The sequence below is a fragment of the Giraffa tippelskirchi genome, chromosome Y (genome assembly GCF_054371585.1).
Source record: "Giraffa tippelskirchi isolate mGirTip1 chromosome Y, T2T-mGirTip1v1.2.pri, whole genome shotgun sequence".
In the NCBI taxonomy this organism is placed as follows: Eukaryota; Metazoa; Chordata; class Mammalia; order Artiodactyla; family Giraffidae; genus Giraffa; species Giraffa tippelskirchi.
In genome coordinates, this window is record NC_137290.1 from 21894290 (window position 1) to 21966378 (window position 72089).

A 72089-nucleotide genomic window follows, 5' to 3' on the forward strand; every position below is an offset into this window, starting at 1 on the left:
AAAAATGACCCCAAATCTTGAAAGCAAAATGGAGTTACAGATAAATAGCCTGGAGACAAGGATTGAGAAGATGCAAGAAATGTTTATCAAGGACTTAGAAGAAATAAAAAAGAGTCAATATATAATGAATAATGAAATAAAGGAGATAAAAGACACTCTGGAGGGAACCAACAGTAGAATAACGGAGGCAGAAGATAGAATAAGTGAGGTAGAAGCTAGAATGATGGAAATAAAAGAAGCAGAGAGGAAAAAAGAAAAAAGAATCAAAAGAAATGAGGAAAACCTCAGGGACCTCTGGGACAATATGAAATGCCCCAACATTCGAATCATAGGAGTCCCAGAAGAAGAAGATAAAAGGAAAGGCCATGAAAAAATACTCGAGGAGATAATAGTTGAAAATTTCCCTAAAATGAGGAAAGAAATAGTCACAGAAGTCCAAGAAACCCAGAGAGTTCCAAACAGGATTATCCCAAGGCGAAACACCCCAAGACACATATTAATCAAATTAACAAAGATCACACACAAAGAACAAATATTAAAAGCAACAAAGGAAAAACAACAAATAACACACAAGGGGATCCCCATAAGGATAACAGCTGATCTTTCAATAAAAACCCTTCAGGATAGAAGGGAATGGCAGGACATACTTAAAGTAAAGAAAGAGAATAATCTACAACCCAGCAAGGATCTCATTCAGATATGAAGGAGAATTCAAAAGCTTTACAGACAAGCAAGAGCTGAGGGAATTCAGCACCACCAAACCAGCTCTCCAACAAATGCTAAAGGATCTTCTCTAAACAGGAAACACAGAAAGGATGTTTCAACATGAACTCAAAATAACAAAGTAAATGGCAACAGGATCGTGCTTATCAATAATTACCTTAAATGTAAATGGGTTGAATGCCCCAACCAAAAGACAAAGTCTGGCTGAACGGATACAAAAACAAGACGCCTATATATGCTGTCTAGAAGAGACCCACCTCAAAACTAGGGACACACACAGGCTAAAGTGAAGGGATGGAAAAACATATTTCATGCAAACGGAGACCAAAAGAAAACAGGAGTTGCAATACTCATTTCAGATAAAATAGACTTTAAAATAAACGCTGTGAAAAGGTACAAAGAAGGACACTACATAAAGATCAAAGGATCAATCCAAGAAGAAGACGTAAAAATCATAAATATATATGCACCCAACATAGGAGCACCACAATATATAAGGCAAATACTAACAAGTATGAAAGGGGAAATTAACAATAACACAATAATAGTGGGAGACTGTAATACTCCACTCACACATATGGATAGACCAACTAAACCGAAAATTAACAAGGAAACACAAACTTTAAATCATACAATAGACAAATTAGATTTAATTGATATTTACAGGACTTTCCACCCCAAAACAATCAATTTTACCTTTTTCTCAAGTGCACACGGAACTTTCTCCAGGATAGATCACATCCTGGGCCATAAATCTAGCCTTGGTAAATTCCAAAAAATTGAAATCATGCCAGCCATCTTCTCTGACCACAATGCAGTAAGATTAGACCTCAATTACGGGAAAACAACTATTAAAAATTCCAACATATGGAGGCTAAACAACACGCTTCTGAATAACCAACAAATCACAGAAGAAATCAAAAAAGAAATCAAATTATGCATAGAAATGAATGAAGATGAAAACACGACAACCCAAAACCTATGGGACACTGTAAAAGCAATGCTAAGGGGAAGGTTCATAGCAATACAGGCGTACCTCAAGAAACAAGAAAAAAATCAAATAAATCAACTAACTCTACATCTAAAGCAACTAGAGAAGGAAGAAAGGAAGAACCCCAGGGTCAGTAGAAGGGAAGAAATCTCAAAAATTAGGGCAGAAATAAATGCAAAAGAAACAAAAGAGACCATAGCAAAAATCAACAAAACTTAAAGCTGGTTTTTCGAGAAGATAAACAAAATTGACAAGCCATTAGCCAGACTCATCAAGAAACAAAGGGAGAAGAATCAGATCAACAAAATTAGAAATGAAAATGGAGAGATCACAACAGACTCCACAGAAATACAAAGGATCATAAGCGACTACTACCAACAGCTATATGCCAATAAAATGGACAACTTGGAAGAAATGGACAAATTCTTAGAAAAGTATAGCTTTCCAAAACTGAACCAGGAAGAAATAGAAGATCTTAACAGACCCATCACAAGCACAGAAATCGAAACTGTAATCAGAAATCTTCCAGCAAACAAAAGCCAACGACAAGACGGCTTCACAGCTGAATTCTACCAAAAATTTAGACAAGAGCTAACACCCATCCTACTCAAACTCATCCAGAAAATTGCAGAAGATGATAAACTTCCAACCTCATTCTATGGGGCCACCATCACCCTAATTCCAAAACCAGACAAAGATGTCACAAGAAAAGAAAACTACAGGTCAATATCACTGATGAACATAGATGCAGAAATCCTTAATAAAATTCTAGCAAACAGAATCCAACATCATATTAAAAAGATCATACATCATGACCAAGTGGGCTTTATCCCAGGGATGCAAGTTTTTTTTAACATCCGCAAATCAATGTAATACACCACATTAACAAATTGAAAGATAAAAACAATATAATTATCTCAATAGATGCAGAAAAAGCCTCTGACAAAATTCAGCATCCATTTATGATAAAAACCCTCCAGAAAGGAGGAATAGAAGGAACATACCTCAACATAATAAAAGCTATATATGACAAACCCACAGCAAATATTATCCTCAATGGTGAAAAATTGAAAGCATTTCCCCTAAAGTCAGGAACAAGGCAAGGATGCCCACTTTCACGACTACTATTCAACATAGTTTTGGAAGTTTTGGCCACAGCAATCAGAGCAGAAAAAGAAATAAAAGGAATACAGTTAGGAAAAGAAGTAAAACTCTCACTGTTTGCAGATGACATGATTCTCTACATAGAAAACCCTAAAGACTCTACTAGAAAATTACTAGAGTTAATCAATGAGTATAGTAAAGTTGCAGGATAGAAAATTAACACAGAGAAATCCCTTGCATTCCTATAATCCAATAATGAGAAAACAGAAAGAGAAATTAAGGAAACAATACCATTCACCATTTCAACGAAAAGAATAAAAATACTTAGGAATGTATCTACCTAAAGAAACAAAAGACTTATATATAGAAAACTATAAAACACTGATGAAAGAAATCAAAGAGGACACAAACAGATGGAGAAATAAACCATGTTCATGGATTGGAAGAATTAATATAGTGAAAATGAGTATACTGCCCAAAACAATCTATAGATTCAATGCAATCCCTATCAAGCTACCAATGGTATTTTTCACAGAACTAGAACAAATCATCTCAAAATTTGTATGGAAATATAAGAAACCTTGAATAGCCAAAGCAATCTTGAGGAAGAAGAATGGAACTGGAGGAATCAACCTGCCTGACTTCAGGCTCTACTACAAAGCCACTGTCATCAAGACAGTATGCTACTGGCACAAAGATAGAAATATAGATAAATGGAACAAAATAGAAAGCCCAGAGATAAACCCACACACCTATGGACACCTTATCTTCAATAAAGGAGGCAAGAATATACAATGGACAAAAGACAATCTCTTTAACAAGTGGTGCTGGGAAAACTGGTCAACCACCTGTAAAAGAATGAAACTAGAACACTTCCTAACACCATACCCAAAAATAAACACAAAATGGATTAAAGATCTAAACATAAGACCAGAAACTATAAAACTCCTAGAGGAAAACATAGGCAAAACACTCTCTGACATAAATCACAGCAGGATCCTCCATGACCCACCTCCAAGAATATTGGAAATAAAAGCAAAAATAAACAAATGGGACCTAATTAAAATGAAAAGCTTTTGCACAACAAAGGAAACTATAAGCAAGGTGACAAGATAGCCTTCAGAATGGGAGAAAATGACAGCAAACGAAGCAACAGATAAACAATTAATCTCAAAAATATACAAGCACCTCCTGCAGCTGAATTCCAGAAAAATAAACGACCCAATCAAAAAATGGGCCAAAGAACTAAACAGTCAGTTCTCCAAAGAAGACATACAGATGGCTAACAAACACATGAAAAGATGCTCAACATCACTCATTATTAGAGAAATGCAAATCAAAACCACAATGAGGTATCATTTCACACCAGTCAGAATGGCTGCTATCCAAAAGTTTACAAGCAATAAATGCTGGAGAGGGTGTGCAGAAAAGGGAACCCTCTTACACTGTTGGTGGGAATGCAAACAAGTACAGCCACTATGGAGAACAGTGTGGAGATTCCTTAAAAAACTGGGAATAGAACTGCCATATGACCCAGCAATCCCACTGCTGGTCATGCACACCGAGGAAACCAGAATTGAAAGAGACACGTGTACCCCAATGTTCATCGCAGCACTGTTTACAATAGCCAGGACATGGAAGCAACCTAGATGTCCATCAGCAGACGAATGGATAAGGAAGCTGTGGTACATATACAGAATGAAATATTACCCAGCCATTGAAAAATACATTTTGAGACATGTGTATTGTCATATGGGAAACAGAGCACCATTCCATGTTCGATGCATGTGACAAGGGCTCAGGGCCGGGGCAATGGGATGATCCAGAAGGATGAGAGGGGGAGGGAGGTGGGTGAGGGGTCCGGGAAGGGGAACACATGTAAACCCATGGCTGATTCTTGTCAATGTATGGCAAAAACTATTACAATATTGTAAAGTAATTAGCCCCCAACTAAAATAAATAAATTTATTAAAAAAATAAATAAATAAAAAAAATAAAAAAAAATAAATAAAAATAAATTTAAATTAAAAAAGAAAAAAAGAAAAATACATTTGAATCGGTTCTACTGAGATGGATGAGACTGGAGCCCATTATACAGAGTGAAGTAAGCCAGAAAGAAAAACATCAATACAGTATACTAATGCATATATATGGAATTTGAAAGATGGTAACGATAACCCTATATGTGAGACAGTATAAGAGACACAGATGCATAGAACAATCTTATGGACTCTGAGGGAGAAGGTGAGGGTGGGACATTCTGGGAGAATAGCATTCAATCCTGTATATTATCATATGTGAAACAGAACACCATTCCATGTTCGATGCATGGGACAGATGCTCAGGGCCGGGGTGGCGGGATGGCCCGCAGGGATGGGATGGGGAGGGAGGTGAGTGGGAGGCCCAGGAGGGGGAACGCATGTGGGCCCATGGCTGGTTCATGTCAATGTGTGGCAAAAACTGTTACAATATTGTAAAGTAGTTAGCCCCCAACTAAAATAAATAAATTTATATAAAAAAAAAACCTGAAAAGGATCTTCTTCAATCAGAGACCTCAAGACCAAGTTCCCAGTAATTGTGTGATATCATGAAGGAGATCTAATGCAGGTTTCTGAACCAACTGATCCATCTTTAGGAAACACACTTTTAATTTATGAAAAAACTATGTGCCATTTGAAATCATTCTTCAAATACTTTTCTAATTTGTCTGATTTTACACAGTGCAAATTCAAATGATGTGTGGCTACACTACAAAGCTAATCTCTCTAGATCCTCACAGATCATCACTGTTTCTCAATCTGAGCAGCAGTGACATCACACAATCACTGGTTTCCTAACAATTAAAGGGTAACACTCAGCCAGTGATTACTTTACTATGAAGTGAATTATATCAACCTAAAATATAGGCTGCTTACTTAAATAGAAACCACAAATATGAAACTTGCAAAATTTCATTCCTCAAGAAATTTTACACAAACAAATTACATCAATAAGTCTACTTGGTTCTTGAAATAAAAGTATTGTATCACTCTTTAGTACACACACTCTTAGAAGTCAATACTTTTACCAAAAAAACTTGGGTGTGCTTGCTTGTGTGCAGTAAAGTCAAACAACTGACTGTGAGCTGTGGTGAAAGCCAGTGTAGTGTGATGTTTATTGTAGGTCCAAGCAAGGAGTATTCTTTGGCATTGCCTTTCCTTGGGATTGGAAAGAAAACTGACCATTTGCAGCCTTGTGGGCACCTCTGAGTTATCCAAATTTGCTGACACATTGAGCGCAGAACTTTCACAGCATCATCTTTTAGGATTTAAAAATGGAATTCCATAATTACCACTAGCTTTGTACGTAGTGCCTATTCCTAAGGCCCACTTGGCTTCACATTCCAGGATGCATGTCTCTAGGTGAGTGATCACACCATGGTGACTATCTGCGTCATGAAGGTGTTTTGTACAGTTCTGTGTATTCTTGTCACCACTAATTAATGTATTTTGCTTCTGTAAGGTACATACCATTTTGGTCCTTTTTCAAGCCCATTTTTGCATGAAATATTCCCTTGGTATCTCTAATTTTTTGAAGAAATCTCAAGTCTTTCCCATTCAATTTTTTTCCTCTATTTCTTTGCACTGATCACTAAGGAAGGCTTTCTTAACTCTCCTTGCTATTCTTTGGAATTCTGCATTCAAACAGGTATATATTTCCTTTTCTCCTTTGCTTTTCACAGCTCTTTGTACGGTCTCGTCAGGCAGCCATTTTCCTTTTTTTGTATTTTTTTTTCTTGTTGGGGTGGTCTTGATCCATGTCTCCTGTACAATGTCATGAAGCTTCGTCCATAGTTCATCAGGCACTCTGTCTATCAGATCTAGTCCCTTAAGTTTATGTCTTACTTCCACTGCATAATCATAAGAGATTTGATTTATGTCATACCTGAATGGTCTAGTGGTGTTCCCCGCTTTCTTCAATTTAAGTCTGAATTTGGCAATAAGGAGTTCATGATCTGAGCCACAGAGAGCTTCCAGTCTTTTCTGTGCTGACTCTATGAAGTTTCTCCAACTTTGGCTGCAAAGAGTATAATAGAGTTCATGATTTGTGCCACAGTCAGCTCCAGGTGTGTGGATTAGATTATCAATTGGGTCAGATTGCCAGTTGCCAGACTCTAAGCTTTAACCTTTTCTGCTTCAGAGAACAGTGTATGCAATAGGTACTATTTAAGCTGTAGGAGCTGAATTATGGAATGAATGTTGGCCTGCAAAGCTCTGTCTTCCTTTTTTCTTTTTCCTTTCCCTGCAAGCTTCATAATGAAGACATCTCCCTGGAACTTCTAAACTCTTTCATATATAGATATTTTCAATAGCAACCACTTGATTATTTTGCTCCTCAGAAGCCTTCTTACTCGTACATATTTGATTCTGTGCATCACTTTGTAATAGGACATGCAATTTAGAGGTGGACCTTACTGCCCGGATTGGGCTTCTCTGATAGCTCAGTTGGTAAAGAATCTGCCTGCAATGCAGGAGACCCCGGTTCGATTCCTTGATTATCAGGAAGATCTGCTGAAGAAGGGATAGGCTACCCACACCAATATTCTGGCCTAGAAGATTCCATGGCCTGCTGAGTCCATGGGGTTGCAAAGACTCAGACATGCCTGAGCAACTTTCACTTTGACTTTAGAGCATGGATTACTAGTACCAACCATTAAAGGAACTATTCAATAGGGCAATTGGACCATGGACCTTGGACTTTGAGTACGGCGGCTAGTCAGTGAAATACCTGGTATTCTCATTGTCCTTAATGTGCACGGCTCAGACAGTAAGATATCTGCCTGCAACGTGGGAGACCCAGGTTCAATTTGTCAAGATCCCCTGGCAAAGGAACTGTCTCCCCATTCCAGTATTCTTGGCTGGAAAATTCCACGGGCAGAAGAGCCTCGTGGGGTCTGGTCGACGGGGTCGCCAGGATCGGACACCATTGAGCAAGTGACACTTTCCAACACTTATAATATGTGTGTGTGGCTTGCTTCATGGCAAATTTTAGTGGTCCAAGGGTCAGAGGTAGACTCTGTTTCAGGCATGCAATAAGTAGGAAGACCAGTGGTAAAAACGAGAGGCAGTGTGGCCTGCTGGGTAGAACACACCAGACTATACCTATACCTATATCAGACTGTACCTATATCTGATAGGAAGTGGTCCACTGGAGAAGGGCATGGCAAACCACTTCAGTATTCTTGCCTTGAGAACCCCATGAACAGTATGAAAAGGCAAAAAGATCGGACACTGAAAGATGAACTCCCTAGGTCAGTAGGTGCCCAATAAGCTAATGGAGATCAGTGGAGAAATAACTCCAGAAAGAATGATGGGATGGAGCCAAAGCAAAAACGGTACCCAACTGTGGATGTGGCTGGTGATAGACGCAAAGTCGGATGCTGTAAAGAGCAATACTGCATAGGAACCTGGAATGTTGGGTCCATGAATCAAGGCAAATTGAGTGGTCAAACAGGAGATGGCAAAAGTGAACGACGACATTCTAGGAATCAGAGAACTAACATGGACTGGAATGGGTGAATTTAATTCAGATGACCATTATATCTACTACTGTGGGCAAGAATCCCTTAGAAGAAATGGAGTAGCCATCATGGTCAACAAAAGAGTCCGAAATACAGTACTTGGATGCAATCTCAAAAATGACAGAATGATCTCTGTTCATTTCCAAGGCAAACCATTCAATATCACGGTAATCCAAGTCTATGCCCTGACCAGTAACGCCAAAGAAGCTGAAGTTGAACGGTTCTATGAAGACCTACAAGACCTTCTAGAACTAACACCCAAAAAAGATGTCCTTTTCATTATAGGGGACTGGAATGCAAAAGTAGGAAGTCAAGAAATGCCTGGCATAACAGGCAAGTTTGGCCTTGGAGTACAGACTGAAGCAGGGCAAAGGCTAATAGAGTTTTGCCACGAGAATGCACTGGTAATAGCAAACACCCTATTCCAACAAAACAAGAGAAGACTCTACACGTGGACATCACCAGATGGTCAACACCGAAATCAGATTGATTATATTCTTTGCAGCAAAAGATGGAGTAGCTGTATACAGTCAGCAAAAACAAGATTGGGGGAAAACTGTGGCTCAGATCATGAACTGCTTATTGCCAAATTCAGACTTAAATTGAAGAAAGTAGGGAAAACCACTAGTCCATTAATGTATGACCTAGATTAAATCCCTTATGAGTATACAGTGGAAGTGACAAATAGATTTAAGGGACTAGACCTGGATATACCTATATCCAGCCAATATCTGCTGGATCATTGAAAAAGTGAGAGAGTTCCAGAAAAACATCTACTTCTGCTTTACTGACTATGCCAAAGCCTGTCTCTTGAGAAACCTGTATGCAGGTCAGGAATCAACAGTTAGAGTTAGAACTGGACATGGAACAACAGACTGGTTCCAAATAGGAAAAGGAGTACGTCAAGGCTGTATATTGTCACCCTGCTTATTTAACTTATATGCAGAATACATCATGAGAAACGCTGGGCTGGAAGAAACACAAGCTGGAATCAAGATTGCCGGGAGAAATATCAATAACCTCAGATATGTGGATGACACCACCCTTATGGCAGAAAGTGAAGAAGAACTAAAGAGTCTCTTGATGAAGGTGAAAGAGGAGAGTGAAAAAGTTGGCTTAAAGCTTAACATTCAGAAAACTAAGATCATGGCATCTGGTCCCATCACTTCATGGGAAATAGATGGGGAAACAGTGGAAATAGTGTCAGACTTTATTTTTGGGGTCTCCAAAATCACTGCTGATGGTGATTAAAGCCATGAAATTAAAAGACACTTACTCATTGGAAGGAAGGTTATGGCCAACCTAGATGGTATATTTAAAAGCAGAGACATTACTTTGCCAAAAAAAGTCCATCTAGTCAAGGCTATGATTTTTCCAGTAGTCATGTATGGATGTGAGAGTTGGATGGTGAAGAAAGCTGAGCACCGAAGAACTGATGCCTTTGAACTGTGGTGTTGGAGAAGACTCTTGAGATTCTCTTGGACTGCCAGGAGATCCAATCAATCCATCCTAAAAAAGATCAATCCTGGGTGTTCATTGGAAGGTCTGATGTTGAAGCTGAAACTCCAATACTTTGGCCACCTCATGCGAAGTGTTGACTCATTGGAAAAGACCCTAATGCTGGGTAGGATTGAGGGAAGGAGCAGAAGGGGATGACAGAGGATGAGATGGTTGGATGGTATAACAGACTTGATGGACATGGGTTTGGGTAGACTCCGGGAGTTGGTGATGGACAGAGAGGCCTGGTGTGCTGCAATTCATGGGGTCACAAAGTGTCGGACACGACTGAGCGACTGAACTGAACTGAACTCAGGTCCCTTTCACTAGGCATCCCTCAATACCATAAATTCTGGCCACAAATATTTGTGAAAGCTTCCCTGTTCTGGAAAATTGCCTTTGGTCACATGAAAGCCTCCTCATCCAAGAGGTGAAATTCCCACATCTATGGGTGAGATTTGGACTGAGTGACATGGAAGCAAACATACTAATACAAAGTGAGATAAAGCCTGGTGTAACTTGGTCTCTGCTTGACATTAGATTTTGTTTCCCCTCGGCTATATCCTGCTTCCCTCATTCCATTTCTCCTAGAAAACCCTCACCATTGAGTCCTCTGAGTAACAAAAATGGGCTCTGCTTTTAGGAAATCTGACGGAAAACATTCCCACCACAGAATAGCAACTACCATTCAGCAAGAAAGGGAAAGGGAAAAGTATTCATACTCTAGCCTCAATTTCTCTTATGGTGAAATGCCACTGTCTGCTGCTATTTACTATCCTTTGTACAGGCCTGTGAGATTACTTTGTTTGTTTGTTTGTTTGTTTTCTCCCTTTTTGAAGTTCCTTGGCCACATAAGTCATGGAAAGATATGCTTTTCTTAGAAGCTGATGACATTTTTTTAGCTGATCTTGAGATGGACACCCAAAGTTGGTGGTTTTAACTTATAAACAATATACTTCATTTTTTCGAGGGATAGGATCTTAATAATCTGTCTTCGAGTCCAGAGTTTATGAAGATTAGTAAGTTTAAACATGTTTCTTATCGATTCCATTATTTAGGTTGCATGTTTCAAATACAGACCTATATTCCAGAAGACAATAGAATAAAATCCCAAGCGAAATAGATTTGGGAGATGATCATCTATTCCAGTCAGAGAAGACAATCTATCAAAATGCATTGAGCAGGTCAATCTAAAATAATAGTCTAATAACAATCTGTAAAGTCAGAAAAAGCTGCATGAGGAAGTTAAAATAAGATCTCACAGGCATTAACAAACAAGAGAAATCAAGGGGAGCAGTAGAATGGCATAGGCACAGATGGTGAGACTAAGCAGAACAGAGCACACACGGAAAGGTCAGTGTGATTGAAGAATAGAGTTAAAGGAACAACGTGAAGATTGAGAATAAGGTAGAATCCAGAGTCCTCATAGGCTCTTCTCAAGATCTTGCTTTCCATCACATGGCTTAGCTGGTGAGTGACAATTTTCTCTGATTGTAGCAAGGTAGACAGTGTCCGAGGAACATACGTGGATGCTAGAGAATGGATTGCAGTCCCCTGAGTCATCTGCAGTTGAGAAATCTGCACATTTTGTGCCAGATGAGTGTCAATAAAGACAGTGATATGTGGCTGAATCTAAAGCATGATAAGGGGTAAAATTAACAACACTGAGTTATGGATAGGGTGAAGTGCGTTAGAAAAGGAAGTAGTCAAGAATGAATAGTAGTGTCAATCACAGAAGGAGAGAATTTGTGTTCATATTCAGTCAGTAAGTCATATCCAACTCTTTGGAACCCCATGGACTCTAGCCTCCCAGACTTCCCTTCCCTATTTCCCAGAATTTGTTCAGATACAAGTCCATAGTGTTGGTGATGTTATCTAACCATTTCATCATCTGCTAACCACTTCTCCTTTTACCTTCAACCTATCCCAGCATCAGGACATTTTCTACTGAGTCAGCTCTTTGCATCAGGGGGCGAAAGGAAGAAGGAACACTGAAAGATAACGAAGTTTTCCAAGGAGAGGCCTTGAAACTCTTTTGGATACGGATACAGTAAACACTTTTGACAACATTCAACACCCATTCATGATGGGTGTATGCAACAACCTGTACAGGCAGTGGGATCACAGGGAATCTTCTTCAACCTAATAAAGACCACCACATATGAATAAATCCACTGCACACAAGATTCCCAATGGTAAAAACCTGAGAGCATGTCCCCTAATGTTATGAATAAGATAAAGATGCCCACTCGCACCATTGTTACTCAGCATAGCCTCTGGACCCCAAGTGCGAGCAATCAGAGGAGAAAAAGAAAACAATTTTTGAATGAACTGGGAAAGAAGAGGTGAAACTGTCACTGTTTGCACATGGCATGATACAATGCCCAGAGAATCCAAAGATACCACCAGGAAATGTCTATAACTAATCCAGGACTTTAAGGAAGTGGCTGGATACAAAGATAACACAGAGAACACTCTTGATTTCCTATAAAATAACAACAAAAAAATAAAAAAAAACAGAAACGAAGGAAGCAATCCCATTCACCATGGAAACAAGAAAAGAAAAATTTCTGGGAACAAACCTACCTAGGCTGGGAACAAACTGGTGCACAGAAAAAAATAAGGCATGGATGAAACAAAGGTGATATAAAGAGATAGTGAGATACAACATTCTCATGTACTGGAAGAAAAAATATTGTGAAAATGTCTACACTACAAAATGCAGTTTGCAGATTCAGTGCCATTCCTATGAAATTACCAATGGCATTTTTCACAGATAGTAGAACAAAAAAGTTTTACAACTTGTATGGAAATACTGAAGACCTTGAAGAACCATCTTGCCTTGAGAGAGAAAAACAAGAGCTGGAGGATTCAGACTCCCTGATTTCAGTCTATACTACACAGGTACAGTAATCAGTACGGTATGGACCTAACACAGAAACAGGAATATAGAGCAATGGAACATGACAGAAAACCAGGAGATAATCTCATGCCCCAATGGGTCCCCTAATCTACGACAAAGGAGGCAGCAATATGGAATGGAGCAAAGATAATCTCTTTTATAAGTGATGCTGGAAAATCTTGACAGCTAAAGGTAAAAGAATGAAATTAGGAAACTTCCACATTGTTGTTCTGTGGCCACGTCGTGTCTGACACTTTGTGAAGCTGTGGGTGGCAGCACACCAGGGCTCTCTGTCCTCCACTATCTCCCAGAGTGTGCCCAGGTTCATATCCATTGCATCAGTGATGCTATCCAACCATCCTTGTCTCTGGCTTCGCATTCTGCCTTCAGTCTTTCCCAGCATCAGGGTCTTTTCCAGTGAGTTGGCTCTTCACATCAGGTGGACAAAGTTTTAGAGCTTCAGCTTCAGCAGTGGTCCTTCCAATGAGTATTTAGGGTTGATTTCCTTGAAGATTGACTGGTTTGGTCTCCTTGCTATCCAAGGGATTCACAAGAGTCTTCTCCAGCCCCACAGTTCAAAAAGCGTCAGTTCTTTGGCGTTCTGCCTCCACTGTGGTCCATCTCTCACAACCATTAAGTGACTACTAGAAAGACCGTAGCCTCGACTCTATGGACCTTTGTCAGCAACGTGATAGCTTTGCTTTTTTACACACTGTCAATGTGTGTCAGAGCTTTCCTGCCAATAAGAATTTGTTTCTGATTTCATGGCTGTAGTCACCATCTGCAGCAATTTTAGAGCCCAAGAAGAGAAAATCTGGCACAGCTTTCCCGTTTCCCATTTCTATTTGCCATGAAGTGATGGAAACGGATATTGTGATCTGCGTTTTTATACTGAGTTTTATGCCTGCTTTTGCACTGTCCTCCCTCACACTCATCAAGAGATTCTTTAGTCCCTCTTCATTTTCTATCATTAGGGTGGTATTCATATGCATATCGTAGGTGGTTGACATTTTTCCCAGCAATCATGATTCCAGGTGTAACTCATCCAGCCTGGCATTTCTCATGATGTCCTATGTGCTTAAGTTAAATAAACAAGGTGACAATCAACAGCCTTGTCATCTTTTCTCAATCCTGAAGCAGTCAGTTTTTCCATACATGCTTCTAACGCTTGGTTCTTGACCTGCCCACAGGTCTCTCAGGATCAAGGTAAAAGATGGTCCTGTATTCCCATCTCCTTAAGTGTTTCTCACAATTTGTTATGATCCACACAATCAAAGACTTTATAGAGTCATCAGTGAAAAAGAGGTAGAGGTTTTTCTGAAATTAATTTGCTATTTCTCTCATCCAGCAAATGGTGACAACTTGAGCTCTGGCTACTCTGCTGTTTCTAAAGCTACCTGAAGATGTGGAATTTCTCAGTTCACATAGTGCTGAAGCCTAGCATGAAGGATTTTGAGCATACATTTTTAGCATGGGAGACAAGCACAATTGTGTAGCGGTTTGAACATTCTTTAGTCCTATCATTCTTGGGAATTTGGAAAAGGATTGACGTTTTCCAGGCCTGTGGCCATTGTTAGGTTTTCGAGATTTGCTGACATCTTGAGTGCAGCACTGGTCATAGCAAACACCCTCCTCCAACAACAAAAAGAAGACTCTACACATGCAGATCACCAGATGCTCAACACCAAAATCAGATTGATTATATTCTTGGCAACCAAAGATGGAGGAGCTCTGTGCATTCAGCAAAAAAATAAAGACCGGGAACAGACTGTGGCTCAGATCATGAACTCCTTATTGCCAAATTCAGACTTAAATTGAAGAAAGTAGGGAAAACCACTAGACCATTCATGTATGACCTAAATCAAATCCCTTATAATTATACAGTGGAAGTGACAAATAGATTTAAGGGACTAGATCTGATAGACAGAGTGCCTGATGAACTATGGACAGATGTTCATGACAGTGTAGAGGAGAGAGGGATCAAGACCATCCCCATTGAAAAGAAGTGCACAGAAGCAAAATAGCTTTCTGAGGAGGCCTGAAAAATAGATGGGAAAAGAAGAGAAGCAAAAAGCAAAGGAGAAAAGTAAAGATACTCCCATCTGAATGCAGAGTTCCAAACAAGAGCAAAGTGATATAAGAAAGCCTTCCTCAGTGATCAATGCAAAAAAAAAAAAAAAAACAGAGGAAAACATCAGAATAGGAAAGATTAGCGATCTCTTCAAGAAAATTAGAGATATCAAGGGAACATTTCATGCAAAGATGGGCTTGATAAAGAACAGAAATGGTACGGACCTAACAGAAGCAGAAGATATTAAGAAGAGGTGGCAAGAATACACAGAAAAACTGTTCAAAAAAGATCTTCATGTCTCAGATGATCACAAAGGTGCAATCATTCACTACAGCCAGACATCCAGGAATGTGAAGTCAAGGTGGCCTTAAAAGCATCACTATGAAAGAAAAACACCAATACAGTATACTAATGCATATATATGGAATTTGAAAGATGGTAACAATAACCCTATATGCAAGACAGAATAAGAGACACAGATGCATAGAACAGTCTTATGGACTCTGAGGGAGAAGGGGAGGATGAGACATTCTGGGAGAATAGCATTGAAACATGTATATTATCATATGTGAAGCAGAACACCATTCCCTGTTCGATGCATGAGACAAATGCTCAGAGCTGGGGCAATGGGATGACCCAGAGGGATGGGATGGGGAGGGAGGTGGGAGGGGGGTCCAGGAAGGGGAACACATGTAAACCCATGGCTGATTCCTGTCAATGTATGGCAAAAACTACTACAATATTGTAAAGTAATTAGCCCCAACTAAAATAAAAAGAAAAAAAATAAAATAAAAGCATCACTATGAACAAAGCTAGTGGAGGTGATGAAATTCCCGTTGAGCTATTCCAAATCCTGAAAGATGATGCTGTGAAAGTGCTGCACTCGATATGCGAGCAAATCTGGAAAACTTAGCAGTGGCCACAGGACTGGAAAAGATCCGTTTTCATTCCCATGTCACAGAAACGCAATGCCAAAGAATGCTCAAAAACCGTAAAATTGCACTCATCGCACACACTAGTAAAGTAATCCCCAACATTCTGCAAGCCAGGACTCAACAATACGTGAACTGAGAACTTCCAGATGTTCATGCTGGTTTTAGAAAAGGCAGCGGAACCAGAGATCAAATTGCCAACATCCGCTGAATCATCAAAAACACAAGAGAGTTCCAGAAAAACATCTATTCCTGCTTTATTGACTAGGTCAAAGCTTTTGACTGTGTGGATCACAACAAGCTGTGGACAATTCTGAAAGAGATGGGAATATCAGGCCATCTGAACTGTCTCTTGAGAAACCTGTATGCAGGTTAGGAAGCAACAGTTAGAACTGGACATGGAACAACAGACTGCTTCCAAAAAGGAAAAGGAGAACATCAGGGCTGTATATTTTCACCCTTCTTATTTAACTTCTCTGCAGAGTACATCATGAGAAACGCTGGGCGGGAAGAAACTCAAGCTGGAATCAAGATTGCCACGAGAACTAGCAATAATCTCAGATACGCAGATGACACCACCCTTATGGCAGAAAGTGAAGAAGAAGTAAAGAACCTCTTGATGAAAGTGAAAGAGGAGAGTGAAAAAGTTGGCTTCAAGCTCAACGTTCAGGAAACTAAGACCATATATCTGCCCCCATCACTTCATGGGAAATAGATGGGAAAACAGTGAAAGACTTTAATTTGAGGGGCTCCAAAATCACTGCTGATGGTGATTGCAGCCATGAAATTAAAAGACACTTGCTCTTTGGAAGGAAGATTATGACCAAATTAGATAGCATATTTAGAAGCAGAGACATTACTTTGCCAACAAAGGCCTGTCTAATCAAGGCTATGGTTTTTCCAGTGGTCATGTATGGATGTGAGAGTTGAACGGTGAAGAAAGCTGAGCATGAAAGAATTGATGCTTTTGAACTGTGGTGTTGGAGAAGACTCTTGAGAGTCCCTTGGACTGCGAGAAGATTCAACCAGTTCATCCTAAAGGAGATCAGTCTTGGGTGTTCATTGGAAGGACTGATGTTCAAGCTGAAAGTCCAGTACTTAGGCCACCTCATGTGAAGAGTTGATTCACTGGAAAATACCCTAATGCTGGGAAGGATTGGGGGCAGGAGGAGAAGGGGATGACAGAGGATGAGATGGTTGGATGGCATCACCGGCTCGATGAACACAGGTTTGGGTGAACTCCGGGAGTTGGTGATGGACAGGGAGGCCTGGTGTGCTGCGATTCATGGTGTCGCAAAATGTCAGACACGACTGAGCGACTGACCTCAACTGAACTGATCTGAGTGCAGCACCTTGACAGCATCGTGTTTTAGGACTTTGAGTAGCTTTGCGGGAACTCCATCACCTCACTTGATTTCACACTCCTGGATGGCTGGATCTGGGTGAATGGTCACACCATCGTGCTTATCTGAGTCGTTTAGGCCTGTTTTTCTACAGTTCTGTATATTCTTTCCATCTCATCTTGATCTCTTCTACTTATTTTCGGTCTTTACTGTTTCTGTCCTTTATCATGGCCATCTTTGGATGAAATGTTCTTTTGATATCTCCAATTTTCTTGAAGAGATCTCTAGTCTTTCCTTTTTATTGTTTTCTTCTATTTCTTTGCATTGTTTATTGAAGAAGTCCTGCTTGTCTCCCCTTGTTTTTCTCTGAAACTCTGCACTTAGCTGGGGTAACTTTGCCTTTTCCACATGCTTTTTTGCTTCTCTCCTTTCCACAGCAACTTGTAAACCCTCCTCAGAAAGTCACTGTGCCTTCATGCTTTTATTTTTCATCAGGATGGTTTGCTCACTGTACAATATTTTGGACCTCCTACCACAGTACTTGAGACACTCTGTTTACTAGATCTAAACCCTTGAAACTATTTGTTACCTCCACTGCATATTCAGAGGGGCATTCATTTAAGTTGTACCTGGCTGACATAGTCATTCTGCCCTCTGCACCCCACCCGAACTCCTCCCCGTTTAGTTTAAGCCTGCATTTTGCCATGAGAAGATGATGATCTGATGATGATCCACAGGTCTTGTTTTTGCTGACCCTATGCAGCTTCTCCCACTTGATTGCTACCAAGAATATAATCAATCTGATATGGGCAGAGACCATTTGGTGACATCCTTCTGTAAGGCCGTCTCTTCTGTTGTTGTAAAAGATGATTGCTATGACCGGTTCATTTCTTGACAGAATTTGATTAGCCGGTGCCTTGCTTGGCTTTTTACTCCAAGGTCAAACTTGCCTGTCACTCCAGATACCTCTTGACTTCCTACTTTTGAATTCCATCCCCCTATGATGATAAGGACCTCTTTCATTTGATGTTAGTTCTACAAGGTCTTGTAAGTCTTCATAAGAACTGATTATTTCAGCTTCTTCAGCATCTGCATTTGTGGGATAGACTTTTATATTTCGCGTAAAAAAATAAATCTTGGCAGAGACCTAATCCATGCGATAATGAACTTTTTATATTTCATTTAGGAAAATCTGGGTCGTGATTTTCCTACATGAGATATGCAATTCTCTATATTTCATGAATGACAATCTAGGCACTGATTTTCTTACATGAAATATGGATTTCTCCACTTTCACATTTGAAACTCGAGGCACAGAGTACTTTCCCCTGAAATCTGAAGTTCGTGTGTTTCACATAGAATTGGCAATAAATAAGATCACGTTTTGTAACAGGAAATATGGAATTTTTCATATTTCTCATCTGAAAACCTGTGTGCTGACTTTCCTTCATGAGCTACAGAATACTGTATATTTAACAATTGAAACACTTGGCATCAATTTTCCTAAAGAAATATAGAAATTTCTACTTCATACATAAAGTGGTTTTCATGCTTGAGGTGTGAAACTCTCTGTATTTCACCCAAGAAAACTTGCATGAAGCTCTTCAGTATGAAATATGGAATTCTGTATATTTTGCATTTGAAAATCTGGGCACAGATTTTTCTCATGTGAGGTACAAAATGTCAGTTATTCACATGTGAATATTTGTGTCAGATTTTGACATACAAAATACAGAATTTTCGGTGATTCAGAAATTGAGATCTTGGCCAGGCAGTCAAATAAAGAATCAACTATATTTCATATATGAAAATCTGGCCACAGATTTCCCTATTGAAGTTTGGAATTCTGTGGATTTAACTTCTGAAAATCCGGGTGAAGGCTGCCCTGCATGATATATGCAATAATCCATATTTCACACATGAAAATCTGGGTGTCAATATTTCTACATGAATTGCATAAATCTCTGGAGTAACATTTTTATTTCTATGTTTTGATTTTCCCATATGAAAAACGCACCTCTGTATATGTCACATATGAGACTGTGGAAGCCTTTTTTTTTGGCATAATATATGAAATTCTCTGTATTTTATTTATGAATATCTGCATGTCTGTATTACTACATGAAGTTTTGAAATTCTGTGTATTTCTCATCATAAAATCTGGGCATCCATTTTCCTATATTAAATATGAATTTCTCAAAATTTCCAACATCTACATCACAGCACAGTTTTCATTACATAAAACATGGGCTTATTTATATTTCACATCTGGAAATCAGGGTGCAGATTTTCCTGCATGAATGATAGCATTATCTCTGTTTCCATGTGAAAATCCGGGCACCAATTTCTTTTTTGTTGTTTGGTTGGTTGGTTTTTGCTCACAATAAACATTTTAATAGAAATAGATATATTGTTTCATTCAATAAAAATGTGAAGGATTATGTCTAAGCAGATGTAAAGACTGGAAGGAAATCTACTCCATCTTTTCAGTAGTCAAAAAACAAAGGAACAAACAAACAAACAAAATTGATGCCTAGTCCAAACTGAAGGGGCAGAATGGGACGAAGTTTAATTCCCAGGACTTGTTAGTTCTAGAGCATTCTTTTTTTTTTTTTTTGCTTTCTTTTTTACGAAAATGTAATTAGTTTATTTTTAGGTAACTTTTATTTTTTTAATATAAATTTATTTATTTTAATTGGGTGCTAGTTATTTTACAATATCTCAGTGGTTTTTCCATACATTGACATGAATCGGCCACGGGTGCACATGTGTTCCCCATCCTGAAGCCCCTTCACACCTCCCTCCCCATCCCATCCATCTGGGTCCTCCCAGTGCACCAGCCCCGAGCAAGTTGTCTCATGCATCAAATCTGGCCTGGCATATGATATGATATGGCATATGATCTGGTTTGACATATGATAATATACTTGTTTCAATGTCATTCTCCCAAATCATTCCACCCTTGAAATCTCCCACAGAGTCCAAAAAACTGTTCTATACATCTGTGTCTATTTTGCTGTCCCACATATAGGGTTATCATTAGCATCATTCTAGATTCCATATATATGTGCTAGTATACTGTATTGGTGTTTTGCTTTCTGACTTACTTCACTCTGTATAATAGGCTCCAGTTTAATCCACCTCGTTAGAAGGGATTCAAACATTCATTTTAATGGCTGAGTAATATTCCATTGTGTATATGTATCACAGCTTTCTTATCTATTGATCTGCTGATTGCCATTTGGTTTGCTTCCGTGTACTGACTATTATAAACAGGGCTTCGATGAATAATGAGGTACACATGTCTCTCTCAGTTCTGGCTTCCTCGGTGTATATGCCCAGCAGTGGGTTTGCTGGGTTGTATGGCAGAACCTCCACACTGTTCTCCATAGTGCCTGTACTAGTTTGCATTCCCACCGAGAGTGTAAGAGGGTTCCTTTTTCTCCATACACTCTCCAGCATTTATTGTTTGTAGATTATTGGATGGCAGGCATTCTGACCAGTGTGAGATGGTACCTCGTTGTGGTTTTGATTTGCATTTCTCTGCTAATGAGTGATGTTGAGCATCTTTTCATGTGTTTGTTAGCCATCTGTATGTCTTCTTTGGAGAAATGTCTGTTTAGTTCTTTGGCCCAATTTTTGATTGGTTATTTTGTTTTTCTGGACTTGAGCTGCAGGTGTTGCTTGTATACTTTTGAGATTAATTCTTTGTCAGTTGCTTCGTTTGCTATTAGTTTCTCCCATTCTGAAGGCAGGATTTTCCGCTTGCTTCTAATCTCCTTCGTTGTGCAATAGCTTTTAAGTTTCACTAGGTCCCATTTGTTTATTTTTGCTTTTATTTCCATTACTCTGGGAGGTGGGTCATAGAGGATCCTGCTGTGATTTGTGTCGGATAGTGTTTTGTCTATGTTTTCCTCTAGGACTTTTATAGCTTTATAGTTTGTGGTCTTACGTTCAGATCTTCAATCCATTTTGAGTTTATTTTTGTGTACGGTGTTAGAAAGTGTTCTAGTTTCATTCTTTTACAAGTGGTGGACCAGTTTTCCCAGCTCCACGTGTTAAAGAAATTGTCTTTTCTCCATTTTATATTCTTGCCTCCTTTGCCAAAGCTAAGGTGTCCATAGGTGCATGAATTTATCTCTGGGCTTGCTATTGCGTTCCATTGATCTATGCTTCTGTCTCCACACCAGTACCATACTGTCTTGATGACTGTTGCTTTGTAGTATAGCCTGAAGTCAGGCAGGTTGACTCCTACTATTCCATTCTTCTTTTTCAAGATTTCTTTGGCTAGTCGAGGTTTTTTGTATTCCCATACAAATTGTGAAATTATTTTTTCTAGTTCTCTGAAAAATACCACTGGTAGCTTGATAGGGATTGCATTGAATCTATAGATTGCTTTGGGCAGTATACTCGTTTTCACTATATTGACTCTTCTGATCCATGAACACGGCATATTTCTCCATCTATTTGTGTCTTGTTTGATTTCTTTCATCAGTGTTTTATAGTTTTCTATATGTAGCTCTTTTTTCTCGTTAAGGTAGATTGAGGTTTTTTAAGGCATAAGCCACACTTCTTGCATGGCTCTGCAATAAAACATACTCTGCTTTAATCTCTCATGTTTCAATATTGCTTGGCCCAAGGTTGTTGGGTATAGGGGTATTTAGTTACAGTAACACCTTATCTCTCAAGTCTATGGAGATTAACAAAATCTCTTGAGAGAATGTCTCATTTCTAAACCACATACACTCATAAAAGGATGAGCAGTTTTTTCTTGTGTCTGAAGCAAGTTAACAGACACGGAGAGCTCTCCTAGTTACCAGGTGAATTTAGGACAAAGTGTGACAAAGGTTTTCATCAGGTCTTACTTGAGGACTACTCATTATTTTGGAAACTTTGTCATGAACTGATTTGCTAGGATATGGATAGAGAGTATATCTTTTATCTTTTCTATTGTTTAGTAGTTTGCTTCTCATGTGTGTCACATTATGTTTTAATACGTGCATACATTTTCATACTGTAAAATATAGGGAATCCCATTCTCAATTTGCAAAGTTTGTGGTGAGATATTCACAGGTGAAATGCAGGGAATTCTGTATTTCATTCAGGAAATTTACATGCATATATTCAGATGTGAAATACCAAGTTCCATGCTTCACGTAGAACACTTTTGCCCTCATGTCAAAATGTGATACAGACGTGGAATTCTCTCTGTTGAGAGAAATTTATACAGAGATCCCAAGGATAGCACCCCACCAAGGGCCACGGCTCTCGATTGCCAGAGGAATTGAAGTCTGCCCATTTATTGTACAGAGGCCCTTTCAAAGTGGTTCTGTTCTCATCCAGCCTCCAGGTGAAAACAGCCCAGCCTACCCCATCAGCCCAGGCCTGTGGGACTGGGAGGGGTGATAGTATCATCCCCAGACACCCTTTTAAGGAGTGATGTTTCAAACTGACAAACTCTGCATGTAGCAGGTGCTTATGCTACAGTGCCACCAGTCTCCCAAACCTTACAGAAAAGGGCAAGCTGTGCTCAGATGCCTGGTCATGTCGAGGATAGAATGGTCCTGCACTTGAGAAGGACAGAAAACCCTTTGTAGCTGGGTGTCCTAGGGGCTGTGCAGAGCCCCTCTTCTGTGCCTGGAAATCTGGGTCACTCCATTTCTCTGCTCCTTCGCATCCTCCTTGACTGCACCCAGGTGCTTTGTTCCTGCCTCTCCTTTCTGCTCAGGGATCCGTGTTTACATTTACATGCCTGTTTACACTTCCAGCTTGCTCTGTCGGTGAGATCCCTGGGCTTTTTTCCATGGTGTCAGTGCTTCTTCTGCCCTATGATCTTTCTACCTTACACAAGCTCTTCAACGTTTTCAGTGTCCATTCTTCCAACCCCCAGCCAGACCAGCTCAGACAGCTCACACACACATTTGTGTCAGCACATGTGTGTGCATGCTCACCCGCCCACCTACCCACACACACACAGACAATCCTGAAAAGACTCTAGCACAGATGCACAACTAATTGTTTACTTGTCCAGTATAATGGACTTTGGTAAGCACCCCTCTTTTTCTGGCCTGGTTATTTTTATTTTTTCACTCACTAGTTGATCAAATCAACGTCTTCTTCTTCTATGATACATCCTGGAAGATGAATGGGATTTGCTCATGAGGGGGACTGACATGCAAAGAGGTTGGTGGGGTTGGAAGTCCTCACTGTGGACGGTTGAGTGACGTGTGCCTGTGTTCTCTACTCCCATCACAACAGACTGGTTCACAGTACCAATCACGGTGGCATGATTCCATTCCCTGTGCTTTCCTTCCAGAAAAAGCACAGAAATATCAAGAGGCTTTGAACTTGAAATTGATCATGCACCCCCTTTGCCCAGGCTATAGAAGGTCACTGAGGACAAGAATTCTTTAACAAATTCCTATTCACAGAAAGGCAAGTCCCAACTCTTACTGCCTGAGAGATGCTTCACTTAAAATCATGAAGAAATTCTGCATGGGTAATGTCAGGTTAACGATCACTGCAAGAAATGGTAAAAGTCAATGTCCTTCATTCCTGCAGCAGTGTTTATAGAACACTTAACAAGTCAACCCCAAATCTCTCCTGACAGATGACAAATTTTCTGACAGATGCATTCCTGCAACATCTTTGCCCTTTGTGATCCTAATTAATATTCTCATTTCAATGAGTGATATTCTTGCCCGATGGGAATTTCTGTAAGTGTGTGGGTGTTGCTGTTTCCAAACGTGGGTCACTGTAAAGTATGCCTGCGATAAAGCATTTCTTGCTGTTCACAAATATTGTGTATCACTTTAAAAAAAAAAAGTCACAATTCAAGATGTTGGAAACATTTGATCCAGGAATGAAAGAAATCATCCAATTCACACACAATCTGACAAAGACACACAAACTTAAAAAACAAAAGTGAATACAAGCAACACAATTCATGTATGTTGAATAGGGCCGTGCAAGAACTGACACAGCTATTGCAGCAGGGCTGTGCAGAATGGCACAGGCATGGGTGCCATATCAAAGAAGACAGGAGGCATAGGCAGACCCACAGGAAGAAACATCAACTGACATTCATGGGCAGGCACAACAGAGACACCCAATCTTCATTCTAAACAGAGGAAAACATGAACACATCCAGGGAACAGGAAACAAATGCAGCTCAGGGTGATTGAGCCAGAATGCTCAAGAAATCATCAGTAACCCGCCAAGTCTCACACACATTGATATTCAGTGGAAGAAAACCTTAACACAACACGTCCAAGTGTGCAGTCAAATCTAATAGTGCCTAGACCTTAGGGCCCAAGTGAAAGCCCGAAAGACACTGGGACACATGTCATGGCAAGTTTCCAGAGAATGACCATCAAGTCAACCACGCACAGTTCAGTTTTACTAACCGATCCATGACTATCTCTGCACTCTTCACTCCAGGACAGGTTAGAGGTAAAGCCACCCCTGGTACTGAAGCACTGGTACTGAAGACAGGCAATATTAGACATTGGGGCACCCTGTCCTTAAATTTTCTTGTCTTTAAGTTCTTTGCAGTGCCTTACTAAAACTTCTGAATGTGGATAACTAGAATGAGCCCAGTCTAAGGTCCCCAAAAACATGCACTGACATGCCATCGCACACCCACAGCAGAGTTATTACAGCATAGTTTCTGCTTTGTGTTGTTTTGTTTTGAACTGGAGCTGAGAAAGACAGGTACCAGCCTGCCGGAGCCGTATGGATTCTTTGAAGATCACAGATTAAGAAAGTAAGAAGACATGTTTCCATTGTTTGCTGGGCTGCTTGTACAGAAAGCACCCAGAGAAGGCCAAGCCTTGCCTTCTGGATCTGTAGATGCTCCTCTGCACAAGGGGCAGGGAATACTAGGGTGCAGATATTCAAATGCAAATGTTAGCCCTGAGCAGGAGATCTCATTCAGTGCACCTTGAAGGGGGCATCCATGAACCCATGACCTTTGATGTTCATCCTTTACCCTTTGCCCTTAAAAGAGATGCTGCTGTCGGGAGACAATCTTTGGAGTGAGAACTGCATGTGAGACAGAAATATCACCCTCAGGCATGCCCACGTTGGAGCCATTGTATCTGGGGCGAGTGGACAAACTTTGAACTCTCCCTACTCCCTTTGTGCCAGTCTGTCCTTTGCCCAATCCAGAGGTGGACGTGATTCCGGAAAGCAGCCATCTACTTGGAAAGGGCCACCCTAAGTTCTGACTAGTCCCTCAGTGAGCTCTGTATTCTTCAGGTGTTCCCATTGGCCCTTGGCCTACAGAGTAGCGACAAAGCCCCAGAAGAAGGTCCCTTGTGGTTTTATACAGTCTGTGCTGAGCCATTCAGCAAGGAAGAGACACTGTCACCAGAGGATTCGTGAGAAAAATGTTATTTCTACACCTAGGCCTGACAGAGGGCCTTGGGCACAGAGCTTAAGCCTTCCTGGAAAAAGGATATTAACCACTGAGCCATCATGGGACACAGAGTGCACGGCTGGGTAGGCTGGGCCTTGCCTGTTTAACATCTCCATTCCCCTGACTTCTGCCCCTGCAGACTTTGTTCCTAAACTGAGTTCCTGGAAAAAAGAACAGAGTTCACATGAGCTCAAACATATATGATGGGATCTGGTTGTGTTTGTCTGTCTGTTTCCTGGCGATTTATCTTTTCCCCTGGTCACTTTTGCCAGAAACTAATATCCTGACTGCCTTTCCACCCCCTCACTTTCACCTTGGGCCACAGCCCCTCCATGTACTTTATGCCCCCATCCCCTAAGATGTTACCTGGAACCCTAGCTCTGGGAAGCTGACTCTCAGCAAAGCTGAACCATGCAGTCATATACACAAGGAGGCTATGTGGTTCATAGTGAGTTGAATGTTAAGGCTTTTTCCTTGTCCTGTACTCTTAAAATGCCTGATGATATCCAACAGTGATGATACCTGGGACACCACCTTCCAATAAAGTTGTGTCGCATTATTTCAATCTCTGGCCCTTATTTCAATCACCAGACCCTTTTCATGAACATCCACACTTCCCTTGTAAAGTTGCCAGACACACAGTTAATGGCCCCTCCTCTTCCTTTTTCTTCCTCCCCAACCCCGCCCCACAGGAAGAACTGTGTTCCCTGACACAACCGCATCATATGGCTTAACCCCCTCTACAACTCTCCATGGTCTGGTAATTCCCACGCATTAAACTGAGAACCTTATATGGAGTTGAAGTATTTGTCCTGAGGACCTGGCCAAACAATACACAGACACATACGGTTGATGCTTTCTATTTATCCTTTGGAATTATTTCATGTTTACTTGTTTCTCCCTCTCGATCTGTTTCACCACCAGACCACTCTTCATTACTTTCCTGTCCGAGAGGACTAGCTGGCCATTGATCTTCATGTGAAGCACCTTCTTAGGTTGTCTATGTTAGGTAAAGGGGAACACTCCATCATAAGTTTCTCAAAATTGGGGGTTTCCTTTCAAAACAGACAGAGACACAGACACAGATATGTCAACCTATCCTCTCTGAACAACACTAAAGACAGCTTTAATCTTTCAAGTCAGTTCCCAGGAGAGAGAGTCTGTGAACTTTTACATTTCCTCTCTCAGTTCAGTTCAGTCGCACAGTCGTGTCTGACTCTTTGCGACCCCATGAATTGCAGCACACCAGGCCTCTCTGTCCACCACCAACTTCCAGAGTCTACCAAAACCTATGTCCATCAAGTCAGCGATGGCATCCAACCACCTCGTCCTCAGTCGTCCCCTTCTCCTCCTGCCGCCAATCCTACCCAGCATTAGGGTCTTTTCCAATGAGTCAACTCTTCTCATGAAGTGGCCAAAGTATTGGAGTTTCAGCTTCAACATCAATCCTTCCAATGAACACCCAGGATTGATTTCCTGTAGGATGGATTGATTGGATCTCCTTGCAGTACAAGGGACTCTCAAGAGTCTTCTCCAACACCACAGTTCAAAAGCATCAATTCTTCGGCGCTCAGCTGTCTTCACCGTCCAACTCTCACATCCATACATGACCATTGATAAAACCATAGCCTTGACTAGATGGACTTTTGTTGGCAAAGTAATGTCTCTGCTTTTAAATATGCTATCTAGGTTTGCCATAACCTTCCTACCAAGGAGTAAGTGTCTTTTAATTTCATGGCTGCAGTCATCATCAGCAGTGATTTTGGACCCCCCAAAAATAAAGTCTGACACTGTTCCCACTGTTCCCCTATCTATTTTCCATGAAGTGATGGGACTAGATGCCATGATCTTAGTTTTCTGAATGTTGAGCTTTAAGCCAACTTTTTCACTCTCCTCTTTCACTTTCATCAAGAGGCTCTTTAGTTCTTCACTTTCTGCCATAAGGATTGTGTCATCCGCATATCTGAGGTTACTGATATTTCTCCCGGCAATCTTGTTTCCAGCTTGTCTTTCCTTCAGCCCAGCGTTTCTCATGATGTACTCGGCGTATAGAGTTAAATAGGCAGGGTGGCAACATACACCCTTGACGTACTCTTTTTCCTATTTGGAATCAGTCTGTTGTTCCATGTCCAATTCGAACTGTTGCTTCCTGACCTGCATACAGGTTTTTAAACCACGTACCCCAGTCTTCACTGTACAACTATTTACAAAAACTAAGACATGCAAGCAACCTATATGTCCATCGGCAGATGAAGGGTTAAGGGAGTTGGGGTATATATACACAATGGTATGTTACTCAGCTCTTAAAAGAAATGCATTGAACTCAGTCCTAATGAGTTGGAATGAATATGGAGCCTATTAAACAGAGTGAAGTAAGTCAGAAATAGAAAAAACAGATACTGCATGTTAACACAAATATATGGAGTTTAGGACCACGTAGGTGTTACTGGACATCCAACATGCAGGACAGCAAATAAGACACAGACATATAAAGAACAGACTTTGGACTCCGTGGTGGAACATGAGGCTGGGTCAATTTGAGAAATTAGCCCTGAAACATTTACATTACCTTATGCAAAATAGATGACCAGTGCAAATTTGATGCGTGAAGCAAGGCAACCAAAGTCATGTTGTGGGACAACCCAGAAAGACAGGTAGGGGAGAGCGGTGGGTGGTGGGTTCAGCATTTGGGGGGACACGTGTATATCTATGGGTGATTCATGTTGGCCAATGTATAGCAAAAATTGTCATGGTTTTGTAAAGTAATCATCCTCCAGGTAAGATAAATAAGTTAAAAGACTATTCTCCATAATCCTGCACAGTGGTCAGTATTCTCAGAATGAGAGTGGCATGTGAAAAAGATGTAAAAGAAAACAAAACCAGAAACAAGTGTGATGATCAAAATGGAATCAAATGATGGTCAGTGGGGAACAGCCTCGTGGAAAGGAGGCTCACAGACCTTTGTAGAAAGGAGACTTCAATAGTAGGTGGGCCCCAATTTAAGAGGAGCCTGAGGGTAGCCTTGTTGGCCATGGAATGCCAGTTCAGAGATGTGCAGCTGATTCAGATATAAATTGGAGTGACATTGCCCTGACCAGGACACTTCATCTACCTCAAGCTTCTCTACTTAGAACCTGTTTTTCACTACAGTTGTCTACTCCTGCTGTCTCTTGCAAATTCCCTCGTTCTTTGGTGTTACTCTGCATTCCACGGAGTCTCACTTTCTCGACAAGTGAAATAAATGACCCAAGTTTCTGGAAAACACTTATGCCAGTGCCCGATCCCTGGGCTCCTCACCTCTCGTCCTCCCAGTACCTCTCATGACAGATCCTTCCTCCTCATATAGTACCGCATGGGATTGGGCCACAGATCCTTTAGGATGATCTGTCAGGGCAATGAGCGTGGTCAGCACAACACTGGCCAGACCCTGAGCCCTTCCGTACACCGCCAAGAACCCCAACATACATCACCAGTTCTGGCCCAGTGGCCGCGTGGGACCCTACCTCAGCAATCCGGTCAGATCCTATGAAATTGTGGCCAAAGAACCAGTTGAAGAAGTTAACGCTGCTGTCATGGTGCCTGCGGCTGTATGCCTTATGTACAATTCCCTGGTTCCAGTGAATTAGGGTGGAATGAGATGCTCGATATCCTGCAGGAAAAGGAGTATGGAAGAAAGACCTAAATCACTTTCCAATTCAACCTACACTTTTCTGCCCCCACTCCCCAAATCCAAGGAGCTGCCTCTTACCAGTGACATTAATGAGATAGTCCTTAACAATCACTTCATTCTGGAAATACCTATTCTTCCAGAAGAACAATGTGATGTTGCAGTGATGAGTGGGATGCCTGAGTTCTTCCACCTGCCAGGACAAAGTGTGGGGAGTGGGGTAAGGGTGGGTGTGTGTGAAAACTCTTTAGAGAAGAGCTGTCCTTTCCTGTTTTCAGGGGTAAATCATGTCCTCTCCCCTCCCCAGTCACCTTCCCTCCACAATTATCAGTGTCCCCTGCTTGACCTTCAAGTTGGTCATGAAGTGAAGCATGTCTTCATCTTGGTCAGCCATCATAGCTGACATTTGGGGGTGGTTCATAAACTGCTTTAGGTCAAGGAGCCTCTAGATGCTAGAGGAAAAAAGTGCTGGAAGGACAAATCTAGTCAGATAGTGCCTAAAGAGTAGAATGGCACTATCTGACTTCAACTTGCGACGAGTTAACTCGTCACATTTCTGTTAACACAGACTGTATGAAGGCATGACAAGCCCCAAGGCTGTACCTATGAATGCACTACCAGAGGAGGTTCTGTTCCTAACAGGAAAGGCCCTAAGCTCCATCTAAGCCTCCTAAAACTTAGCTTACTTCTGGAAAACAGGCACTCCTACGTACAAACAGCATGAGCATTTACACATCCGAACCTCACCCCCAAATTCATTCAGCTTTTCAGAGAAGACCTGGATCCCAGATAAGCCTTTTCTCTGAAGAGTCCCTGGTGCTAATGACGATTCTGATTGGGACCTCTGCAAGTAAAGCCCAAGTAGCAATTTGTGCTAACCAGAACAGCAAGGACATCACACCTAATATCGGGAACAGATACACAGAACGGTAACCAATACACAGCATCCAAAAAATACATTTTGTACCAGAACTGCCAGATCTCCAAACTGCTTCTGCAATTACCCAGGTTAAAAAAAAAAATCCACAAGCACCACACCAAGGGATACAACTTCGATCCAGAATCCATGGATTCCCTGGATGATGGCACTTCTGTATTCTAGACTCAGCTTCCGCCTCTGGCAGTTGTGTTTCAGGCGAGCGTGGGCCCTTTGGGCTTTCTTATTCACGGAATCCAGCTCCACCTGCAGGGCCGTCAGGACCTCCAGTGTGGGCTTGTCCCTGGGGGCTCTGGGGCTTGGATGTTCCTGGCCCTGCTCCTGTGAGGACACCTGTTCCTGCTCCTCGTAGGCCACCAACTCCACCTCCTCCATGACGTCCAACACCAGCAGCTGGCACTCCTGCGTGAATCCCGTCAACTCTCCCTCCTCCCGGGCCACACCTTCCTCTACCGCCTCCACCCAGAAGAGGGTGGCCTCCTCGCCTGGTGCACCACCTGGAGCCTGCATAGCCTCTGCCGCCCCCACCATACTGGTAGGACCCAGGGTCCCTGCCTCGTGAAGACCCAGGCTCACAATTTAGACCCAGGATCCCGGGGTGCTGCCGCCTTCCTCTGGCCCCGTCTCCACTCTCCGTGGTGTTCTGGCCGTAGCCCAGAGCCACGAAGAAGCTGGACGTGAGACCACAGCCGGCGCCTGGTAAAGCCCGCCCACCGGCCGCAGTCTACGTGGCACAACCAACTGGTTACTTGCCCACCGTCAATGAGCAGGGAAAGGGAGACAGGCATGTGCAGAACCGTGTGCCACCACGCACAGGTAATATGCTGGCGGGAAGGAGCTGAATTCTATACCCTGACCCCCAGACCTCATCACAGAACCAATCAAATGGAGTCAAAAGGCGTTCGCTCACGGGACACACCCCTTGGAATTCTGGGCACGCAGGGGCCCAACTTGGCTCATTGCACAGTGCGCCAGTCCACACAAGCCGTTTGCCTGACCAACAGTGTAGATGTACCAGACCAGCGACTGGGCGAGCCAGGCCAGCTGGAGTCGAAGGCAAGGAATCTGAAGGTGACACTGCAGTCACCGTCAAGCTTGAAATTGCCACTGGGGAAGCGGGCGACTCTGTGTGCTCAGGGGTTCACACAGGTGACACAAGGTTCGTGGGTACGTCAGGGACACAGGTGCTCACCTTGGATCTAAACGGCAAGCCACGGGCAGAGCGTGGGTTTGGTGGGGGGTGGGGGGCGGCGGGGGAGGCGCTGTTACCACTGACCTCACCAAAGTTCACCGCCTTCAGAGTCCGTCCCTAACCGTGTGCCTTAGGCTTGAGCAGTGTCAGGAATGCAGCCATCCTCTGAGGATGAAGCAGCACACTTTCCTCGGCTCGCTCTTCGGGCCCCCAAACGCAGCCCCAAGCCAAACCACCCTGGAGCCCCTGGCCTGCTCTCTGTCAGCTTTTGGCCTTTCCCCTGGCCCAGGGCTTAGAGCAGGCACCCCGGCGGCTAAGGATGTGCTTCTGCGGATGCACTTCCCAGAGAAGCAGAGCTCCTCCTGCAAGTGTTTCAAGTGGACCAAAATGCTCCTCCTGACCATTGCTTCCTCTCTTCCTCTCGACCACATAGCTAACGTGGGCACACTCACGTTAAGTGCCTGGATAGATGCAATGCTCACAATCTGCCTCCTAGGATGTCTGGTGTTTCACACTGAGCACCTACCTTAGGCCACACAGACACACACACACACACAGAGGAACAGGTGACACAAGCACATACGTGTACACACACACGTGTAACGCACAGGGAACAAATGCAAACAGGTGTTTCAGAGACTGAAGAACCAATGGTTTACAGGAAATGCAAAGATTTCCTTATTTCTCATAGGGAAATGTTCATTCTGATCATCAGATGTGAAATATAGAGAAATTCAAGTTTCATGAAGGAAAATTAGTGCCTAGATTTTGATGCAGTTAATATAGAGGACTCCATATTTCATGGTGGAAAGTCATTATTTTCTATATAAGAAATACAAAGAATTAAGTATTTCATGATGAAACACTGGTGCCCAGAATTTCTTTTATGAAATAGAATTCCAATTCCCTGTTGGTTCCCATATCTTAATTGCATACTTCGTGTCAGTAAAATTTCATTGAGATTTTCACATAGGAGATGTATACAACTTCAGAGTTCAGGCAGGAAAGCATATGTTCAACTTTTCATATCTGAAATATCTGAAATTCCCCATTCATGTAGGAAAACGTGTGCACAGATATCCACATGTGAATCAGACAAGATTCCATATATGATGAAAAAATTATACAAGTAGATTTTCAAACATGAAGTACAGATTTCCTATTTCATGTAGAAAAATCTGCACCCATATTCTCACATGTGAGATAGAGAAAATTACATATTTCGTACAGAAAAATCATCTTTCAGATTTTCCTCAGCACGAAGCAGGGAATGCAAAGCAGTGCTCTGGAACAACCCAAAAAAATAGCGTAGGAGGGGATGTGGGAGAGGCTCCAGGACGGGCGGGACCCCGATATACTTATGGCTTATTAATGTCGATGCATGGCAGAAACCATGATATTGTATAGTAATTAACCTCCAGTTAACATATAAGAAAATGTTACAGTTTGAGAAAAGTGAAAGAACAAGGGGACTCGACTCAGCTCTGTGGTGACCTAAATGGGAAGGAAATGCAAAAATGAAGGGATATATGTACACTTAAAATGGATTCACTTGGACATACGTACTCAGAAACTAAAGCAACATTGTAATGCAAATATAGCCCGATGATAATTGTTTCAATCATATTATACGCCAAGTATAATTCCAGCAGTGAATAAATAAATGGTAGCCTTGTTTGCAATATATATCAATGGGGACATTATTCTAAGTTAAATATTTCAGTTAGAGGAAGATGAAATCTTTTACATCACATGACATTGTGAAGTTGAAATCCCTGCATTATAGAAACAGAGTAGAATGTGATCCTCGGGCTACTGGAAATGGCCCGTGATGGTCCAAGTTACCAACTTTTAGTCACCGGTTGAATAAGCTCATCAAGGAAGATACTGTAGTAGAGGCAGGATGGAAAACGGTGCTGCAGGCCTCAGCCCAAGACCTTTAGTGGAGTTAGAAACCCCAACACCACCAACAGAAAGCCTCTGAGCAGAGTGTAGTGAGATATATTACAGCCTTCCCACAGAGCCCTCTAGGCCCTTGGGCCTTGGGATGGGGAATGAACCGTGGAGCTTGGGAACAGGCTGTGTCTTGCAGAGTCCCAGAGCCTTTGCTGAAGCCACTGACTGGTTTGGCCCAGGGTTTAAAGCAATGGGCAATGTGTTCCATTCCCACCTCCACGACTGAATGGTTGTGGCAATCTGCATGGGTCACAGTCTACAGGACCCAGCTCTCCAACTGGGTAGATTGAGGAGGCTGAGGGTCAGCTACATGCTGGATACCTGGCTCCCTCATTGAAGGTGGCTGGACAGAGTATGGGGACCTTGGAAAGAGGAGCGCACAGAGAGCTGAGAACTGCCTCTTCCACCTGGGATTGGGCACTGCTGGAAGTAACAAGAGTGGGTGCTAGATGAATGCTCCATGACTAGGATAACCGGCCTGCACAGGGAACCCCCACATCCCAACCAGTACTGTGGAGGGTGAATGCCAAGCTTGGGACCTATCCTTTCGGGAAATAGGGAATAGGGAATAATATTTGCTTCCCTCCAGGATTACAGGAACACAGTTAGCTGACCACCACTTACTTCAAGAACACAAGATCTGACATCAAGAAATTTGCAAGAGCTAATCACATCCATCCCTCACCTTTCCTATACATAGCCTTTGCTGAACGCTTTGAGGGAGTTTTTTTTTTTTTCTTTTTTCCATTGCCTTAGGCTTTTATTCTTTTTTAATACAAGCATTTAAAATGATGAACACTTCCAAACATGCATCTCATGAATTCTGATACACTGTGTTTTTATTATCACTGAGTTAAAATATTTTTCTAATTTTTCTTTTTATTTTTTACCTCTTTTTTAAAATTTATATCAATTGGAGGCTAATTACTTTACAATATTGTAGTGGCTTTTGCCATGCATTCACGTATAACAGCCCTGGGTGTACATGAGTTCCTCATCCCGACCCTCCCACCTCCCTCCCCATCCCATCCCTCAGAGTCATTCACCCCAGTGCACCAGCCCTGAGCACCCTGTCTCATGCATCGAACCTGGACTGGTGATCTATTTCACATACTATACATGTTTCAATGCTGTTCTCTCAAATCATCCCACCCTCACCTTTTCCCGCAGAGTCCAGCAGTCTGTTCTTTACATCTGTGTCTCTTTTGCTGTCTAACATATAGGGTCATCATTACCATCTTTCTAAATTTCATATATATGCATTAATATACTGTATTGGTGTTTTATCTTTCTGGCTTACTTCGCTCCGTATAATAGGCTCCAGTTTCATCCACCTCATTAGAACTGATTCCAATGCATTCTTTTTAATGGCTGAGTAAAATTCCATTGTGTGCATGGATCAGAGCCTTCTTCTCCATTTGTCTGATGATGGACATCTAGGTTGCTTCCATGTGCTCGCTATTGCAAACACTGCTTTGAATAACATTGGGGTACATAAGTCTCTTTCGGTTCTGGTTTCCTCCATGTGTATGTCCAGCAGTGGGATTGCTGGGTCATATGGCCATTCTATTCACAGTTTTTTAAGGAATCTTCAGGTTTCCTTTTCACTAGGTGCTCTGGACCTTCAGGTGAGAAAGGAGCTGTAGTTGGGTGTCACCTAGGCTGTCTAACCAAAGCACTCCTTGCTGGGTTGCCCATTTGGTTAGGTCATTGAGTGACGTGGATGAACTATGCAGTCCATATCTTTCTTGGGTTCTTCCAGGAAGCTAGTCTAGCTCCTCGATTTGTTATTGTCAATAAGGATTTACGGAGGACTTCCTATCCCCCCTGCACTGTGCAAAGATTGCCCTGGAAGGTTGAAAGTATTATCAAACCCATTGTCCAGGGGAAGAAACTGAGGCTCAGAGAGGTAGTTCACCCATTCAGGGTCACACAATTAATAGAAGCAGAGGAGTAGGATCTGAATTCACCTCCTTTGGGCTCCAGCATCCAAGCAAATGTGGTCATGCTTGTCATTCTTGGGTGCGACCTTTAGTTGCCAACTGCACCAGCCCTGAGATCCAGAAATCAAACCAGATTTGGTTTTTAGATTCTTTCCCTTTGAGCCCTGGCAGAGGTGGATATAGTTCACTCCTGATCCTGCTGGGCTGTTTGTGGCTCTTGCCCTTTTAAGATTTTCTCTTCCATGATCCCACTCATGGTAACCATTGCTCTAGAGTGAAGACAATACAGAGTTGATGGGGATTTCCTCTTTTCAAGCTTGTAGGGTAACGGATTATTTACCTACAGATGGATGACAGTCACTACTGGGAGTAGGAAACATAAACAGGTTAAATGAAATTATTGTTAGAAATAGACTTTTCCCCATTTTTGCTTGTATATGTAGGAAACTCCTGTTGTTTGATCGGTTTTCCTTTTGTTTGAGACATGGAAATGGGTGCCTTTCCTCTGGACTCGGTTACAAGTAGAAAAACAGGAGAAGCATAATGGTGGTTGACTCTGCTTCTGGGCAGGGAGCCAGATGGGGGCTGGGCAGCTGGGTGACCTGGAGACAGTGCTCCCCCAACCAAAATCGGCCAGTAGTTCTCAGCCCCAGCCAGCCTTGAAGCCCTGTGACCCAGAATGGCCAGGCCTTCTGCTCTTTCAGGCAAGCCTAAAATCTTAATTTCTGTGTGAAACTTCCGGGTTTCTGAATTGGCCAGCACATTCTAAGTTATAAGCAACAAATAACGAAAGATTGGAAAGCATTGGGTCAAATCATTGCTTCCTAAATAACACGTCTGCTCGCCCCACGTGCCTCTTGGGCTGTGAGTTTGCGTTACTTGCTTTAAGGCTTGGCTTATTTCTTTGAGTCCTGGACACAAAGAGTAAAAGACTTAATGCTTTGGGAATATGTGGGAAGAGGCCAAGTGGTGACTCAAGAACCCATGTCTCTGGCCTCGCCTCTCTGTCTTGGTTTTCTTTGTGTCCCAGGACAAGGGATTTCTCAGGCCCTCTTTTATTTCTAATCTGTAAAATGCAAGCACCAGCTGGAATCAAGATGGCTGGGAGAAATATCAATAACCTCAGATATGCAGATGACACCACCCTTATGCCAGAAAGTGAGGAAGAACTAAAAAGCCTCTTGATGAAAGCGAAAGAGGAGAATGAAAATGTTGGCTTAAAGCTCAACATTCAGAAAACTAAGATCATGGTATCCGGTCACGTCACTTCATGGCAAATAAATGAGGAAACAGTGGCTGACTTTATATTTCTGGGCTCCAAAATCACTGCAGATGCTGACTGCAGCCATGTCATTAAAAGACGCTTACTCCATGCAAGGAAAGTTATGACGAAGCTAGACAGCATGTTAAAAAACAAAGACATTACTTTGTCAACAAAGGTCCGTCTAGTCAAGGTTATGGCTTTTCTAGTTGTCATGTGTGAATGTGAGAGTTGGACTATAAAGAAAAGTGAGAGCTGAAGAATTAATGCTTTTGAACTGTGGTGTTGGAGAAGACTCTTGAGAGTCCCTTGGACTGCAAGGAGATCCAAACAGTCCATTCTAAAGGAGATCAGTCCTGGGTGTTCATTGGAAGGACTGCTGTTGTAGCTGAAACTCGAATACTTTGGTCACCTGATACGAAGAGCTGACTCATTAGAAAAGACCCTGCTGCTGGGAAAGATTGAGGGCAGGAGGTGAAGGGGACAACAGAGAATGAGATGGTTGGATGGCATCACTGACTCAACGGAGATGAGTTTGGGTGGACTCCGGGAGATGGTGGTGGACAGGGAGGCCTTGCGTGCTGCCATTCATGTGGTCGCAAAGAGTCAGAAAAGACTGAGCGACTGAACTCTACTGAACTGAAAATTGATCAGTTTTAACAAATCCTGTGTAGTGTTCCCTTCCATCCCTCCCATTCTATGTTTCCCAGTAGTTACCTATGCTGCCAAGATTGAGCTCTGTATAAATTAGAAATTCACGTGGTTTGGTCCGATGTCATTTTTGAATGTCAGTAACTGAAACACTCTCCAGGCAAGTTCGATTTGTCACCTCTATTCACCTGCAACTTAAGTCTACTGCTAACGCCACGAGGCCAGTGTGACGCAATGTGATTTTTTTTTTTTAATTTCAGCATTGAGCATGTTAAATATTTGTGGATTTCTGGCCCTGCTCCTTTTTCTGTGAGTATGCTACACCCTGTTTTCTTTCTTTCTTTTTTTTAATGTAGGCATAAATGAAATCTCAGAAGATGTTTATATGACTGTCGAGCCCAGAGATTCCAGGGATACTGAGAAGTCAGATAGTAGCGGAAGTGACCCTATCAGTGATGAAGAACAGAGGTCCAAGAATGAGCCAGAAGATGCTGAAAACACAGAGTTGTCTCAGATGGAAAAAGAGCCATCTGTTGTCAAAAAAAAAAATCCAAATTGTCGAATCCAGTAGAGATGGAAGAGGAGCTGAAAGCACGTCACCAGCCAGTGAGAAAGTGGACTCAAGATCAGTCAAGGAGAAGATGAGGCACCAGCTTGAGAAGGACTTTTCAGACAAAGCAAAACCCTTTCCTCGTCCCACAAAGGATAATCTGAAGGGAAAAGGTGAGACCGACTCCCCAAGAGTGCATTTGGGCCTGGATTCTGATTCAGAGAGCACATTTGTCATAGATTTAAGAGAAGACCTTTCTTCGCTGGAGGGTTGAAAACCTAGGAAGGTTCCCAAAGAAACATCTCCCAAGCAGGATGGTAAGTGACTGTATCAGTTTCTGGTTTCTTGATTTGGTTTTTGAATGTCACATTGCCATTTATACTATGACATGTCATGTCACCCTCAGGCATCATGAAGTGTGCACAACAAAGCTTTGGTTAGCTCCAAGTCATCTAGCTAGTTACTGATCAGGAAAAGGACTTGAGCTGGGCCTGCCTACCTTTAACCTTCTTGATACCCAATGTGGTTGATTTTTGAGCACAGGAGAAGAAGTCTCTAGAAAGTAACAGTTGCTTCCAGCAGTCAGGTTATTTTGAACCTAAGCAGTTTCCTTTCCAATATGTTCACTTACATGTCTCAAGTGGTTATCGATGCTAAGACATTGGACAGGTCTGAAATTGATAAAAGCGTTCAGGTCAAAGACCTTGATAAGTTTATTCTCCCTTACCTCCCCTCACACTGCCCAGGCATCTCAAAATACATTTTCTTACTAGAGTATAAGGCTTTCTGGGTGAGCGGCACCAGACTGCTGAGTTCTTCTTTAGGTCTGTAGAAATCCAAGGAGCATTATATGATGCGTACCTGAGCCCATTTTCTGCCATATTTGCATTTAGCTGACATGGGCCCGAGGCCTCTCAATCTTGGCACTATTGACATTTTATGCTGGACAGTTCTTTGTCCTGTTTATTGAAGGATGTTTAGCAGTATCCCTGGTCTTTACCAACTGGATGTCAGTAGCATCTACCCAGTGGAGGACTTCAAAAGTGTGTTGACAAAGCTAAATCTCACCTAGTTGTGAACTGCTGCCTGAGTCTTAGCAGTTCTCCCTTTACTGCTGTTAGGGACTGAACCAGCAGTGGCTTCTTTCAAACTTGCCACACCCCAGGCATGTTGGCAAAGCCTGCAGTGGAAAATCAGTTCAGTTCAGCTCAGTTGCTCATTCGAGTCTGACTCTTTATGACCCCATGAATTGCAGTACGCCAGGACTCTCTGTCCATCACCAACTTCCGGAGTCCACCCAAACAAATGTCCATCGAGTCGGTAATGCCATCCAACCGTCTCATCCTCTGGCGTCCCCTTCTTCTTCCACCCCTAATCCTACCCAGCATTTTCCAGCATTGGAAAAGACTTCCAATGAGTCAACCCTTCACACGAGGTGGCCAAAGTATTGGAGTTTCAGCTTCAAAATCAGACCTTCCAAAGAACACCCAGGGTTGATCTCTTTGAGGATGGATTGATTGGATCTCCTTGCAGTCCATGAGAATCTCAAGAGTCTTCTCCAACACCACAGTTCAAAAGCATCAATTCTTCAGCACTCAGCTTTCTTCACCGTTCAACTCTCACATCCATACATGACCACTGGAAAAACGATAGCCTTGACTAGACGGACTTTTGTAGGCAAAGTAATGTCTCTGTTTTTAAATATGCTATCTAGGTTGGCAATAACCTTCCTTCCAAGGAGTAAGCGTCTTTTAATTTCATGGCTGCAATCACCATCAGCAGTGATTTTGGAGCCCCCAAAAATAAAGTCTGACACTGTTTCCCCATCTATTTCCCATGAAGTGATGAGACCAGATGCCATGATCTTAGTTTTCTGAACGTTGACCTTTAAGCCAACTTTTTCACTCTCCTCTTTCAAGTTCATCAAGAGGGTATTTAGTTTTTCTTCACTTTCTGCCTTAAGGGTGGTGTCATCCGCATATCTGAGGTTATTGATATTTCTCACGGCAATCTTGATTCCAGCTTGTGTTTCTTCCAGTCCAGCGTTTCTCATGATGTACTCTGCATATAAGTTAAATAAGCAGGGGGACAATATACAGCCTTGATGTACTCCTTTTCCTATTTGGAACCAGTCTGTTGTTCCACATCCAGTTCTAACTGTTGCTTCCTGACCTGCATACAGATTTCTCAAGAGATAGGTCATATGGTCTGGTATTTCCATCTCTTTCAGAATTTTCCACAGTTTATTGTGATCCACACTGTCAAAGGCTTTGACATAGTCAATAAAGCAGAAATAGATGTTTTTCTGGAACTCTCTTGCTTTTTCGATGTTCCAGGTGATATTGGCAATTTGATCTCTGGTTCCTCTGCCTTTTCTAAAACCAGCTTGAACATCTGAAAGTTCACAGTTCACGTGCAGCTGAAGCCTGGCTTGAAGAATTTTGAGCATTACTTTACTAGCCTGTGAGATGAGTGCAATTGTGCAGTAATTTGAGCATTCTTTGGCAGTGCCTTTCTTTGGGATTGGAACAAAAACTGACCTTTTCCAGTCCTGTGGCCACTGCTGAGTTTTCCAAATTTTCTGGCATATTGAATGCAGTACTTTCACAGCATCACCTTTGAGGATTTGAAATAGCTCAACTGGAATTCCATCACTTCCACAAGCTTTGTTTCTAGTGATGCTTTCTAAGGCCCACTTGACTTCACATTCCAGGATGTCTGGCTCTAGGTGAGTGATAACGCCATCGTGATTATCTGGGTCGTGAAGATCTTTTTAGTACAGTTCTTCTGTGTATTCTTGCCACCTCTTCTTAATATCTTCCGCTTCTTTTAGGTCCATACCAGTGGATCATAGGAATGATTTAAAAGATATTTAGCCCATTGGTGAAGCAGTCAGTGAATTTCTCAGCTGGCTTGGCAAGTGGGTGTTGATATGCCCAAGAAAGATAAGAATTAATTAAGGGCCCAGGAGACATGTGGCCTAAGAACCAATTGGAGATTGTAGCCATAAAACCTCTTGTACTTTGTGAGTTACATACACGGATAGCCAGGTTTAATCATGTAGCTCAGTGGTAAAGAATCTGCCTGCCAATGCAAGAGACGCAAATTTGATCCTTGGATTGGGAAGATCCCCAGGGGAAGGAAATGACAACCTACTCCAGTAGTCTTCCCTGGAGAATTCCATGGACAGAGGAGTGTTGTGGTCTATATAGTCCATGGAATGACAAAAGAGCTGGACACGACTTAGTGACAAAACAGACAATGGGCAGCTTCTGACCATCTTCTCAGTTCTGTGTGCCCTGGGGTTTTCTTCGTCTCACTGCTTAAAGCAGGAGGGGGGATGGGTTTTGAGCTTTTATCCTCTGTGTTTGTATCATTGTGAACTGTTCAGGAACAGTTCACAATGAACTGAGGTTCCTGAACCTCAGTTCCTGGAATTCATTGAAAGAGGATGGAATATCTCTCAGTGATATGGGGCAGGAAGAGAGAGAGCAGTTGAGTCAGTCAGGAAGGATGGATCACCACCTCATCCCTTAAAATTATGAGTGGCATCTGAAACATCCAATTCTGTGTGGATTGGAGTTTGAGGGAGCACTTCTGATGCTGCAGAAAGCAATGGGAGTAGCATTTTTTCAACAAAGTTTGTGGAATTGTTGGGTCCCAGATGGCATTGTTCCTATGAGTGATAGATTTATACTATTCCTTTCTTTCTGAAGTAGATTGTTTGTTTAGTTGTGGGGTTTTCACTGCTTCCAGAAAGGATTTCAGATATACCTATAAAATGGAAATCAAGAGAGCGAGAAAAATGAACATGAAATAGTGAGAGATGTAGGGAAAGTTTGTATACAGAAATAACTATGTCAGCCTTCAGAATTAGCAAAGTCACTCTTCCATTTTGGCCCTGAGCTTCCTGCAGTTGAAGTGAAAAGGGAAAAAAACATATGAGTGCTTTAAAAGAGCTCATGTTCCCCCCCTAAATAGAAAGCACTCCAGGTGATAAAATGAAGCTGAGCTGTTCCTCTCACTGGTGTCGGAAGGAAGTTTCTCTAGGATCCTCTGAAAGTGGTGGGAATTTTACGCAAAGGATGATTCTGAAACAATAAGTCAGTTAGAGGAACTTCACAGAAGTTGAAATCCAGAGCCACCTGAGGATGATTTTGGTCTTGAAGAATTGGCTTCATGTCAGACTCTGCAGTTGAGCATCTTTTCAAAGGTGTGCTTTCACTTACATGTTTATTAAGTGACTGGTGTTTTGAAGAGTGCTTGGTGACCTCCAAGTGATCTTCAGTTAGGAGTGCAGCGTATACAGAGAACTAAATCCTCAGATCGAAAGATCGCTTTTCTAGCTAGAGATCCCAGAGCAGAGGCTAAGGGAGCTCGCTTCAGGCCCTTGACTCCACGTACAGGTGTCATATCAGTCGTTTCCAGCCTTCTCTTAAAAAGTCCTTTTTTAATGTACAAGACTGCAATCTAGGTCTGATATAAGTAGGCTAGTTGGGTGGGGTCACCTTTGGAGTGTTGACCTTTAAGAAATTCACTTCTTTTTGAGACAGCAGGTGAGTATATACTCCCAACGTTTTAGGACAATTGGAATTTTCCATGGCCTTTCCTCTCCCTCCCCACCGCCTCAGTAAACCTTCCATATCCTTTAGAAATTAAATCGTTTTAGTGTATAAATGAAAACTCCCCAGAAGTGTGTCTAGCCTGGAAAGTTTTCAGATTGCATACTCCTGCTTTGTTGTTGTTTGTTTGTTTGTTTTTTAATTTGGAAAAGAACTCGAATGGGACTCTTTCAGAGCAGTTACCACTTTGCTCAAAGCCAGTTGTTTGCTTTTGCAAGATGAGAGAGAGAAAGGACCTTTTTGTGGTTGCCCTTTGCCCAAGGAGGTATCAGACTAGCTAATCCACAAGGACAGTATATTTTTTAATCACATGGCAGAAAAGAGAGGCCCTAAAGTTGCTTTTGCTTTTGCAAGTTAGATGCCTTGCCTGTGGGACCTCTGCCTTTTACAAGGGGACAGCTCAAAGCCACTTCTGCCCCTGCAAGGGGAAGGGGTAGAGGCTGTGACCGATATCTGAAAGGTTGTCCTGGGAAAGGATGGGGGCAACCTCATTTTAGGTAGAGATCTTCTCCCAGCCCCACCCTGTGTTCTGGCCCAGGACTTTGGCTGAATTCTTCCCCGGAGGAGCAAGAGGGACAGTCAGTTGTGTAACCACCAAGACCCCCTCCCCCCTCCCCCCTCGGGTGGAAAAGTCAGCCTGTCAGCACTCTTTTCCTTTCACACTCCTTGGTTTTCCTAGAATGACAGTTAACTGAAAATGTCCCCTAGAATAATCAAGAACTCACGTCTTTTCCGGGTGACAGAAATCTAAAAATGACAGGCATGGAGTCATGCAGTGGAAGCATGCTGAGCCCCTCAAAAAGGGTGTTGTCATTAAGGGCTTCCTTGGTGGCTCAGATAATAAAGAATCTGCATGTAATCCTGGAGGCCCAGGTTTCTTTCCCTGGGTTGGTTAGATCCCCTGGGGAAGGAAATAGCAACCCACTCCAGTATTCTGGCCTGGGAAATCCCATGGACAGAGGAGCCTGGAGGGCTACAGTCCATGAGGTTGCAAAAGAGTTGGACATGACTGAGGGACCTCACTTTCAGTCCTTATTGAACCCAGTTTGATATCCAGGCACATTGTCTGAGATCAAGGATGCTGACTTGCATCCGTGTTTTTTTGTGTGAACCCGAGGGAATCCTCTATGGGGATGCATGTTCATCTCTCCAGTGCCTGGGGCCCCTGCAGTCATAACAGACCCCTTCCCCTTACAGATGAATACTCATGTGGTCACCCCCGGGCCAGCCCTTCTCACTGCCTGACCTCACCCACCAAAATTCTGCCTATTCCTGGGCATGTCTTGGCTAAAACTTTTCTTTTCCAAATTTTCCCTGCTGTCTGTTGAAATGCTGCCCTCCACTCTCATAGCTTATTTTCTTCCAGTAGATGCACTCCAAAAGGCAGCATTTTTCAAATTCAGTCACTCATAGTCATTATTTTTGTCATTCCCAAAACTTGCTTGTTCACTTATTGCCTTAGTATATTTTCTTATCTGAAGCAGCAGCTGTTTAAAAAAATGAACTCAATTTTGAACTTAAACTTAACTACCACACAGTAGGGAAAACAGTATGTTGTGCTGTGCATAAAAGATGCAAAATGGAGAACTGCAGTCAAAACGAAAGCAAGGCTTCTAAATTCTCCATAAATACCATTGTGCTGGGGATGGTTCTGTCCTTGGTGTGGAGTTCCCTTGAGTGATAGGTGTCAAGACTGCCAGGACCACACTGAGACTTCTCGCGAAGGAATTAGAAGAGATGAAAGGGAATATTCTTCGTTCTGGGTGATTCATTGGTATTCAGCGCTTTGGCCACTGGGAGGCTGTCTGGTTCCTTGGGGTACATGCTCTGTAGGTTTCCTGTCCAAGCAAAGGATTCCTGTTAATGACCAGAGGGACTTTGGCTAAGTCTTTCTCAAAGTGCTTACTGAACTCTAACTTTGTAAAACAAGGTACTTGCAGCCATTCTGTTCAGCCAGCGGGTCATTGACTAGCAGGTGGGCAACTCCAGGCCAAGCGCTGGGTCATGTTGGCCTCAGTCCCTCAGAGGCCTTGACAAGTTTCTCAAATATGAGCAAGCCCACATTTGAGTAACCCAAGGAGCCTGATATTTGAAGCTAGCACACGCTGAAGAAGTGGCCTAAGCATATAAAGCAATAATGTGCCCATTCATGCGGAGGCCCTTGGCATGGCAGCCTGGGATGGTCACCTAGAACTCACTGGCCTGGAGACCCTGCAGGTCAGCCTGAGTCCCGTCTACTTTCTGTTTTGTTTTTTCATGTGTTGGCTTCCGTTATAGGTGAAGCTTCATCATCCACAACAGCGGGCAGCCGGTCTCCCCCCGAAATGCTGGTCCTCACCCACTCATCTTCCCAAACTCCCACGGCTGGGGTCACGGCCACCAGCAGCACCATCTGCGCGGTCACGGCCCAGCCACCACCACCGCCGCCACCAGCAGCATGAGAAACCTGGTGAAAAAGCAGAGGCCAGTTTTACCGAAGGAGACTGCCCTGCCCATGCAACAGGTTGTGCGAACCTCATCAAGTAAGTTTCAAACGTCCTCCCAAAAGAGGCACATTCAGAAGATGCAGCACCAGCAGAAGCCGCAGCAAAGCCAGCAGCAGCAGCCTCAGTCTTCTAAGAGGACGAGATATCAGAACAGACAGGCTGTGAAATATACCGAGCTTCCCTACTCTGCACTCCATGGTACCAGCTCTTTTTTTGCCACATGGACAGGAGAAAAATAGTCCTTGTTTTATTTGTTTAGTTCCCCTTGGTTGCCTGGCCACTGTATCCTAGAGGCCTGACAAGTTCCATTTGGCATTATTTTTAAAAATTAATTTGCAGCTTGCTGTTTTACTTTTCTTTTTTCTTTTCTCATTTTACAGACAGTGCATACATGTCTTCTTAGAACGAAGTGAAATGGATACCTAGACACACAAAAATCTATTGTCTTGATTGAATTCATATTTCATTCTCCACCCTTTCTCAGAGGTATTGTTAACCATAAGATCTTTTTCTAATATGTACGTGTATGTATTTCTGTATAAGTTGGCTTAAAGCTCAACATTCAGAAAAACTAAGATCATGGCATCCAGTTGCATCACTTCACAGCAAATGGATGGGGAAAGAGTGGAAACAGTGGCTGACTCAAATTTTCTGGGCTCCAAAATCAGTGCAGATGCTGATTGCAGCCATGAAATTTAAAGATGCTTACTCCTTAAAGGAAAGTTATGACCAAGCTTGACAACATATTAAAAAGCAGAGACTTCACTTTGTCAGCAGAGGTCAGTCTAGTCAAGGCTATGGTTTCTCCAGTGGACATGTATGGATGTGAGAATTGGGATATCAAGAGGGCTGAGATCAGAAGAATTTAAGCTTTTGAGCTGTAGTGTTGGAGAAGACACTTAAGAGGCCCTTGGACTGCAGGAGATCCGACCAGTCCATCCTAAAGAAGATCAGTCCTGGGCGTACATTGGAAGGACTGATGCTGAAGCTGAAAGTCCCATACTCTGGCCACTGGATGCAAAGAGCTGACTCATTTGCAAAGACCCTGGTGCTGGGAAGGATTGAAGGCAGGAGGAGAAGGGGACGGCGGAGGATGAGATGGTTGGATGGCATCACCGACTCAACAGACATGGGTTTGGGTGGACTTCGGGAGTTGATGATGGACAGGGAGGACTGGCATGCTGCAGTTCATGGAGTCACAGAGCGTTGGTCATGACTGAGGGGCTGAATGGAACTGAAGTCTCTTATATGTGAACCTTCAAGTTGGGAATTTTGAAAGACGTGAATGTTTGCATGTTTAATCCTGTAAGTTAGTTCACTTCCCTGGTGTACATTGTCACCTGCACACATCTTCTACAAGTTGTTGTGCTTTGTGTGCTTTACTGTACAGAGTGCACTATTACAGTATCTTTATTTCAAGCCCAGGATGTCCATAAGCAAGCATAAAAGCAGCAGTGATGTACCTGGTATTGTACTATCTAGTTGATTGTGTTAGTTGGTTGCTTAGGCTAACTTTGTTGGACTTCTACAAAGAAATTGGACTTATGAACGTGCTCTAGGAATGGAACTTGTTCATAGGTAGGTAACTCACTGTCCTATTTATTGTGAAAATCTTTTTCACTGTAAAATGCTTTTACCGGAGCATCTCTTAGAAAAGATGGACCACTTGTATTTGTTTTTTTGTTTGTTTAAGCAGAATTTCTCCTGAATTTGAATTAATACACTGACAACCATCGAGGGGAGGCCAGCAGAGACCAGGCTTCCCACTCTTTGACACAGCAGATGACATTAACCGTATCATGATAGCTGGAGCTTCCGAGCCCTGTTGACAGCAAACACCCAGTTGCACTTTATAAGTCTTTCTGTCTCCATACAGATCTGCAGGCTGAGGATTGAGATACAAAGGGGAAACCGGAATTGAAAGAGACACGTATACCCCAGTGTTCATTGCAGCCCTGTTCATAATAGCCAGGATATGGAAGCAACCTAGATGTCAATGAGCAGACGAATGGATAGGAAATCCATGGTACAAATACACAATGGAATATTACTCAGCCATTAAAAAGAACACATTTAAATCAGGTCTAATGAGGTGGATGAAACTGGAGCCTATTATACAGAGTAAAGTAAGCCAGGAATAAAAACACAAATACAGCATACTAATGCATATATATATATATATATTTCAGAAAGATGGTAATTATAACCCTAAATGCGAGACAGACAGGGAAAGAGACACAAAGGTATAGAACAGTATTTTAGACTCTTTGGGAGAGGACAAGTGTGGGATGATTTGGGAGAATGGAATTGAAACATGTATATTATCACATGCAAAATTAATCGCTAGTCCATTTTTGATGCATGAGACAGGGTGCTCGGGGCTGGTGCACTGGGATGACCCAGAGGGATGGGATGGGAAGTCAGGTGTGGGGAGGGTTCAGGATGGGGAACACATGTACACCGTGGCAGATTCATGTCTATGTATGGCAAAACCACTACAATATTGCAAAATAATTAGACTCCAAATAAAATAAATAAATTTATATTTTAAAAATAAAAAAAAATAATGGAGAATTTGAACAAGGAATAAATATATAACTGTATGGGGGAAAAAAAAATCTCCAGTGGCTGCACCAACAGGAGCTCTCGGGCATGAAATACAACTTGGGTAAATGCTGCTCACCTGGCCTCCACTGACAAAGGTTCTGGATAGGAACTTCTTGGCATGTCTAGAGTTAGGCCCAAATGTGCACTGAGTCAAAAGTAGGCCAGGCCGCCTTACCAATCTTAGAGAGAATACAGAATCCTAGGACGTCTAACCTGGAGAAACCAGGTATGAAGCAGGAGCTGGCAGAAACCCGTTTTCCTCTCTTCCAAATACCAACATCAGCAACAAATTCATCACAACAGCTGTGGTAGCTTCTCCTGCTTGTGAGCTCTGACCTGTTGTAAAATTGCGAGAAGTCTCAGTAGCCTGAGCAGTTGGATAATTGTCCTGTCAGCCCAGTGATCAGTCCTGATGCCCTGTCTGGAAGATTAGATCTGCTGCCACTAAACACATCAAAAAGGAAATATATCCAAGTTGTAGCCCCAGCTCTGCTCATGTTAGCTGTGTGCCTCAGTTTCCTCATCTGTGAAATGGGTATTATAGGTGTATACACCTCCTTAAGGTTGGAGTAAGGATTAAAAGAGTTCATATTTATAAAGTCTTTACAACAGTGCCTACAGATCATAGGTACTCTGTATTTGATAGAGAAACAAGCTTATACAAATGACAAATTTCAAAGTGAATTGAGTGGACATTTTTCAGAGGTTTTTTGTGAGTACTTCCTGCAGAATCACCACAGGGCCCCATTTTCAGTATGCTCAGGACCTGACGTTCATGATCATGCTGTCATTCATGGTCAGCATGGTGGATGCCCATTCTACAGATGAAGACATTGGAGCTCAGGGAAGCTGGGTGAGTCTCTGAACGGGCTCATATGACCAGGACATCCCCGACCCAAGGATTCACACCTGTTAGGATTCACCTTTGGACCTGGTGTGAATGAGCCCATGGCTTGGGATGGGCAATGAAGTCGGTATCCTCTCCCCTCCCCTCCTCTGGCAGAGCTGACCAAGGCAGAGATGCGGCAGAGCCTAGAACAGGAGCAGGACCAGCTCATTGCTGAGGTGAAGAAGCAACTGGAGCTGGAGAAGCAGCAGGCAGTGGCCGAGACCAAGAGGAAGCTGTGGTGTACCAACTGCAAGAAGGAGGCCGTTTTCTGCTACTGCGGAATACCAGCTACTCTGACTACCCCTGTCAGAAGGCCCACTTGCCCGAGCACATGAAGTCTTGCACCCGGTCAGGTGGGACGTAGGAGTGTCCCCTGGCCCCAACTGTGGTGGACGGGCCCTTGGCTCCTCCTGGATCACAGGGCACTTGCCACGCTCACTCACCACAAGTGACTGCTACATACACGAGAGTAGCAGGCAGACACATAGCCAAGTCTCCAGGCACCATTGTCTCCACCCTCCAGTTTACTTGGCGGCATTCACTTGTGTGAATGAAGCTTGTAATGACAGCCCAGATGACTTTAGCTTCATGTGGTTTGCTGTGGTTCTCTGCTGGGGGCAATATTTGTCTCTGCCCAAAGCAATGTGGGCATCCCTGGTAGCTAAGATGGTAAAGAAACTGCCTGCAATGCAGGAGACCTGGGTTCGTTCCCTGGGTCGAGAAGATCCCTTGAAGGAGGAAATGGCAACACTGGCAACACACTCCAGTATTCTTGCCTGGAGAAGGCCACAGACAGAGGAGCCTGGCAGGCTACATTTCATGGGGTTGCAAAGCGTCGGACATGACTGACTGACTAAGCAGACACACACACACACACACACACACAACACACACACACACACAAATCAAACGCATTTTCTACCCCATTCTACAATGCACAATGCACAAGCCTGCCCCCACCATGGAGCCCATCTTGGACTCAAGGCTATAACAATCATTAGTTCTTACATGAAGGACGAAGTACTGCTTTGGAACTAATCTGTCTTTTAAATCTCTTTCCAAAGCACGGCAAGCAGATCCCAGGCCAGGAAATTCTAGCTGGAGACACCACCTAGTAAGACTTGATTAATAATATGTATTAGTAATATTTTATACTTAGTGCTCATTTATGGCCAATATTAGATTTCTGTATTTACAAGTAGAAGTCTCCACTTCAAAGAATATATTTAAATACAAATAACATGAATAATGTGACAAGTAAATGTGTCAGTGGATTGCTAAATTTTTCAAGGGTGGTAGATAAATGACACAAGTTTGAGAAGCTCTAGGCAGGGGTTCATAAGCTTTTTTTATGAAGGTCTAGAGAATAAACGTTTTAGGATTTGTGGTCCATGTGGTCTGTGAAAACCTCTCAACTATGCTGTAACAGGATGATAGCAAGTGCATAGGGGTGTACACTCGTCTAAATTAGGAAATTATGAAATTGGAAGAGTCATACTGTTTGCTTCACGAACATGCTTATATCTCCAGAATGATTTAATAAAACTTAAATCAGTTCAGTTCAGTTCAGTCACTCTGTCAAGTCTGACTCTTTGCGACCCCTAGAACCACAGCATGCCAGGCCTCCCTGTCGTTCAGCAACTCCCAGAGTTTACCCAAACTCCACTGAATGGCATTGATGCCATCCAGCCACCTCATCTCCTGTTGTCCCCTTGTGCTCCTGCTCCCAATTATTCCAGCATTAGGGTCTTTTCTGGTGAGTCAATCGTTCATATCAGGTGGCCAAAGAATTGGAGTTTCAGCTACAACATCAGTACTTTCAGTGAACACACAGGGCGGATCTTTAGGATGGACTGGTTGGATCTCCTTGCAGTCCAAGGGACTCTCAAGAGTCTTCTCCAACACCACAGTTCTATAGCATCAATTCTTCGGGGCTCAGGATTCTTCACAGTCCAACTCTCCCATTCATTCATGACTACTGGAAAAACCATAGCCTTGACTAGATGGACTTTGGTTGGTAAAGTTATGTCTCTGCTTTTTAATATGCCATCTAGGTTCGTCATAAGTTTCCTTCCAAGGAATAAGGGTCTTTTAATTTCATGGCGGCAATCACCATCTTCAGTGATTTTGGAGCTCCACAAAAAAAAGTCTGACACTGTTTCCCCATCCATTTCCTATGAAGTGATGAGACCAGTGGCCATGATCTTAGTTTTCTGAATGTTGAGCTTTCAGCCAACCTTTTCACTCTTCTCTCTCACTCTTAAAAATGAACATATCTTCACACACAGTCTGGAATTCCTGTGTCTGGGAAGGCTTTGATCCAGCTATTCAGGGCCCACACTGTAACCTGGGTGGAGCTGGTTGGTATGTCTTAACGCATGGTGGTTTGCACAGAGCAGGGTTCCCCGCAGTCCTGGGAACTACTATGCTCGGCGTATATGTGACTTCTGTCCCCTTCTGCACTCAACTACCACCCCTCAGCAGGAAGTAGACCCCGAGTTGAACACGGAAACACTAAATAAGTTATCCCAGGGCACCTCCTCCGAAACTCAGGCAGCTCCCCTGGAAACCAGCGCCTTGAAAGCGAAGGGGACGCCAGCTGAGAAATGCAAGGACAGTGGCTTGGTGAGTATCCATCGCACACACCTAGGGCCAAGCAGCATCTCAGAGGAGCCCACTCCCAATGCCATGGTGATTCCCATGATGTGGGAAGTTGTCTGTCTTCAGGCTGCATGTAGAGGTGACAGAGTCTCTGCAGGGCTTCTTCTCCCCAGGTGTGTGTTGAGGGCAAGTGTTGTCTAGTAGAACCTTCTGTGATGATGGGAATGTTCTACATCCCCTCTGCCCATTGTGAGAACCTCCGACCTGCCTCATGTGGCACTTGAACTATGCGCACTTGAACTGGGGCTAGTGTGACCAAAACCTGGATTTCAGGTTAATTTAATTAAATTAATTTAATGATAATTAATGTAGATACAATAGCCATGGGTGGCTGATGACTGTCATATTGGACATAGACATCAAATGTCTTATTTTCCCAGGGGTGCCATATGGATTGCATGCAGACATTATTTTAGAGGACACACTGGTCATTTTTTACATTTGTAGTCATTATGATTTTAATTCGTGTGTATCAGGGAAAAACATCAATTCATCCCAGAAGTCAGACCTCTTTGACTTCATTGATATCATTGCCTAGGAAGAGGTTATTGTGGAATAAAAGTGAATTGATATAATATGATTCAATATATAGGCAGCCTTCTCTATCCATGGAGTTCTCACGTGTACATGCAACCAACCAAACTTCCATCTGTGTTTGGTTGAATACGTAAATGTGAAACCTTGGATACAAAGGCATAGTTGTATTCATCCTTCTAGGGCATTTTATATAAGGAACTTGCATGTCCTTGGATTTTAGTATCCTTGGGGGGTCCTGGAACCATTCTACCTTGGGTCCTAGGGGATGGCTGTACATCCTTTGGGGATAGGGTAGAAATCCAGAAAGTGGAATAGGTCAGAGACGGGGGAGTTGACAAACAGTGTTTTTGAAGCTGAGGCTCTAGCGCTGAGTAAGGGACCTCCCTAGTTCTGTGTCCAGGGAGATGGAGCAGAAAAGGGCACAGGGCTTAGGCCACACTGAATGACCTGGCCTTCCCTCCCTGAGCATGTCAGGCAGAGGGCGTGAAAGTGTTGTTGGGGCCGTGATGAGCACCCGCATGGATCCCCGGGCTTCCCTGGGGCGGGGTAAGGGGGAGGCCCTGTTTAACACAGTGCCTTGGCTCCGTCTGTCTCTTTCTGTGTTTCTAGATCCTGGACCTCTCTGGGTCCAGGGAAATACCCTCTCCTTTCTCTTATGCTCCAAGCTAGACTCTGGTACGTGGCCCCCTGAGGGTTGTATGTACTCTCATGTTCCACAGGGGCAGAGGGGAGCCATCTCCTCCAGGGGAGCCTGAAGGGTCAGGGAAGTGGTTTGCAAACTGTGGTTCCTTAGTGATCTTTGAGGGAACTCTGGGCTGCTCAGTAGATGTGAGGGATGGCTGGGCAAGCAGCTTTGAGGCCTTTCTCCAAGTCGAGAAGTTACCTTATTTGTGTGAGTGTGGTTTATTTATTTATTTATTTGCTGTGTTTTGTTTGATTTTTCAGTTCTGAATCAAAGACAGAGAGAGTTTCTATTGTTGAATTGGGGTGAGGTAGAAGATACATTTGGTTTGGACAGTTCTTCTGCCCTCAGAAATGACCATAGTAAATTAAACTGTGTGAACCTCTCCCTGAGGTCCCAGCACCCACATTCCGTGAAGGCCTCCAGAGGAGAAAAGCATTTCTACGGAAGTGATCTTTCTGTAGAAATTTTTCCTCTCGAGGAATAAGCTGGCAGGCTGTTTTGGGTAGATTATCTGGCACTAAATTTTCTAATTCTCTTCTATGGAGTTTGAGCTGTGTTTTTTAGGCTTTCCTCTGCACCCTCTCAAATAAGTTTTAGGGCATTCTAAAATGGTTCATTCTCAGTGAGAACAGTTCTGCTTCTTTCAGCGTCCTTCAGCTCCAGGGTCTTTCTCTCTCCCAGATTATTCTCTTCAGCTGAAAACCAAATTTTCTTTATTAGTTAGTTTCTGTATATTGAGTACTTAGAGTAAGAAATGATGTATCTTGTTAGGGTAGCTGGAGGTTTCCCAGTGGCACTAGAAGCGGGGTTTAGGTCCAGGAGACAAGATGGGAGAGTGGCATGAGCTGATTATAGGGGGAATACGAACATGTATAGGCATGGAAGTATGGCTGAACCGCCTGTCAATTCCCTTCTCACTCTCACTAGGGTCTTGTGACTGCATCTGGAGGACACGTTGAGTTTGGAGCTGAGTGTCTTCCTCATCCCTTCTTCCAGCTTCTCTTTTTAACAATGGCAGAGCAGACTTGAGACTTCAACAGCAGCACAGCACCCACCTCGAGTTTTCTGCTACAGTTGGGTTTTCATTATGTTAATTTGTAGAGTTGCCATCTGTGTATGGCAGGAATTCTGATTTCCTGCTTTTGGTGTTGATAGAAGAGTTTCTGTTTGACTTAAGTGGAATGTGAGTTTAGAAACACCAGCTGAACCATAAGTAGGGGAACTTTGGTTGTGTCAAAGCCATGGAGGTTGTTGGCCGGGGGAAGGGTTCAAGTTGGGAAAACACTGCTGCAGGCAGGAAGCCCTGTTGGGGATTTGGAGCAGCAAAGTGGTGCCATCCACATGGGAAGAGGAGGGTTGGTGATGCTGTGGGGTACAGAATCTGGTGTGACAAGGAGGCTTGCATGTACAAACGTGGTTGGGATATACAGCATCTCCCAGTTGTGAGGTGGATGAGGTTTTTCTTGGCCCAGGGGTTGTTGGACCACCAGTCTTTATCAGAACTGCCGTTGTCAGATGAAAGCAGCCAGAGATGGCACATAAAGAGACGTTCCTGTGCTGCAGTGAACTTGCACTTGGGAAAGCAGGCATTGGGCTGGATTTGGCCTGTGGACCGTCAATGGTTGACCCCCCGACCTGAAGCACCCTAGTGTGTGAGAGGATAGAAAGGGAGGGTGGAGAGAGGAGGTAAGGGTCTAGAGACGCTGGTGAGTTGGTGCAGAGGCTAGAGTGGGAGGAAGAACATCTCAGGGAGCCTGATGACTAGGGGGGAGGGAGGGAAGGAGCCCAAATTGTCAGCATTTATTAGGAAGTGTTTTAGGATTATTCTAGACTGTGAGCTGAGCTGGAGGTTCCTGGAGGACTCATCAGGACTGTGAGCTCATGCCTGTTCATTTTCCCCTGCTTGCACTCCACAGCCATCTGGCTGAAGGCTTATGTCAAAGTAGACAGACCAGCTCATTTTCTCATTCCTCATATGCCTCACGACTTCTGTTTGTGCTCACTGCTTGCTGACAGTGTAGGTGGAAGCTGGAGGAAAGCTGAGCATTACAAACATGGAGGTTCCTGTGCTCTTTATCAACTTCTGGAATCAGGCTGGTTAAGATGAGGGTCTAGTTGAGAGAAAGAAAGGTTAAATAGGAGATAGGAACTTCCTTGGGGTGTCCATATGCCTCTCCTGTTCACTTGTCTCCTCATCTTAAGATTTTAAAGTAATGCATGCATATCAAGTTGACCCATGAACAACATGGGTTTGGCCTGTGCAGGTCCAAGTCTGAGTGGATTTATTTTCCTGTAATGAATACAGTTCTACACAATCTGTAGCTTCTTGAATCTGTGGATGTGGATATGGAGGGCTGACCATGAGATTAAGTTTCCATGGAATCTGGTGTCCATGGTGGGTTGTGGAATGAATCCCCTGTACCATCCCTGATATGACGGGATGTGTGTAGTCAGAGAAAATAAAATCATACAGGGAAAAACAATTCCTCGTCCCAGTTTTCATGGCTATTTTTTGCACCCTGTACTTATTTATAGACAACTTGTTTCCTCATATTTCTGTTTCTTGACTTTATCTAGACATTGCGTGTTGACTTCTGACTTTAGAAGATGAGAATCGGGGTCACTTACCACCTCTCTTCTCCCCTCTCTCCCAGACCACTCTGTCACTGTTTGACGTGCTCTATGGGCTTCCTTGCTCCAATACAACACTTATTCCTTAGTCCTTGTTCTACCAGCTGGAGGAAACTGTCTCTGGACCCCTGTCTTGGTGCACATTTCCTCCCTCACCTCTCCTCCACTGTCATTTTCAGACTTTTCCATCTTTCTGCTCTGATTTCCAATCACCAAGGTGGAGAGAACTTGTGCATTCTATTCTATAACTGCAGTTGGTCCATCTCAGTTCTGGCTGTTGGCTGAGTCATAATCGTTGCCAGATGACCATCTGTGTGTCCATCATTATGGTCGTGCTGTTTGTCTCAGAGTCAACTAGTGCACTGTGATTACATTTCCATCTCTATATATCCTTACTTTTCCCTGGGTGTTTCTTCTCCCCGCTCACCGCTCTCATATCTTCAACCATTTCCCTGCCAAATTCTTCACCATAACAGTTGTTTTCTTGAGACACTTTTCATGTCACACATTTTGGGCTCTTCCATTTCAAATAAGTATGTGTCTGTGTCCTACCATCATGGCTGAGATGTGGTCCACTGAAATCTCACCTCTGGTTCCTTCCACAACTCTTCTCACTCCATGCACCTCCATAATACTCTTTCCTGATCTGTCATCAGCCTTGGCAGTAGATTCATTATTATATTTACCCTAAATAATCTAGGTTCCTTCGATGGAGCCTTGCCACCTAGTGTGGTGGAGCCAGCGCCTCCAGTTTCCCTGGAGGAACTAAGGTCTTGGCCGAGTGGTTCTGAAGGAAATTTGTTTTCAAACTTCTGGGAATTTGTGGCTTTTACGTCATGGTATGCCTTATTTCCACCTGTAATCTCGTGCAGCATCCAGAGATCTTAGTTCATGGTTTAATATACATTTGTAAAAGCCTTAATCTTCTATGAATGCCTCAAGTTGGAAAATGGCAACACTGACCCAGCAGTTCTCCAGTGCTAAGACCAGTAGCCTGTTGGACAGCAGGATAGAGAGCTGGTGGGGTTGTACCGACTCGAGCTCTCTTCCATACTCTAGCCCTCCGCCAGTCTCTGAGGTTGCCTTGCTGTCTCATCAGTTAGCAACAGGTGTGACAAATCACCTGCCTCTGCCCCCAAACATCACAGAGCACCAGCCTCACCCAAACTACCCAGTGCAGAAGTGGAAGTATGAACCAACTTCAAGGCAGCAAACGGGGATCTTTTCCCAGCAGGCAATGTGCTCGTCTCTTGAGTGAGTGTGTGTGTGTGTGTTTTCTTTGTGAGCATGCCTTTTCCTGAGTGATGGGTCTTGGCTTTGCCTGGTTTCTTCCTCGCTGTGCTCCTGATGGCCATTGGAAGCAGAAGTAGGAAATGAGAGAGCGAGGATGGATGGTCTGGCCTCTGTCTCTCTCTCTCTCTCCTGTTTTTATTTTATTTATTTATTTTTTGACCATGCTAAGCAGCTCATGAGATCTTAGTTCCCCAAGTAGGGATTGAACCTGCACCCTTGGTACTGATAGCACCAGGTCCTAACCACTGAACTGCCAGGGAATTCCCGATCTGGCTTCTTGAAGGGGCCTCATCCTTGCTCTTTTCATGATGAGTCCTGGATTAACACCAATTTCCTCTGCAGTCACTGGCTGAATCAGCCAACGTGCCCTGTCCTGTCCACGGGAGAGGTCAGGCTCTGCACTTACTCAGGTGGCCTGGCTCCGGGATGTGGCTTCTGTGCTAAGTAAGCTAAGCCCTGCTGCCTAGGTGTCTCTGTCTTCAGCAGAGCTGGGGAGATTCGATGTGACTTGAGTACATTGTTGTCAGTTTCCGTGTCGAGATGACCAGCTCCATCACCGACCTTCCAGAGGACTAACAATGTAGGTGTCACGAGTAGAGAAGAATGTTTAAGAAGGGGTGGATTTGGATTCAAGAACCCTAAGAGAGCTCCACATTGGACCCCAGCTCTGCCCACCACAGTAGTGCTCCCTTTGGGCCATAGATGCAAGTGATGAGCATGTGTTCTCTCCTGAGTGAATATGTGACTTGGGAGATCCTTATCACTGTCTTTGCTGCTTCTCTTTCAGAACCAGAGCTCAGAACCACACACATCCTGTCTATCACTAGGCGATAATAAGAGTACTTTCCCTTCTAGGTGATGATCTGGTCCCTTGCTCCCCCACTCTGATTCTGTCTCAAAGTTTGACAGTCGACTTCTTGTGTTCAAATATCATCCCACCTCAAGAATTAAAAAAAAAAAAAAAAGTTTTGTCCCAATCTGTCTGAACTTGGTAAATGATCTAACATATCATGAGATCTTAGTGATGTGCTGGCAGGTCTCTCAGAGTCGGCCATCCCACTGAGCCTGCAGGCTGGGTGTCTCCCCACTGGACAGACACCTCATTTGGCTCTTCCTTCAGAGTCCTCACATCTTACTCATCCACGATGTAGCTCCTTATGGTGCACATGTCCTTGAAACTCCCTTAGCACTTACTGTGGGTCTTTCATCCTTCTGTTGACCCATTAGCTTGTCCATACTCGGAGCCAGGTGGGGTTAACCATTAAGCCCAGGTGGGCTTAACCATTCTGGTCCTCACTCCTTTTCCTTTGGCTGGTTGAGGTATAATTCTGCTTTCAAGTTGCCTATACAGTGATGAAACAAAGTCCATTAACAGAATTAAGTAGATTGAACACCAAATCTCAGTGCCTTTCTTGGTGCCCAAGGTTAAATATAACAAGAGCCTGGGGTTCTTTGTGTCTACACATGCAGTAAGAGTGCCTGGTCCCAATTACTGCATAAGAAACCTCTTTCTCAATACGTTAGTACTTTCCCCCCACTCATCTTTATTTTCTCTGAGCACGAAGCCCTTCTGTTTTTCCAACCAGCTCTTGTTAAATCCTTAAAGACCCAAAAATTCAGGTCAGTAAATGATGGCAGGATTTTTCCCCTGGGTGTTGGAGATTTGGGAGGGGAAGGTGGCTTCCTGGGGAAGCAGGTGCAGATCAAGTAGAAGGGGATGGGCAGGAATGCTAAATCTCCCTTTCCCCTTGGCTTTCCCCCTCCCAGACCATTCCCAGAGCAGTAAATCCACTTTCCAGAGCAGCAGGCAGGAGAAGCGAGGCTCCGCCCACTCTGAGCAGAACACTGGTACCAGTTCAAAGAGCCTCATCCTGAAAGAGTCCCACCTGGACACGTTCTGTACCTAGGGACATGCTAGGACACAAGCCACCCACTCCATGGAGGGAAACAACTCAGGCACCTGGGAAATCAGAAACGGCAAAGAAACATGAGACGGAGGACTGCCACCCTCTGACTTCACCTCTGCAACTGGCGTGGAGGGCAGGGCACATTATTTCATGTCTTGCATTACCCTTGACTGAGGACTCTTCCACCCACATGAAATCTTTGCTTAAATGTAAATAATATGCAATTTGTGACTGTCATCAAGCCTAGAGTAACTTCCCCTTTTCACACTTGTCCTAACTTTAACTTATTTAAAAAAAGAGAGAGATAGATAAAGAGAAAGAAAAAAACAAAACAAAACAAAAGACACATCCAACAACAAAAAGAATGTTTGGATGCTGGAGAAAGGATGGTCACCCAGCCAGTCTGTCACAGGGGTACAGAGAGGGCACAGGGGTTGCTTTACGGTGCACAGCTCCTCCTCTGTGACACCCTGTGAGCTGTTTCCATTTGTACGTCTGTACACAGCACATTGGGATCAAGAATTTCCAGCACAGAATTTAGTGCTGCTATGGACACATCACATGCACCCACTGGCCCCTTTCAAGTACTATGTTACCATGTTTTAAACGGGAAGCTCTCTGGACCAGAAGGGCACATAGATGTGCTCATTAATCTGACGTGATTTCCAGGATGACTCTACGCCAATAAAAGGGGCAAAAGAAAAAAAAAAGAAAAAATCCATAGCCTTGTTTACAGATGGTTAACTAGAAACAACCCTGCTCACCTCAGGTTGCAGAAGAGAAGACCATAGAAACCATTCAAGTCCGAAGCTGCGATACAGAGATTTTCTTTGCTTTGTGGTTCCTTTAAAGACACTCAAACCTTCTTGGTAAGAGATGGCCATGCCTCATAGAAGTGAAAAGTCAAAGGCAAGACACACGCAGAGGACATTTGAGCCTGAGATGAAGCATGTATGTAATATTTATACGATGGAATGTTAAGTTTTTATGTCAGTATGAAATGAAGGCAGTTTGAGGGGAAGCAGGACACCACTCTGCCGTTGTACCATGCCGGTACTACCATGGTAGTACCATGCCGGTACTACCAATGCTGTAGTACCATTTTGTATGTGTGTTCAAGAAGCATTGAACAAAGCAAAAAGGTGATGTATGTATAGGAGAAAAATTAATTGTATGAAATCATTCCAGTACATTCTGTTGTACATTTTAGTCTTGTTTTCTTTCTTTTCATTATTGATAAGGGTATGCAAACTGTACAGTTTCCAGCTAGTTACTCATAATAGAAAATAAATAAAAAAGAGAGTACTAGAAGAAAACAAGAAAGAACATTTGTCAATTGCAGTTATCAAAAGATACAAAAACCTAGCCTTATTTGTGAAGCATAATTGCTTTTAACATACGGAATTATTTTTTCACAATTTTTTTGCATAACATTTGTATTAAACTTAAATATCTTGTCTGATGAGGGTGTTTCTTTGTGACTGAACCAGTGGATTCACGACGTATGTTCTTATGGGTTCTCCTCACCTGCTATTTTTTTCAGAATCTTCACCTTTTTTATTTTTTTATTTTATTTTATTTTTTTAAATAAATTTATTTTAGTTGGGGGCTAATTAGTTTACAATATTGTAGTAGTTTTTGAAATACATTGACATGAATCAGCCGTGGGTTTACATGTGTTCCCCTTCCTGGACCCCCCTCTCACCTCCTTCCCCATCCCATTCCTCTGGGTTATCCCATTGCCCCAGCCCTGAGCATTTGTCTCATGCTTCGAACATGGAATGGTGTTCTGTTTCACATATGATATTTTACATGCTTCAGTGCTATTCTTCCAGAACGTCCCACCCTCACCTTCTCCCTCAGAGTCCATAAGACTGTTGTATGCATCTGTGTCTCTTATTCTGTCTCGCATATAGTGTTATCATTACCATCTTTCAAATTCCATATATATGCATTAGTATACTGCAATTTTTTTTTTCTTTCTGGCTTCCTTCACTCTGTATAATGGACTCCAGTTTCATCCATCTCAATAGAACCGATTCAAATGTATTTTTTTAATGGCTGAGTAATATTCCATTGTGTATATGTACCACAGCTTCCTTATCCATTCGTCTGCTGATGGACATCTAGGTTGCTTCCATGTCCTGGCTATTGTAAACAGTGCTGTGATGAACACTGAGGTACACGTGTCTCTTTCAATTCTGGTTTCCTCGGTGTGTATGCCCAGCAGTGGGATTGCTGGGTCATATGGCAGTTCTATTCCCAGTTTTTTAAGGAATCTCCACACTGTTCTCCATAGTGGCTGCCCTAGTTTGCATTCCCACCAACAGTCTAAGAGGGTTCCCATTTCTCCATACCCTCTCCAGCATTTATTGCTTGTAGACTTTTGGATAGCAGCCATTCTGACTGGTGTGAAATGGTACCTCATTGTGGTTTGATTTGCATTTCTCAAATAATGAGTGATGTTGAGCATCTTTTCATGCGTTTGTTGGCCATCTGTATGCCTTCTTTGGAGAAATATCTGTTTAGTTCTTTGGCCCATTTTTTGATTGGGTCGTTATTTTTCTGGAATTCAGCTGCAGGAGGTGCTTGCATATTTTTGAGATTAATTCTTTGTCTGTTGCTTCATTTGCTATTATTTTCTCCCATTCTGAAGGCTGTCTTTTCACCTTGCTTATAGTTTCCTTTATTGTGCAAAAGCTTTTCATTTTAATGGGGTCCCATTTGTTTATTTTTTGCTTTTATTTCCAATATTCTTGGAGGTGGGTCATGGAGGATCCTGCTGTGATTTATATCGGAGAGTGTTGTGCCTATGTTTTCCTCTAGGAGTTTTATAGTTTCCTGTCTTACGTTTAGATCTTTAATCCATTTTGAGTTTATTTCTGTGTATGGTGTTAGGAAGTGTTCTAGTTTCATTCTTTTACAAGTGGTTGACCAGTTTTCCCAGCACCACTTGTTAAAGAGGTTGTCTTTAATCCATTGTACATTCTTGCCTCCTTTGTCAAAGATAAGGTGTCCATAGGTGCGCGGGTTTATCTCTGGGCTTTCTGTTTTGTTCCATTGATCTATATTTCTGTCTTTGTGCCAGTACCATACTGTCTTGATGACTGTGATTTTGTAGTAGAGCCTGAAGTCAGGCAGGTTGATTCCTCCAGTTCTATTCTTCTTTCTCAAGATTGCTTTGGCTATTCGAGGTTTCTTATATATCCATACAAATTATGAAATGATTTGTTCTAGTTCTGTGAAAAATACCATTGGTAGCTTGATAGGGATTGCATTGCATCTATAGATTGCTTTAGGTAGTATACTCATTTTCAGTATATTAATTCTTCCAATCCATGAATATGGTATATTTCTCCATCTCTTTGTGTCCTCTTTGATTTCTTTCATCAGTGTTGTATGGTGTTCTATATATAAGTCTTTTGTTTCTTTAGGTAAATATATTTCTAAGTATTTTATTCTTTTTGTTGAAATGGTGAATAGTATTGTTTCCTTAATTTCTCTTTCTGTTTTCTCATTATTGGAGTATAGGAATGCAAGGGATTTCTCTGTGTTAATTTTATTTCCTGCAACTTTACTATGTTCATTCATTAGCTCTAGTAATTTTCTGGTAGAATCTTTAGGGTTTTCTATGTAGAGGATCATGTCATCTGCAAACAGTGAGAGTTTTACTTCTTCTTTTCCTATCTGTATTCCTTTTATTTCTTTTTCCGCTCTGATTGCTGTGGCCAAAACTTCCAAAACTATGTTGAATAGTAGTGGTGAAAGTGGGCATCCTTGCCTTGTTCCTGACTTTAGGGGAAATGCTTTCAATTTTTCACCATTGAGGAGAATGTTTGCTGTGGGTTTGTCATATATAGCTTTTATTATGTTGAGGTATGTTCCTTCTCTTCCTGCTTTCTGGAGGGATTTTATTATAAATGGATGTGGAATTTTGTCAAAGGCTTTTTCTGCATCTATTGAGATAATCATATGGTTTTTATCTTTCAATTTGTTAATGTGGTGTATTTACATTGATTGATTTGTGGATGTTAAAGAAACCTTGCATCCCTGGGATAAAGCCCACTTGGTCATGATGTATGACCTTTTTAATATGATGTTGTATTCTGTTTGCTAGAATTTTATTAAGGATTTCTGCATCTATGTTCATCAGTGATATTGGCCTGTAGTTTTCTTTTTTTGTGGCATCTTTGGTTTTGGAATTAGGGTGATGGTGGCCTCATAGAATGAGTTTGGAAGTTTACCATCTTCTGCAATTTTCTGGAAGAGAATGAGTAGGATAGGTGTTAGCTCTTGTCTAAATTTTTGGTAGAATTCTGCTGTGAAGCTGTCTGATTGTGGGCTTTTGTTTGTTGGAAGATGTCTGATTACAGTTTCGATTTCCGTGCTTGTGATGGGTCTGTTAAGATCTTCTATTTCTTCCTGGTTCAGTTTTGGAAAGTTATACTTTTCTAAACATTTGTCCATTTCTTCCAAGTTGTCCATTTTGTTGGCATATAGCTGTTGGTAGTAGTCGCTTATGATCCTTTGTATTTCTGTGGAGTCTGTTGTGATCTCTCCATTTTCATTTCTAATTTTGTTGATCCGATTCTTCTCCCTTTGTTTCTTGACGAGTCTGGCTAATGGCTTGTCAATTTTGTTTATCTTCTCGAAAAACCAGCTTTTAGTTTTGTTGGTTTTTGCTATGGTCCCTTTTGTTTCTTTTGCATTTATTTCTGCCCTAATTTTTAAGATTTCTTTCCTTCTACTGACCCTGGGGTTCTTCATTTCTTCCTTCTCTAGTTGCTTTAGGTGTAGAGTTAGTTGATTTATTTGATTTTTTTCTTGTTTCTTGAGGTACGCCTGTATTGCTATGAACCTTCCCCTTAGCATTGCTTTTACAGTGTCCCACAGGTTTTGGGTTGTTGTGTTTTCATTTTTGTTTGTTTCTATGCATAATTAGATTTCTTTTATGATTTCTTCTGTGATTTGTTGGTTATTCAGAAGCGTGTTGTTTAGCCTCCATATGTTGGAATTTTTAATAGTTTTTTTCCTGTAATTGAGGTCTAATCTTACTGCATTGTGGTCAGAGAAGATGGCTGGGATGATTTCAACTTTTTGGAATTTACCAAGGCTAGATTTATGGCCTGGGATGTGATCTATCCTGGAGAAAGTTCAGTGTGCACTTGAGAAAAAGGTGAAATTGATTGTTTGGGGGTGAAAAGTCCTGTAAATATCAATTAAAACTAATTTGTCTATTGTATGATTTAAAGTTTGTGTTTCCTTGTTAATTTTCGGTTTAGTTGATCTATCCATATGTGTGAGTGGAATATTAAAGTCTCCCACTATTATTGTGTTATTGTTAATTTCCCCTTTCATACTTGTTAGTATTTGCCTTATATATTGTGGTGCTCCTATGTTGGGTGCATATATATTTATAATTGTTACCTCTTCCTCTTGGATTGATACTTTGATTATTATGTAGTGTCCTTCTTTGTCGCTTTTCACAGCCTTTATTTTAAAGTCTATTTCATCTGAAATGAGTATTGCGACTCCTGCTTTCTTTTGGTCTACGTTTGCATGAAATATGTTTTTTCCATCCCTTCACTTTCAGTCTGTATGTGTCCCTAGTTTTGAGGTGGGTCTCTTGTAGACAGCATATATAGGGGTCTTGTTTTTGTATCCATTCAGCCAGCCTTTGTCTTTTGGTTGGGGCATTCAACCCATTTACATTTAAGGTAATTATTGATAAGTATGATCCCGTTGCCGTTTACTTGGTTGTTTTGAGTTCGTGTTTAAACATCCTTTCTGAGTTTCCTGTTTAGAGGAGATTCTTTAGCATTTGTTGGAGAGCTGGTTTGGTGGTGCTGAATTCCTTCAGCTCTTGCTTGTCTGTAAAGTTTTGAATTCTCCTTCATATCTGAATGAGATCCTTGCTGGGTACGGTAATCTGGTTTGTAGATTATTCTCTTTCTTTACTTTAAGTATGTCCTGCCATTCCCTTCTAGCCTGAAGGGTTTTTATTGAAAGATCAGCTGTTATCCTTATGGGGGTCCCCTTGTATGTTATTTGTTGTTTTTCCCTTGCTGCTTTTAATATTTGTTCTTTGTGTGTGATCTCTGTTAATTTGATTAATATGTGTCTTGGGGTGTTTCGCCTTGGGTTTATTCTGTTTGGGACTCTCTGGGTTTCTCGGTCTTCTGTGACTATTTCCTTCCTCATTTTAGGGAAATTTTCAACTATTATCTCCTCGAGTATTTTTTCATGGCCTTTCCTTTTATCTTCTTCTTCTGGGACTCCTATGATTCGAATGTTGGGGCGTTTCATGTTGTCCCAGAGGTCCCTGAGGTTTTCCTCATTTCTTCTGATTCTTTTTTATTTTTTCCTTTCTGCTTCATTTATTTCCATCAATCTATCTTCTACCTCACTTATCCTATCTTCTGCCTCTGTTATTCTACTGTTGGTTCCCTCCAGAGTGTCTTTTATCTCCTTTATTTCATTATTCATTTTATATTGACTCCTTTTTATTTCTTCTAGGTCCTTGATAAACATTTCTTGCATCTTTTCAATCCTTGTCTCCAGGCTATTTATCTGTAACTCCATTTTGTTTTCAAGATTTTGGGTCATTTTTATTATCATTATTCTAAATTATTTTTCAGATAGATTCCCTATCTCCTCTTTTGTTTGGTTTGGTGGGCATTTCTCATTTTCCTTTATTGCTGAGTATTTCTCTGCCTTTTCATCTTGTTTAGCTTGCTGTGTTAGGCATGGCCTTTCTGTATTCTGGTAGTTTGAGGTTCCTCTTTATTGTGGAGGTTCCTCACTGTGGGTGGGGTTGGATGGGTGGCTTGTCAAGGCTTCCTGGTTGGGGGAGCTTGTGTTGGTGTTCTGGTGGATGGAGCTGGATTTCTTCTCTCTAGAGTGCAATGGAGTGTCCAGTATTGAGTTTTGAGATGTCTATGGATTTGGTGTGCCTCTGGGCAGCCTGTATATGGACGTTCAGCGCTATGTTCCTGCGTTGCTGGAGAATTTGCGTGGTATGTCTTGCTCTGGAACTTATTGGCTCTTGGGTGGAGCTTGGTTTCAGTGTATATGTGGAGGCTATTGGATTATCTCTTATTAATTAATGTTTCCCCTGGCTTTCAGTCTTATTCTTGCAGTAGCCTCAAGACTTCTCCATCCATACAGCATCAATAATAAAACTTTAAGGTTAATGGTGAAAAGATTCTCCACAGTGAGGGATAGACAGAAAGATTCACTGAGTTACATGGAGAGGTGAAGGGGCGGGGTTGAGGTGACCAGGAGAGGAAGAGGGGGACTCCAACATGGAGAGAGCAGTCTAGCCAGTAAGCACTTCCCTCTGTGCTCTCCACAGTCTGGAATCCTCAGAGCGGTTCACAGAGATACATAGAGAGGGGGGAGGAAGGTATTAGAGGTGAGCATAAGTAGAAAGGTAGGAATCAGGAGGGGAGAGAGAGATCTGGGCAGTATTCTGTTCCCGATGTGTTCTGCAGGACCCAGAACACCCTCAGAAATTACCAGAATTGGGTTGAGAAGAGAAGAAGGAGGGTGGGAGATAGAGGTTCCCTGGGGGAGAAGAATGAGCGTCAGCAGGGGGAGAGAGTTATGAAGCCAGTGATCACACTCCTGAGTATAAATGGGTCCTAAAGATTGGGTTCTTAAATGTGAAAAATTGATATCAAATATGTAAAACAAAGATTAAAAATCTAGAGTAGAGGTCAGCCTCTTATAAAACATACAATATAAAAAAAGAAAAAAAGGAAACTGTAAAAAGAAAAAAAAAACAATAAAACAGTAAAACAGTTAAAAAAAAAGAACCAGTAAAAAAAAGCAAAACAGGCAGAACACAGTAAAAAAAAGAAACCACAAAAGGTATAAGATGTATGTATGCAGTTTGCTTTAAAAATAGGGTTTGTTTTTTGTTTTTGCTTTTTTTGCAGAGGTAATTGTGGGTTATGACACTGAAAGTTAAAGGTGTAATAGAGGACTTCAAGAAAAAAGAAAGAAAAAGAAAAAAAATTAAAAAAAAATAATGATAATAATAAAAATATATATCCCAGACTTTCTCTGGAGCTGTTGTGATCAGTGTGGGGTCTGTTCAGTTTCAGATAGATCCTTGTTCCTGCTTATACTTTTCAAGGTCTATAGGCCCCTTTCAATGCAGTCGGTGGTAACTACAGGGATTTTAATCTGTTGGCCTGTCACTTCCAAAGCGCTTCCCTCTGTTTATTTGGCTTCTGTTTGCAGGTCTTTTCAGTATCTAATTTCTGCCCTGCCACAAAGGGGCAGAGGTGGTCTCTTTAGGTTCGCTTTTCCAGTCATGCTGTGGGGAGGGAGGAACACTGCAAACCTATATCACTGGCATGTGTGTGGCGAGCTCGCAGTGTCTCGGCCGCACTGGGTTCGCCCCCGCTTATGGCGTGTGCGCTTTCCCCGTCTATCCTGCTCAGGCTTCAGGTTACTCGGTCGGGGAGTGGGCCCTGAGATGTGTGCACTTCCTAGGTCTAAGCCTCTCAGGTTCAGGCTCCCGCTTACTCCACAAAGGCGCAGACTCGGTTGCGCCCGCGGTTTGTGCTGGTCCTGGTCGGAGCAGCTCAGGCAGCCAGGAGTTTGGCGAGAGCACTCTCCCCTGTTGGGGAGGTGCGGCTTATCACCTCCCTGGTCCCTGCCTCGGTTTATGGGCGCGCCCGGCTCCGGTGTGTTTTGTGTCGGTTCTGGGAAGCTGGCTTCTGGCTGCAACCCTCCCGGCTGCTGTCGACCCCCTGGGGCCTCAGGCAGTCTTTGCTTAGAAACTGGGAGCCTGTTTGCAGTTTGGTAGTGGGTGCCCTCTCTCGGGCCGAGTTTGCCCCTTTCCGGCTCTAGCTGGCCCCGCCTGCCCGCTGTGTCCGGCGGGGGATGGGGCGGTCCACAGCTGGCTAGCTCTCCTCTGGTATCGCTCAGTCCTTTGTTCTGTGAGCCGGCCGGCAGTGCCTTAGATTTGGGCTTTTCACGGGATAGTTCTCTCTCTCTGGCTGTCCCACAGTTTAGGTTACTATCTCATGTTAGCTCCCTCAGGTTATCCTCAGGGCGTTCGAGCCCAGTCCTTACCCTAAGCAGTGCCGCCCGCTCCTCTCCGTTCAGCCCCTACTTGCTGGTGGTGGCTGCGAGCGTCTGGGGTTCTTTGCTGGGAGTTTCCTTTAGGCACGTAATCTGTGGGTTTTATTTATTTTTTCTCCCAGTTATGTTGCCCTCCAAGATTCGAAATCTTCCCCCACACCCGCCGGTGAGAGGGTTTCCTGGTGCTTGGAAATTTCTCCTCTTTTACAATTCCCTCCTCGGGATGGGTCTTCGTCCCTAACTCTTTTGTCTCTCTTTTTATCTTTTATAATTTCTCCTATCTCTTTTTGAAGATAATGCGCCATCTTTGTGGATGCCTGACGTCTTCTGCCAGCGTTCAGAAGTAGTTTTGTGAAGTTTGCTCAGCGTTCAGATGTTCTTTCGATAAATTTGTGGAGGAGACAGTAGTCTCCCTATCCTATTCCTCCGCCATCTTGGTCCCGCTCCTCCTTCACCTTTTTAAAATGAAGCTGTTTTGGGGGGAAAAAATGCCTTGTTCTTCCTCGAAATAGCTGTTTTCCATTTGGTCAGGATGGATGCATGAGGTTTGGGCCAAAGACGGAGATGGGGCCACATGAGGTCAGGAAGGTTTCTCTCTACATTATAAATAAATGTCCCCCCTGGGAGCTTTCCTGGGAAGTCCATTTCTAGAGAATTTACTGACAGAGACGGAGACAGAAGGGAAATCTGGGGTCACTCTCAGAAGAACACTGGGAGGGAATGAATTAGTCTTTCAGTGGCTAAGATGGCAACCTGAGCTACAAGGAGCTTTGTGGGCAATGTGTGACCTTGACTCTGCCCAGACACATCCTGGTCATTTCATCTTCATGGGTCACATAAGTATTTTTCTTTCCATCATTTAAACATGTGAACACTCCTCAGCTCCATGGCTGGACAAAGCAGGGATGGTTTGGCCCCTCAAGCCATCCCTGGCTGGTGCTGTGAAAGGAATGGAATGGGACCGGTTTAGAGAGGACCTTACAAGAGCTTCCTTGTTCTTCTTTCTGGGTATGGGAGCCTGCCACGTGGAAGGTGACCGTGTGTGTCACAACTCCCAGTTGATGGATATTCAGGTTGTCTGCTGACATCAGCCATGGCCAGCAGACCAGCCTTGTGTGCAAGCCGTGAGCTAGGTGAGGAAGCTATGGAATTCATCTCAGGAGGTTACATCCAGGGCTCAGGGACTGGCCAGGACCTGGAGGTTCCAGACAGGGCAGCAGGAACTTCTGCCTCTGATTTTAGTCTGAATGAGCTGTTCTCAGGGCTCAGTGAAGTTGCTCAGTCGTGTCTGACTCTTCATGACTCCATGGACTGCAGCCTACCAGGCTCCTCCATCCATGGCATCTTCCAGGCAAGAGTACTGGATTGGGGTGCCATTGCCTTCTGCACTGGTGGGTCTCGAGATGACCTTTAATGCAGCCAGGCATTATCGTCACCTGGTGGTCGTCATGGAGAACTGCAGCCCTTAGAGCTGGAGCTAGACCCAGGAGGGTGAAGGGTCATTCATGAAACAGCTGTGTGCTGAGCATCTTTGGTGAACCAGGCACTAAGGACACAGGCTCTGCCTTCATCCATCTGACATTCTCACTGGGAAGCAGATCTGTATATGATAGAATCCTAGGTGGGATAGAATCAAATATGTAGAGTATGGAAGGGAAGTAGTTGGTGTGATTGGGGATGGCCTCTTGTAGAACTGGCGTTTGAACGGAAACCGTTATGTGGAAACTGAGCATGATGTCTTTGGCAATGATTTCATAGTGCTGGCTGAAAGTTAGAAGCACCTGGCAAGTATTAAAACAACAATAAATGTTCAGGTGCCACCCTCTTTCCCCAAGTAACAATATCTGACTCTCTCAGGTGGGGTTGGGGCATCCATAAGTTCTTCAGGTGATTCTGTTGGGCAGCTAGATCTCAGAGCCTGTAACCTGATTGTAAGAACACCCAAGGTAAAAGGGGGAGCAAATAGAAAAACCTGAGGGGGCTTCTGGATCCTCTCAGAATAGGAGGAAGGTGAGGGGGGCCAGAATGAGGGAATCAGCATTGGAAATGGGGCTGATGCGATCAGAGAATGAAGAGAAATCAAGTGGTATGGGGGCTGAATTATGATCAGAAGGAACTGGGAAGCCAAGGTGGCTGGCATTTTAAAAAGGCTTTACTGAGATAGCACTTAAAGTGTATAATTGCTTTGGGTATTTTACAATTTTTTTTTTAAATGTGGTAAATGAGATGTAACAAAATTTGTCCTTTTAATCATGTTTTAAGTGTGTCAGTGAAGATCGGGGTTTAAACATGTAAATCAGCAGGTAAAGGAACATGGTAAATGTGCAACAAACCAAACAAAAGAGGAAGAGATAGAGAGTCTTCCGGAAAAAGAATTCAGAATAAGGATGTTAAAAATGATCCAAAATCTGGAAAACAAAATGAAGTTACAGATAAATATCCTGCAGACAAGGATTGAGAAGATGGAAGAATCATTGAAAAGGAACCTAGCAGAAATAAAAAACAGTCAATCAATCATGGATAATGCAATATATGAGATCAAAAACTCTCTGAAGGGAAACAAAAGTAGAATAACAGAGGCAGAAGGTAGGATAGATGAGGTAGAATTGAATGGTAGAAATAAATGAAGCAGAGAGAAAGAAAAAAGAATTAACAGAAGAGAGGACAACCTCAGAAAACTCTGGGACAACGTTAAAGGCCTCAACATTCGAATCAGAGGCGTCCCAGAAGAAGAAGAGAAAAAGAAATGCCATGAGAAAATATTTGAGGAGATAATAGTTGAAAAATTCGCTAAAAAGGGAAAGGAAATAGTCACCCACATGCAAGAAACCCAGAGAGTCCCAGGCTGGATAAACATAAGGTGAAACACCACAAGACACATATTAATCAAGTTAACAAAGATGAAACACAAAGAACAAATATTAAAAGCAGCAAGGGAAAAACAACAAATTACACACAAAGAGATTCTCATAAGACTAACAGCTGATGTTTCAACAGAAACTCTTCAGGCCAGAGGGAATGGCGGGACATACTTAAAGTGATGAAGGAGAAACTGTTTCAACCCAGATTACTTTACCCAGCAAGGATCAAATTCAAATATGGAGGAGAAATCAAAACTTTACAGACAAGCAAAAACTGAGAGAATTCAGCACCACCAAACCTGCTCTTCAACAAATGCTAAAGATCTTCTCTAGGCAGGAAACACAGAAAGGTTGCATAAACCTGAACCCAAAAAGTAAAGCAAATGGCAACAGGATCATACCTGTCAATAATTAACCTCACATGTGAATGGGTTGAATGCCACAATCAAAAGACAAAGACTAGCTGAATGGATACAAAAACAAGACCTCTAATTATGTTGTCTACAAAAGACCCACCTCAAAACAAGGGACACATACAGACGGAAAATGAGGGGCTGGAAAAAGAAACCAGAAGAAAGCAGGGGTAGTAATACTCATATCATATAAAATACACTTTAAAATAAAGCCTGTGAAAGAGCCAAAGAAATACACTATATAATGATCAAAGCATCAAACCGAGAAGAAGATGGAACAATTAAAAATACATAAACACCCAACATAGGAGGACAGCAATATGTTAGGAAAATGCTATCAAGCATCAAAGGGGAGATTAACAATAACACAATAATAGCGGAAGAATTTAATACCACACTCACACTTATGGGTGGGTCAAGTAAACAGAAAATCAACAAGGAAATACAAACTTTAAGTGATGCAGAGAAATCTAATTGATATCTATACTAATCTCACCCCAAAACAATGAATTTCACATTTTTTTCTCAAGTATACATGGAAAGTTCTCCAGGAGAGATCATATCCTTGGCCATAAGTCCATCCTTGGTAAATTCAAAAAACCTTGAAATCATTCCAAGCATATTTTCTGACCACAATGCAGTAAGACTAGAGGTCAACTGCAGGAGAAAAACTATTAAAAATTCAAACATATGGAGGCTGAATGCCACGCTGGTAAATAACCAACAAATCACAGAGGAAATCAAAATATGCATAGAAACAACTGAAAATGAAAACACAACAACCCAAAACCTATGGGATGCTGTAAAATCAGTGCTAAGGTGAAGGTTTATAGCCAAACAGCCTTACCTCAAGAAACAAGAACAAAGTCAAACACAAATAATCTAACCCTATGCCTAAAGCAACTAGAAAATGAAGAAATTAAGAACTCCAGGGTTAATAGAAGGAAAGAAATTGTAAAATAGGGCACAAATAAATGTAAAAGAAACAAAAAAGACCAGAGCAAAAATCAACAAAGCTAAAAGCTGATTCTTTGAGAAGATAAATAAAATTGACAAACCATTAGCCGGATTCATCAAGAGACAAAGGGAGAAGAATCTAATCAACAAATTAAAAATGAAAATGGAGAGATCACAACAGACAACACAGAAATACAAATGATTATAAGAGACTACTATCAGCAACTATATGCCAATGAAATGGACACCTTGGAAGAAGACAAATGCTTAGAAAAGTACAACTTTCGAAAACTGAGCCAGAAAGAAACAGAAAATCTTTACAGACCCATCACAAGCACGGAAATTGAAAGTGTAATCAGTAATCTTCCAGCAAACAGAAGCCCAGGACCAGACAGCTTCACAACTGGATTCTACCAAAAATTGAGAGAAGAGCTAATATCTATACTACTCAAACTATTCCAGAAAATTGCAGAGGAATGGAGACTTCCAAACTCATTCTATGAAGCCACCATCACGCTAATACCAAAACCAGTCAAAGATGCCACAGAAAAAGATAACTACAGGCCAATATCACTGATGAACATAGATGCAAAATCCTTAACAAAACTCTCGCAAGCAGAATCCAACAACATATTAAAGCAATCATATATCATGACCAAGTGGGCTTTATCCCAGGGATGCAAGGGTTCTTCAGTATCTACAAATCAATCAACATAATCCACCACATTAGCAAATTGAAAGATTA

General features: G+C 42.6%; 2 pseudogenes; one reads left to right on the forward strand and one right to left on the reverse strand.

Annotated features, from left to right (window-relative positions):
• Positions 1-28860: 28860 nt before the first annotated feature.
• LOC145537731 (testis-specific Y-encoded protein 3-like) lies at positions 28861-31106 on the reverse strand (annotated as a pseudogene).
• Positions 31107-31509: 403 nt separating this feature from the next.
• LOC145537732 (MYND-type zinc finger-containing chromatin reader ZMYND8-like) lies at positions 31510-58017 on the forward strand (annotated as a pseudogene).
• Positions 58018-72089: the final 14072 nt, after the last annotated feature.